Source organism: Carassius gibelio, chromosome A4, assembly GCF_023724105.1.
Source record: "Carassius gibelio isolate Cgi1373 ecotype wild population from Czech Republic chromosome A4, carGib1.2-hapl.c, whole genome shotgun sequence".
NCBI classification, from domain to species: Eukaryota; Metazoa; Chordata; class Actinopteri; order Cypriniformes; family Cyprinidae; genus Carassius; species Carassius gibelio.
The window spans coordinates 17714999-17775946 of record NC_068374.1 but is presented as its reverse complement, the minus strand read 5'-3'; the positions used below and the strand labels follow the sequence as shown (position 1 = coordinate 17775946).

The window sequence follows — 60948 nt, the reverse complement described above, 5'->3', positions numbered from 1 at the left end:
TATTTGCATTTTAATAGCTGGAGGGATTTGTGTTCATTTAAGCTTTGTGGGGGTGAGGTCTGTGAGGGGCTGGTGGGGTCCCAAACCTTAACGTCAATCATACAGCTCACACTTAATCAAAATACACACTCTTTGGTCTCCCCATAATTAAAAAAAAAAACAGTATTTGATTTACATATCATTTATTGCTAGGCTAATATAAATATTAGTTGGTGAGCTATTCATAAACATTTCAAGGCAGTACCTTGCCAAAACGTCTGGTTTGTGTTATGATGTTGTTTTCAAATTGTAAAACCGTTACAGACTCTATTTACAGCCCATCAGTGTATCTTTACCACCACATTTCGGTGAACATTTGAAACTATCTGCTGTTTTGTAGACGTGAGTGGGAGCGCGCATGACTCCATAACTGAGGGGAGCGCGTTCACGTGACAGAGGAAGGGAGAGTTCTTCTTTTCACTGCTCCATCCGGGAACTTTCCGAATGAGCACTGACAACCAAAGCGCAACTTTTCACCCAGGCAAAGGGAAATCAAGCCGCGCACTCGGACGAAATATAGTTCCACGTTTTCAACTCAGAGTCTTAAAAATAAAGCCGTGCGATTCGGAGAGGTCGGGTAGGCTTTTGCCGTGCGGATTTCGGAGTGGATCTATGTGACCGCTGAAATCTTTAGATCGCCTTTTGAGCACTTTTGTTAATCCTGGCGTAAAGTGGGTGATGAGTCTCGCGGCCAGTAAAGAAGCGAGAACTTGCTGTGCAGCCCGAGTAGTTCTTGCGATTGTTATTGTTGCTTTAAAAATATTTGTATTACGCCACAAATAACGCGAATCGCGTCGAAAGTGGGGGAAAAGTGCTTCTGGAGTCGGAATATGGAGCTACAAGGCCTTCAAGAAGCATTGAAAGTAGAAGTCCAATGTCATCAGGTAAATAAAAATGGCATTTTGTTGAAGCTTTCCCGGGACTTCTTATGTGAACACACGCTGGAAGACAGAATCCGCCGTGTTCGAACGTCTTCATTTGGTTGGAATCCGTAGCCTTTTAGAGTGATACATCGGTAACATTCTTTCGCCTTTATGACGCCATAATCACTTTGAGCGCAGATTGTTCAAACGCTCTTTGATGCACTTAAAAGCGTGCGGTGCGGTTTTTTGCGATTTGCACTAATAATGCGGCGGTTTTGTGTAGCGATCGGGACGAGACTTGAATATTTATGAGGCTCAAACGGACTCGCTGCTCGTCGCTTTGTTCCTCCCTCATATCCGAACTTGAAACACTTTGAACGAAACGTCTTTTCGTTGTTTTACTTCATTTAGAAACTAGTTGCACAGATGAAGCAGGACCCACAGGTAATTCGTTTTATTTGAAGCGTTGAAGAATGAGGCATTTACAGTGGGTGAGAAACTTTGTCGGCATCAGTAGTTCTTACGGTCGTTCGCTATGCTTTGTCCTTTACGTGACTTTGCCAAATAACACACATGGCTTAGTCAAGTTTTCAAAATATCTTGCTTGTTTATATATATATTTAATATGTCATATATATATATATATATATATATATATATATATATATATATATATATATATATATATATATATACACACAAGTACAATGGAGGCAAAATAGAATAACATCTAAGTGAAAAAAATGATATCTCATATATATATATGATGATATCTCATATATATATATATATATATATATATATATATATATATATATATAATATAATATATATATGAGATAGCTACAAGTACAATGAAGGCAAAATAGAATAACATCTAAGTGAAAAAAAGTAAGAAAAGTAATGTTTCCAAAATTGCAACTATTAGTATTAATGATAATATTTTGCGTCACGCGTGCATTAGAAACATATTTGCCCCCCGCCCCCACAAAATGAATGAAAACCACTAGAAATAATCTCAACTGCTTTATTTACACACGAAAACTGGATTGGTACTATCGTTTAACGGGTAGGTCGACACATAGGAAGTTTGTGAAGGAAAGTTACTCACTCACTCACTCACTCACTCAGACAAGTTGCATTAAAACGTGTTCTTAACCTAAACGTACTTATTCGATACTTAGTCTTTCCAGATTGGAATTTTTTTTTTTTTTTGGTCACGTGACGACGTGGTCGAATTTGATTCGATCTCTGCAGTTCACTTTCACTTTTTTTTAAATAACCGCGACTCATAAGGAAGGTCATTTAATGGCGTCGCGATAGCTATTATTAACATGTTTATGGGTAATTCGTCTGTTTGGCCTTGGTTTGATGCGTTTGTTCGAGAAACTCTCAATCATTCACTGAATTCGTCTGTCAGGATGAACCCCACACAGAACGACAGGATTTTGGGCGCGTTCGATGGCCGTTCAGCTCAGAAGGCAACATTCAGCACCTCGGACAGCGGCGCACGCCTGCTTCTGACACGTCCAGTGCTGCGGCTGTGTGTGTTAAATGTTTGTAGCGAGGCTTTTTGGTGTACCTCAGTTTGATAGTGGAAGCTTCCATTTTGTGCTGAAGGGGTGTTGGTTTCTTCCTAACATGGAGCAAAAGTCTGCAGAGTTTCTGGCTGGGGGGAGGGCTCATTCATGGCCGTACCAAAGAGGGGGAAGGGAGCAGAAAACACTAGTCAGCATCACACAAGACACTACACGCAGGCCTCTGTTGGCCTTATAATACATTCATTATGAGATTCCTGTAATTAAGAGCGGCTATCACAGTTAGAATGCTCAATGAGACTCTTAAGAGTAAAATAATGCATTAAGTATACTATATGAAATGCATTTTAATACATCAATACATTAAAATACACTATATATCTGTTGTTTTACCTAATGTTGGTATGATATGTTAAGTGTATTTATAACTGTAGATTGTGTAATCATATCAAATGAGTTACAGTATCACAAGGCATGATGATGCATCTATAATGAATTAATAATATAATACATTCAGAGATCTAAAGCGTAAAGGTTTGAAAGGGTATTATACACAGCTAAATGTTAAACATTGGCTTTAACAAACCATATAAAAGCTGGATCCTTGCAGTTTAGTTTCTACATTTTCATTTCACATATTTGTCCTGCTTATTTATTAAGAAGTGAATTCTGTGTTATAAATGTGTGGAAGGTACCGTATGCAGTGGTTTAATAGATGACCCAGAGTGTTGCAAACTTAACCACAACATTTATATGTGAATTCAGAGTGAACGTTGCAGTTATGTTGTCAGAATTAAATCTGATGAACTCTATTTGTGAAAATCTAGTCTAACTAGAATTCTGTTGAGCTTTAACTGAACATTGCACTGGACATTTTTTGGACGTCTGGGCCTGTACTGACCCATCCTCTTTATATTTCACTCGAACTTTCATTTGAAGGAGGCTTGAAATGCAGATGAACAGGGGAAGCAAACCCTCCAGCATTTATTAGCTGAGAACATCATAATTGTGTGAAGCCTTTGTAAGTATCTAGTGTTCCCCGCAGGGCAAACGTCTTTCATCCACATATAAATATCTATCTTAGCTTGTGAGTTTTTAATACATATTGCGTGAGAGGGTTTTGTGTTGTTGTCTTCTTGCTGGTTGTTGCATCACTGATCCAGAAACGCTCATAAACTTGGTGTGAGTCTTGAGCCTTGATCTACTCGCTTCTACTCAATTTTTTGGTCTCTCTCAGGGCTTACAAATCCTTCTTTAAAATGATCCCTGTGTGTGTTCATGTGTGTCCCTCGTGCACTGTGTAAAATGAATTGTATTGTTTTTGTCTTTTGGAAGGAAATAATAGTTCCTTCCTGCGAAGACGTTAGCTTGCGGGAAAGGTCTGTTTATTCAAATTCTGCTACATGTGATAAATGAATAGTTCAACCAAAATCTCATTTCATAGAGAGTGAAGAAAGTGCAAGTTGCATAAGTTATGTGCATTAGCACAAATGCAAGTGACTTGTATCTCATTGCCCGAAAGCAGTTGAGCGTTCTGTCCAGAGTGATTTGTGCAACCCTGTCCCACAGACTGACATGCTATGTAAAAACATCTGACTGGAATTGTAATAAAAAAATATTATAAACATATTATATACACTTGGAAGTAAACAAGTGAAGCCCTGAAGGCCTAGACTCGAGCTCAGTGTGTGAGGCTATAAGACCTGAAGGAAACATCCAAAAGCACACGATGGATGACCAGCAGGAGCTCCATTTGAATGGATTTAATTGGTTTGTACCGGTTTTGATCTGTGCTGGTGTCTCATAGCAACACTGTCGGTGGTAAATCATTCATGCGGTTATTTCTGTTGATGTATTTCACTCTATTCTTGTCAGATGCTTCTGCATCCATTCATTCACAATCTCATACAACATTAAGTCACATAAGTGATCTGTGCCATGCTTTTAAAACAGTTGTGATGCATTAGAGGTTTAAAGACCGACGTGATTACGTTTGTCATCAACATTGTCTTAATATTCTTCTCGAGATATCAGTGTTTTTCAAAGACATAGGACATATCTCCAGATTCTATAAATCGAGTTTAACTGTATGTCTTTAAATTGGTGCCTCAGTAAAGACACAACATGTGAAACACACACATGGTGCTGACTCCATAGTGAACAAAACAACGCTATTCTTTGCATATTTAACCTTTTTCTTTTTCTATTTAAATGTCATTCCGAAAAAGTATGTGTTTATATTCTTACAAAACTACATGACCTGTGAACAGTCAGTATGTAATTATACTGTATGTCCTGTAAAATGTAAATGTTTTTCATTTTTCACTCGTCTGAGGAACAGAAAAAGAAATACTTAGTAAAACACTCAAGCAGCTCTTTTCCAGAACTTGTGCACTATGTTCCAATGGATCAAAATAGTCATACTGAAGATCTTTTGTTAGGAGGAACAGACCAAAGTAGTTATCTAATGATGTTTTTTTTTTTTTCATAGTAGCTCTCGAATTTCATTAAGGACATAAAAAGCCATTTTTTGGACTGTAGACAAAAGCAGCAGAGGGGAATTCTATCAGTGAATAAGGACTTTATTTTAGTCTGATCCTCACACAGAGCTATTACACAGCTTTACAGAAATTGAAATGTTGTGTCATATGGACCATTTCTGTGATGCTCTTATGGTGCATTATTTTTGTTGTCTTTTTTTAGAGCTTGACAGACGTGGTCACTATAAGAACTGTAGTACATTTCTCCAGAGTGCACAAGGTTCATTCTGTCAGTGAAAGGCGTCTGAGCTTAATGTCTGATTTAACTCTCTGGCTTTCTCTTCTGTGAAACTGTAATGAGCTAATAAGGTAAAGAGATTAGATCACGTTAGATGACCAATAGGATTACTGGATCTGAAGCTGGCGCTTTCAAAGATGAGCGTACGGCTCTGTTCCAAAACCTGCTTTTGGTGCTTCATAAGATTTGGCTTGTTTCGGCCCATTTTAAAGCAGCATTGTGATGGGAAAAAACTAAGTATTCTGGCCCCACAATAATTTTATACAATAATTGCCTCTAAAAGTCTGAATTGGTCTCTAATAAATGATAATGCTGTTTTAAAAGGCAGCTGCCGGTTCATATTATACAGCAAGACAGTTAGTAGGTTTTGGAAAAGAACCAAGTCTGTCAGATTTACTCCACAATTTTTCTTTGTTTATGTTTTTTCTTTGATGCAGTACTCCTGAGGAGTTTGAAATATTCTTTTGAGATAACCCTGCATACTATTTTGGAAAGCTGAAAGTGATCAGCATGGATGCTGGACACAGATCCATGTCAGTACGGTTGCTCATGTGCTTTGAAGTTTCCCTTTTAGTGCACTACACTACTGTTCAGTTGGGGTTGTGTCTTGTCAGATGTGCCACCCTCTTCTGCCTTCTAATCTGCATGCTCTTCTAGGCCGTCAGACTCAGTAGTGGATGCATTATTGAGGTGCCCTTAAAATACATAAAGACTGTTCAATGATTGATGAGATGAGGTTGTGTCTTTATGCTCACGTGATGCTGCCTGTAGTGTTATTGGGGCAGTGTTTAGTAGGTCACCATCAGCTGAAAGTGTCTCCACATGCGTACAGGTGTTTACTACTCTCTTAAAACTGAACACGTACATGCAGTGCTGAAAATACCCTCTCCAGTCCAAAAAAAGATCCTTTATGGAAGGCTGCACTGCAGGGGGTCCGCCAGTTAATTTGTGATCACAATTTCTTATATGTGTGTGTGTGTATGTGTATGTGTGTGTAAAATAGATGCATGTATGTTTGTGTACTTATATATACATAATAAATATACACAGTACTCACAAATATATTTTGTAAACAAAAACGTTTTCGATGTGAATAATCGCGATTAATCGTTTGACAGCAGTAATAAAAATGTCATTCCATTTAACTGTAAATACTCTTCAGTGTCTGACTCTACATTGCTATTCTTATGTTGGAGACGTTGCTTACACATTACAACCGCACTTTGTTAGAAAACCCTCAGTGATTTCAGATACTCAGGGATTTGATTCTTAGTTGTCCATCTCACAGTAAAATGAAAACATTCAGTTTTAGTAAACTAGAAGCTAAAGTTCAAGTAAGTGTTCATTTGTCCATCTGACAGGACAGTTATGGAACAAAACTGCGTGTATTACTCATGGTTATGACTAAACCTATTGTATTTTATTTTGTTAGATGTCTTTTCGATAATGACACATTGAAATTATTTTCTTTTTACCAAAACACCTAAACCGACATGAAGCAAATATTGAGATGCATAGAAAATCATTTAATTCTAAACTAGTCTCTGATTTTTTTTTCAACAGATTTATCGGAACATACATTATATGATGAAAACGAAAAGTTAAGTAAAAATATAATTGAATATATGATGTAGCGCAGGAGTTTTTAAACTTTTTGGAGCCAGGATTTTCTCCCCTTCTAGCCTATACAAATCCATGGTGGGCTTACTATAGGCTACCTCTTTTTTGGCATGAATTGTTAGTTGCAGTCTAACGTTTGGTTGCTAAACTATTCATTGTTTATTATTATTATTATTAGTGATCGACCGATATTGATTTTTTTATAACCGATACCGATACCGATTATTTGTATGTTTATGTACCCGATAACCGATATGCAGAACCGATATTTATTTACTGTTATACTTCTGTTTCTGACAATTATTACAAAACAAATGAGCTGAACAAACCATTTTATTTATAACAATCACTCCCTCCTTGCATACAAAAAAACAAAGCATTATATTTATACACAAATAAATAGAGGGGTCTGAGTCCAAAAAATTTAAGCGCACTGTTACTAAGTGTCTTTGTTTTAAAATAAAAGCTTTGATGAGGTAAAAAAATAAAAACAGGTAAAAAAAATAAAGCACAAAAATGATTCTAACATATTGGTGGGGACGGGAGGGCTATTTAGTAGTGTAACTTAATACTCCCAGTTAAGCAGAACTAGGCTTAGTGTAGAAAACAGAGTCTTTCAGCATTCTGCCCTGTAAGCCTGCTTCCTTCAAAAATTTCATGCAGTGGCCGTGCTTGAGGCTTCCTGATCATCAACCCAGCAGGTACTGAGCAATATGAACGAACTTTTTTTTCCCGAGACTATATAAAGTTAAACAGCACTTATCAGTTGGCATTTTATGATCTAGATTCAATCTAACGTTAAATCATGAAATGCCAACTGACAAAGTGCTGTTTGACTATAATTTAATCAACCGCGATCGCGCATGGAGATAATAAATAATTAATTTCCACAAAGCGGTATACACTCCTGAACAAAATCTTAAGACCAGGGGATGCTTGCAAATTTTACACATTTCGCACTAGTGGATCATAACCGGGTTGTAAGTGCTGCTTCAAAATGCCAAAAGAAGAAACAGGAGCAAGAGATAAAAAATAGAGAGTAGGCAATTTATTGAAAACTGCATTTAAGGTCAAACAGGCTGTTCATCAGCTGATCAAAAGTTTAAGACCATAGCCATAAAAAGGTCAAATCTGCACAAAAATATGGCTTTCATGTCATTGTTTTTCAAGCAGTCATACTGTCAATATCTCCTGATGGCAAAGGCAAAAAGGCTTTCTCTTTTTGAACGTGGCAGGATTGTTGAGTTGCACAAGCAAGGTCTCACACAACGCGCCATCGGTGCCGAGGTTGGACGCAGTAAGACAGTCATTTTACATTTCTTAAAAAATCCTGAGAGTTATGGGACAAAAAAGTCAAGTGGTAGACCCAAAAAGATTTCACCTGCACTGAGCCGCAGGATCCGACGGGTTGTCCGTGAAGACACAGGTCGATCCTCGACCCAAATTAAGGCCCTTACTGATGCTGACTGCAGCCCAATAACCATAAGACGTCATCTGCTAGAGAAGGGCTTCAAGAACAAAAAACGTCTTCAAAGGCCACGTCTCCTCCCACGACACAAACTTGCCCGTTTGGAATTTGCAAGGGAGCACCAAACATGGGACATTGAAAGGTGGAAGAAAGTTTTATTCTCTGACGAGAAAAAATTTAACCTGGATGGTCCTGATGGTTTCCAACGTTACTGGCATGACAAGGAGATCCCAGCTGAGATGTTTTCTACGCGGCACAGTGGAGGAGGCTCCATCATGATCTGGGGTGCTTTTTCCTTCAATGGGAAAATGGAGCTTCAGGTTGTGCAGGGGCGTCAAACGGCGACTGGCTATGTGGATCTGTTGCAGCGGGCATCCCTCTTGACCGAGGGGCCGCGTCTGTGTGGTAATGACTGGGTCTTTCAACAGGACAACGCTGCAATTCACAACGCCCGCCTGACAAAGGACTTCTTCCAGGAGAATAACGTTGCTCTTTTGGACCATCCTGCGTGTTCCCCTGATCTAAATCCCATTGAGAACATTTGGGGATGGATGGCAAGGGAAGTTTACAAAAACGGACGTCAGTTCCAGACCGTGGATGCCCTTCGTGAAGCCATCTTCACCACATGGACCAACGTTCCCACCAGCCTCCTGGAAACAGTCACATCAAGCATGCCGAAACGAGTGTTTGAAGTGATCAACAAGAACGGTGGGGCTACTCACTACTGAGTCCTTTTTTGACACTTTTACTTCTGTTGTGAGTTTATTTTTGGGCAATGGTCTTAAACTTTTGATCAGCTGATGAACAGCCTGTTTGACTTTAAATGCAGTTTTCAATAAATTGCCTACTCTCTATTTTTTGTCTCTTGACCCTGTTTTTTCTTTTGGCATTTTGAAGCAGCACTTACAACCCGGTTATGATCCAATAGTGCAAAATGTGTAAAACTTGCGATGCATCCCATGGTCTTAAGATTTTGTTCAGGAGTGTATGTAGCCTATATGTGTATTAGCGAAATAATTGTTGTGTAGTAAATGATAATATAATCTAGGGTGTTTAAACAAGATAATCTTGTCAAAAGTTTCATTCAGTGGCATTGCTTGAGGCTTCCTGATCATCAACCCAGTCAGGTGCTGAGCAATATGAACGAACTTTTTTTCCCGAGACTATATAAAGTTAAACAGCACTTGTCAGTTGGCATTTTATGATCTAAATTTAATCTAACGTTAAATCATGAAATGCCAACTGACAAAGTGCTGTTTGACTATAACTTAATCAACCGCGATCGCGCATGGAGATAATAAATAATTAATTTCCACAAAGCGGTAGGCTATATTTATATGTGTATTAGCGAAATAATTGTTATGTAGTAAATGATAATATAATCTAGGGTGTTTAAACAAGATAATCTTGTCAAGTTTCATTCAGTGGCCGTGCTTAAGCCTCCAGATCATCCGTCAGTTGCTAAGCAATATGAACAAACTTTCTCTTCTAGACTAATGGTGAGCAAATACAACAGATAGAGAATTAAATTCAACGCTTTTATTTTCAACATGCACTCATTCATATCTGTTTTATTTAATTCATGTAAAGATACGTCTTTATTGGGGCAGGACATGATGAATTACACTACGTGACTCAATGAGTTCGTCTCAATTGTTTAGAAACAAGCTACATAAATTAACTATGTCTCAGATCTCATTTGTGCATGTCTGTTATGTTAAATAAAGTTGATTAATTAAAGCAAACCAAGTAGAACATATATTTACCTATGCACTGAGTTGTTGTTGACTGATCTCCTCAGACACCCGGGGTGCAATGGCGGAAATCTCAAAACGGCCACAAGATGGCGCCGTAAATCGGCGAATCCGATATTACAAAACCGATACCCGATTATGGAAAAATGCTTAAATATCGGGAAAAATATCGGTAAACAGATACATCGGTCGATCACTAATTATTATTATTTATTGTGTAAAAAAGGATTTGTACTTAAGTCATGTCCCAATATCCACTTAAAACAGCATCCTTCACATATACAAAAAAAGTGTTCGGAGTAACACCACAGGGGGACGATGCACACACAGATCTCTGTTTTTATGACGAAGATAATATATCCAGCAAAATACTCCTCTATTTTTTTTTTTTACATGTAGCGTAACATGACATCTTTGTTTTATTTTACTCCACTTTTATGCTTTTTCTTTTAACAGTCCTTCTGATGTTCTTTCATGTTTGTTTTGTGCTATAATTAACAGTAAAGATATGATTGGGATTTTGTGCAGTCCACGCTGCTGCGTGAACTGAGACAGCCATAGCAATCTGTAACAACAAATCAATAAGCATCAAAACAACATTTCTTTTTTTCTTTTTTCTTTTTTTATAAAACTGACTGAGACTTTGTTCCATATCAAAAGTAACTAATAAAAGCAAAAGGCTTATTGTGATTATTAGATGGTAGGCACACTACAGATAATGTTTATTAAAGTTTTGCTTTGTCAACTGAAAACACCCATATGATCATGGTATAGATGATGCATCTATTAGGCATCTATTAGCAAAAGTGGTTTTCACCCTATTGTCAGATACATGACGTAATAGTGCTCCGGCCCTGAATGTTTTTGTGCAAGTATGAGTGCAGTGCATAAGGGGGGGGTGGGTAATCATGCTCAGGCAGTTGTGAGTACACCTTAAGATCTTGGTTAATCAAAATGAAGATCAATAAAAAAAAATAGGAAAGCATTATTGTTATTTGCAATATTGTCAATATTGGCGTTAAAGGGTGAGTTCACCTGAGAATGAAAATTCGTTCATCCCTATAAATTGTCCTTTTTTTTACAATTTAGTTTTAATCCAAATGTGTGTGCTAAGTGAGTGAACATCAAAGATCACACAACAGAAGTGTGCAAGCATGCTCTCTCTCTCTCTCTCTCTCTCCACCGTTAAGCACTGTAACTTGTGCATTGTTTTACTTGTTTGAACTGTATGTTCACTAGACAAGCTCGCGCATCTCCGCCGCTGCGTGCTCAATCCACTCAGTGTGCTTTATCAGCTCGCGTACATCAGCTATAGAGGAGTCAATACTGAATGTTTAAAGGGGGGGTGAAATGCTCATTTTCACTCAATCTCCTGTTAATCTTGAGTACCTATAGAGTAGTACTGCATCCTTCATAACTCCAAAAATTCTTTAGTTTTATTATATTCATAAGAGAAATATAGTCTGTGCCGATTTTTTTCAGAAAAACACTACCGGCTGGAGGTGTGACGTGTGGGCGGAGCTAAAGAATCACGAGCGCCAGTAGGCTTTTGCGTTATGATCGCTAGAAACTGTGACATTACCGTGAGGGAAAACCCATCATCCAAAACAAACCATGGCTAACAGTCAGATTCAGCCGTATATGTATGATCCAGAATCAGATCCCGAGGCTGAAACTGAACGAGAGCAGCAGCAGCAACGACTACAACAGCGTCTCTATGTGGTATGTATTGAAACTGTATATATTTGCTTATGTAACCCCTCTCTCCCGGGTCCTTTCTGACGCTCCTCGCAATCGCTCCGAGCGGGGCTCAAACCCGGGTCTCCTCTAACAAGGAGGTTAAATGGCTACAGCCACTAGCGTCTGTTGCTAGTGCGTCTCTTGAGATCGGGGAGGTTTACATGCACAGCACTAACTTGCTGGCCTCCGTTACACTTAGCGGTTTTGGAAAATGACTAAGTTCCACTTTATGTGGTCTTTTTTTTTTCTTTAAAGGTGTACAAGAGGTTTACTTGATGTGCTTACGCGCCGATAGCTAAGTTAACAACACAGAGATATTTGAAGCAGTTTTACTCACCGCATGTGGTTCCAACACACGATCGTGACCCTTTTTCGTTGGGACTGCATCATCCTTAAGAAATAAACGATCCGCAAATCCATCGTCAAACTGGGCCTTGTTTGTAAAACAAGCATCTTCGAAATGCAGGGAACAAACAAAAACACTTGCACAACTCCGTTGATGCTCTGTAAAAATAAACTCCATCCACTGGTCCCTTAATGCTGTTTCTCTTTTGGTAATCTGTGCAGGGTTGTCTTGCCCTGGCAACCAAAAACACACTTCTTTTGTGACTTTTCACGACGCTCTCGCTCTGATCAGTGAATCGCTCTGATCAGTGAAGTCTGTTGTGCTCTCAGTGCTGTGCTATACGGGAGCGTGCGCTCTTCCGGCAGAAGTGCCCTTAGGACCCATATAAGGAAGGTTTTTTTGGAACAGAAATACTCCTTCAAACGTACAACTCAATTTTTTAAACTTTGTCCATGTTTAGCATGGGAATCCAACTCTTTAACAGTGTAAAAAACTCAGTATGCATGAAATAGCATTTCACCCCCCCTTTAACATAATTTTCATTGCATAGATATCCTACACAGACAACTTTAATCTCTAATAACTCCACTCTGCTGTCCGGTGTTTCTTTGTCTGAATATGGCACTTATCATATGTTGTTTGGTATCGGCGTTTGGTATCAGGGCATTTTAACGAGTACGACTACGAGTACATGAGCTCAGTAACGGCTCGATACCGATACTGGTGCATCCCTAATATTAAATATAGTCTTTGCTTTTTCTAGCTTTTCAATGGGGGTGTTTGTTGTCAACAGTTCAGAAGACATGAAATAAAGTAATAAAACGACGAGCGCGGAGAGAGAACAAAACAAAATGCTGGTCATGAATTAGAAGCACAAAACGAGGATTTGTAAAGAAAAACGACTGAGGATCTCAAATAAAGCCAAGAGGAGACTGGTTTTTCTTTTGCTGAAGTAAGGAGACTTTGTATCCTTTACTCCTACATTACCCAGAGGCATGCGCATATGTCTTGTGTTTATTATATTTAAAATCTGGATATTCATCTTAAAAAAAACGCATGGATTCGCAACAGGGGGACTTTATTCACCCTCCGGGGCCTCGAGAGGGACGTTTTATTACAGATGCATTTCGCATCTTCTGAACTGTTGACAACAAACGCCTGCTTACCCCATTGAAAGGCTTGGAAGACCAAGGACATTTTTTAATATAATTCTGATTGGATTATTCCGAATTAAGAAAGTCACATACACCTAGAATGCTTCGTGGGTGAGTTGAAGATGAATTAATTTTCATTCTCGGGTGAACCTACACTTTAATAGTGGCCAAATATTTAGCTTGATGAAATTTCGGTGCATCACCAATTTTTGAGCTTTCTGTAGTCATGTGGACCTGCTTTTGACCTTGAAGCATGGTGAAGTGCCCAGAGCCCATGTGTGCTTCTTGTGGAACATATGGCCCATTTGGTGCTGTTGATCTGGCCTTGTGTTTGTCAATTCAATGAAAACAGAGGGTGTCCCAGTAGTAATGTTTTGATTCAGAGGGATATTCAACTAGGCTGTGGTCCCAAGACCTGTAGACCGGCATCAAACCACAGTGATCATGGTGAACATCAAAACATCTGTATTCAAGTGGAGGAGCAGTGGCTTTGAAAAACGTTTTGAGCGTTGACATTTATATACTGTGCAGAAACTTTCTTGTCAAGGGTATTTGAGTATTATAGGATAGAAGCACAACCTTTATGATGGCACAGTTATGCTTACCCTTGGTATTCAAATGCTTAGCATGTTTTTCTAGAGTAAACTGTTATAGAAAAGCTCTATTGATTGTAAAAGAACAATATTGAAGGTTCATTTCTGGAGAAAACATGCAGCATTTGAGTTTTTTACCAAACGGAAACAAAGTGTTGAGAGAAATGCTTTTATTCCAGTCAAGTAAAGGCTCGACTGCTGGTTCATATTTCACATTCTGTCACTAACATTCCTGGGAAGTCAAATGAATTCTAATTCTAACTAATGCTGCTTTACTGAACCCTCATGACTCCATTTACGCAGTTATTCATGTGCAGAATCTGCAAGATGTTTATCAAATTAGAAAAAGAGAGGGATAATACATTGATTTAAATTAAAAAATATAAATTATTTTCTTATTATTTAGCAGTATTTTGAAAAATGATGTAAATGCTGTAAATATATCTCTCTTAGTTAAATAAAATGCTAAAATGCTTACATATTCAGCAACTTTATATATGGACTGCATGTATGAATTGAATACATATTTAATAACTGATGGAACAGAAGTTGATCATGTTTAGTGTCTTGCTTTATCAACCTGAATTCCAAGCTTGCCGTCATATTCAGTGTGTTTGATTATTTAACTTATTATGTTAAAATTATGACATGATTCAGTTGCGAAAATCATGACCTTAAAGGTGGGACAGGCCAAAATCATTACTTTATGGGGATGGAAACTACTTTTCATGTTATCAGATCTAATTATTCTGGCAAAAAAAGGGATTTGGCCTTCAAATGGTTTATACAAAGTCACGGGAAACAAGGGAACTGTGTTCATAGACAGTTATAAATGTCACTTTAGATAAAGGCTTCTTGTTTACTTAAATGGTTTACCCAGTGTTATCTTGGCATTTCTAGCACATGGTGCTTCAGGGTTCATGCCATTCTTCTCCTGGTGTTGCTGGCGTCCAACAGCCGGAAGGTGGCATGCTTCATATTCAGCATGCACAGATAAAGCAGCAGAGCTATTAATAGCTCGAGGACAGTTGAAACATACGCCCTCTGGGAAAGAGTCGCAAGAGCGCTCCAGTGACTCACATTAAATAAAGAGAGCCTCACAAGCTCTCAAAGACACTTCACATTTCCTGTCCGCAGAGCTAACTTACTTTATCATTTAAAACACCACATGCCCTTGCTCATGCCAGTGAGAATGTGACTGAAGATCTTTAACTGAGCGTAACATCTTCATTAGACGCAGAAATGTATTCATATCCCAGTATGATGGTGGACAAACTGAAACGGATGGTCAGAGTTGAAGTTCAAAACCTGCAATGTGATGCAAGGCCAAAAATAAACCACTTTATAACAGTGCGGCTGAAGGGTGATGGGATCGTTTCCATTGATCAGCGTTCGGTGGGTGTCAGTGTCTCATGTGGACGGTTATTGGACTTCCTCTCACATCCTTGGAGAATTCCCAGGAAGCTTTGGAATCTGGTAGGATTCTTTAAACCGTGGTAATCTGACCATGTTAACTTCGGTAATCAATAGTGAGATCAGCTCGACCCATCAGATGCGTTTTCCTTCTGAGCGGTCAGGTGACGCCAGAGAAAAGTGGCTATAGTTAAACTGCTTTAAAGTAGTCCTGGTGTAGCGTGTATCTTGTAAAGCTTCAGTTTCACGGTCTGTCTTTGTAGGGTGGCAGTAAAACAGCTGAGAGCAGAAATAACTGAGGAAAGAGAGGATGTGCTTGTGCTGTCACTCAAAGACAGGGGCGGAAAACAAAGAGCCACCCATTGTAATGAATGAGACTTTGATTTGTTTTTTTGCCTGACAAGGTCACAAAAAATCACTTTGTATGAACATGGACAAAAAGACAGACACAGAAAAGAACTCCTGAACAGTCGTCTATGTTCTTCTTTGTAGGATGAACATCATGTTCTTGAGCTGGCGGCAGTGATTTTAATAGTGGCAATACACCCGAAGAACTTAAAGGTATGTCATAATTAAAAAGATATATGAGATTCAATACAATTTAAGCTCAATTGACAGCATTTGTGGCATAATGTCGATTAATGAACAAAAAATTAAGACTCATCCCTTGTTTTCATAAAAAATTTGGTTAAGTTGTGGAACCAACAGTGTAACAAAGAGGGGATGTTGTCATGATTTTGGCATTTACTGTGTAAAGTCATATACAATTTAACAACTTCATAACCCCCTAAAACATCTGTAAAAATAGCAAGAATAGCTTTATGGTTTAAAATTATAATTTATAATTAACCTTATAATTCTTTTCTTATAATAGTGATCCTTATATTAATTAACTTCCATAGTAAATGGCTTTAAAAAGGCAAAAAAACAAAGCAAAACAAAAAACACCATAATAGCAGTATGTGTAACGCTACTATATTCACTATAGCACTTTATCCCAAGTATACTCAAGTCATATAATTGCTTTGTTTGAGAAACAGGCCAAATTTAAGTTGCTATTCATTGAAAATATTTAGTAGCACTTCATTTTTATGTGTCTGTTGTATTTCCTTTAATAATAACTATGTGACAAATGTCGAGAGCGCATTATTGTAGTGCGAAAGCACATTAATACAATGCGCGAGCGCCAATCTCTCCGCTTGCGTGTGGATTTGCGGATTTTCCAGATCTTTCTCATTATGATATTTTACGTTAATACTGGAATGTGCGTAAACTACAATTCCTATTTTACCTAATAAATACACTAATAGTTAACTTCGAATAGGCTACATTGCGAATATGAACACATTTGTATTTGTGCCTAATAAGAGAGGTAAGACCAACTTTACGTTTCGTTTTAAATGACTTTGTTTTGGCTTGTTTTTTTGCTAAGCCCATATTACTATATAATGCAATTATATTTATTGCAGTATATAATAATCCATTAATCCATTAGAATGATATATTTTTCATTATTGATCTGTTCTGATACGGTTAAATTTAAAGGATTTGTTGCAAAGTACGGTGAACTAAAGTATCATATAGTGTTAAAAATTTCTAAAATGTATAATTATTAGGCCTAATGTGACTTATACAACTTATCTTTTTTTATTTTGCTCAAAAAAAAAAAAAAATATATATATATATATATATATATATTTCATGTTTCATTCATATATTTCATACACATGCCATAGATGTTATCATGGGCTTTAAATGACATTGTTACTTATTAGTACTGATGCCATTTTAGTATGTTGTATGTTTTTGATACTTTAAGGGCAGAGACATATTCCCTTTTTTAGTGTATAAAAGACAATCACAGACACATTAAGCACAGACACATTAGGATTACAGAGAATAATCCATCTTGAGACATAGAAAGCTTTGTCGGCTTTGCTAATGTGTGTCCTATGGTTGTGCTTTTTACCTGTCACATCCTGATCTGGGATCCATTAACATTATTTAACACCATAACCTGAAAGCAAAACAAATGAATAAAAGCTGAAAGAGTTATTAGAAAGACTAAAGAACATGACAGTGTTTTTAACATCTCTTGAATCAGTTATGAGTTGATCATAACAGATCTGTAGCCTCATCATGTGGATTATTCACAAACACAGAAAGACAAAAACAAAAGAGGATCAATAATTCTCTTCAGCATGGTGCCCTCGAGGTGTTTGAGTTATTATTGAGACTGCGACTTGGTTGTAGAGAACTACTAAGCTTTTCTTCTCCATTGGTCAGTTGTTGTTTTTTTTACATGTTTTATTAAAAATAACAAATAAAACACTTAGCAACACTATTTATATATTGCAGTTTAGACACCTTTAGGGAAAACAAGAGCAAAATCATTCATGAATTAGAAAATAAATGGCAGAACATGTTTTGATTGTATTGATAACTTACACGGTATTGATTTTTAATACAGTTCAAGTTAAGGGCAATATGCAATACCTCTCTGAGACAGCATGAAATCCTGAGTTCAGTTCTCTTTCACGTCCTGTTGTGTTTGAATCGTTAAATACAAACACAGTTATGTCAAAATGCCCAACGTGTGGAGTAATTAAACACAGTCATTTATGTCATAAGTAAATAGAAACAGTTGAGTGAAAACCAGATGTGTATCAATATGTTGGATCTGTGTATTCAGCCTAACAAACCTGCTGCTGTCTGTATAATTCATGCTAATCAAACCATAAAGACATCTTTAAAACTGTTCACCTGTTTGCCAGGTAATGAATAAGCTTGTGTTGTAGTAAAATAATATGCCTGTCCTGACGCGTCAATAGAAATTGAGTATAGGAAAGTCACCTTCATTTCTATAGTGCTTTATACATATTAAGTCAAATTAGCTTCACCGATATAAACAGGAAATTGCAGAATCAATTATGTGAACTGCTAAAGTGACTGTTCAGATTCTGCCGTGGAGCAATGTTTAAAGACGATAGTATCATTTATACAAGTTAGTTCAGATCAATAACCGTGTGAAGTTAGTCGATCAGCTATAGGCAGTTCTACAGTAGGTAGCGATGTTGTTATGGTTAAAGTTGTATATGCTCCTATAATGTTTTGTGTAAATTAAATGTCACAAACTTTCATAAATGTCATTAAACTTTGTTGAATGTATTTTGTTTAAAGCGCTATATAAATAAAAGTGACTTGACTTGACTTGACTTGAAGTCAAGAAATGCGCACGTTGTTTTTTCAGTGGATGTGCACGAGAAAAATCTACTTCCAAGTGGAAGACATTTTGTGAGTCTTATGTAAATACGTTTATTCTAGGGATGCACGCTATAAAATGTTTGCCGATATCGGAATATACCGATAATTTGGCCAATAGCCGATGCCAATACAGATACTGATATATTTCCTTTTGTTTGAAACAACACCAAGTTTCTCCTGTCTAGAAATCATAAACCATTTGTTTTACATTTTGAGCAGAAACTTATTTGCTAGAAGTAATAAACATTATTAATGTTCCTTTTTTAATGAGTGTATTTTTTTTTCAGACAGATGCTGTTGGAATTTTACATTGTATTAGTAGATTTAACATTATCAGACATTATAACAATAATAATATTTAAGGTATAAAAACCTTCTTGTATTTGCTTTCATAATCCATTTGAAAAAATAAATCTGCATATATTAAATGATTTCATTTACAAGTGTTTTTTTGTATTTATGTAAGCTATAGCTTATGACCTTTGAATCAAAACAGACTTGTGAATTTATGACAACAGTTGTGGCCTAATGGTAAGAGAGTCGAACTTGTAACCCAAATGTCGGAGGTTCGGGTCTAGGACACCATATCTGGCTACACGTCGTGTCACTTTAACATTTAGGCAAAGGTTTGCTTCAAGTATGACCACACTGTTGATGTGATCCTATCGCTAGTACACCCTGAGCTATTAGTCGTATTTACAAGGCATATCAGCATAATTTTTTTTTACGATGTTTGCATTTTAAGCCTTTATCACCTGATTCTGATAATATCATGCATACCTAATTTATTCTTTTTATAAAATGTGAAATGGTTTATGATGAAGAATGAAACCTATTTAGCCTGTTTATTCTTGACTGTTAAAATTATCTGAAAGGCTCCTGAATGTGAATTATTAAATTCCAATTATTTGTTGTTATGTGGATCGATCCAGAAATGTTTTTGAAAGAATCGTAATGTTGAACCATTTTTCCCCTCACAATAGTAAAACAACAGTAAAAGACAGATTTCCTAGGAGAGAAACCTAATCAAGATTTCATGCACGATTCCACTGGAAATAAATGTTAGCAAACATCGACGAAACGTCAAGCGTGTGGCACATTTTCATCCGGAAAATGACACTGGAAATGATGCAAGCTGTTTGTTATCCAGCCAACAGAGGAGTCAAACTGAACTGAACTCAGGCCGTCTTGCTCCACCACACACAATAAAAGAAACAAGATGCAGTTTCACTCGTCACATTCACACGCGGACGCCTGCGATAGGTCAGTAAAGATTGATTTCTTGAACCGTCATAGAGGCTACAGGAGCTCACATTTGGCATTTCATTTGTGTGCGTGTAATGAAATAGTTATGCTTTCTGAGATGAAGTGCTGTGTTGAATCTCACAGGCAGAACGCAGAAGCATAGGCAGCTGTCTGAATATTGAACGGCAGCTTTATTAAAGCGAGAAAATTATCCGTTTCTGAATATAGTGCAATGCTCAAGCTCCCTTTCATTGTGCAGAAAAAAACGAACGAGAGCTGTGCTTTAATCAGACGTGATTAAATAAATATGTTTTTGGTATTCAAGATAAATGAGATGGAGGCATTTAAAAGACTTTGACTTGTATTTGTGTATTGAACATGTTCTTGTATTCTGTTAAAGGCATAGCTCACACAAAAAGGAATATTCTGTATTTTTGTGTATTATTACGGTGCCCATTTCCATTTTAAATGTCTCATTTGGAAGATTCACTGTAGTTGTAGTTGTATTTCCTGTCTAAGTGGGCGGTTCTTGGTTGGAACGAGCTTTAGTGTGGACCAGATTTAATGCGGTAGTCATGGCTATGACGAAGCTGCAAACAGTCTTGAAGTCCCTGAGCAAAAATAATCTTAAAGCTCTTACTGATAGGTTTATGTCTTCTGATGTGTTGACTGATGTGCACACAGTCGTATCATCACAGAGAGTGGAGGATTGGCTCATGGCCTGTTGTTTGGCAGGAGGGTAGCGGTGTTGAGGCCAAATCACACAGCATGAGGCAGACCCGGATTATCCCATTCTCTAGTGATGGGAGAAGGTGCTCAGGTCATTTGGATGTAACCTACTCTTCATCTTCTACAGCTCTCCAGCTCTATAAATCTTCTGCAAAGGATGTTTGATGCCAAATTAAGCCCCTTTCCCTTTTGGATTCATCAAAAATATCTGAGTTCTGAAGATGAACGGAGGTCCCCCATGTTTGGGACGTAATTAATAACAGAATTTAAATAAAAGTGACTCCCTAAAGGTTTCTTATATCTGAGAGCATTTCTATTCCATTCTGTATATAAGGAATAATGAAACTGGAAGCTCAGTGTTGACATGAGACATGTGGCTGATTTGTTTAGCCTGAGGCAAGAGAAGTCAGAGCGCTTCATTATAGCGCTGTAAAAGTCTTTAATGTGTGTATATATGTCAGATCGTCAACCAACACCTGTCAACTCACTGTTGCTGAGTATGCTGGAAGATTACCCTTGTATATGAAACGTCATATACATGTAATGTGTGTGTATATAAGTTACATATATATTAGGGCTGGTAATTTAACACGGTGAAAATATTCACGCATTTAACGCACTTGCCCTGCCCCAGACCTTATGCGGTTGACTGATGACGAATATGAGGCAGGGCAACAACTCACTGCATAATGGAGCCTAGAGAACATAGTTAGAATGTCCCTGATGATGAACTGCCTTTAACTGTCATTTTGCATTATTGACACACTGTTTTCCTAATGAATGTTGTTCAGTTGCTTTGACGCAATGTATTTTGTTTAAAGCGCTATATAAATAAAGGTGACTTGACTTGACTTATACAACAGTTCAGTAAGAAGTTAATATTTTGTTATTTTAGACACAATTTTGCATACGAAAATATAAAGACAAAGCAGAACTTTTAGTCTCTGAGCAAAATAAACTGTATTTTCAGGACTATAAGTTGCACTTTTTTTCATAGTTTGGCTGGTCCTAGTATTGTGAATGTTAAAGGTTAACTAATGAAGTCTTATTGTAAGTGGTACCTAGTGGTCTTTATAGTTCTTTTGCACTTTAACCTGTGTAAAACTTGATATATTTTTCTTTATTACTTTATTGTATTTAAATGTTCAGTTATTTTTGTTGTAAGAAAAAACATTATGAAATCTGTTATACTGTATTATGACCTCTCTTTTTTTAAACTTAATTTCAATACCATATTCAATACCGTAATCGTATACCATGATAAAAGCATTAGCAATTAATCTCAACATGAAAATTTGACACACATTTCGCATAATCAGAGCGTTAACGTCTGTACTTACTAAAACATCATGCATGTAGAGCTACTTTTACTGTGCAATTCGTATTACACTCCAAAAAAAAAGGGAATGAGAGACTGAGAAGTGGATCCTGATGTGTTTCTACCACATTAGCATGTTTGTTCGATGTGCAGAATTGAGGGGATTTTGTAAAACAAATCAAAAATTGTGTTTCTGTGGAGATCTTTTATCCCCTCTATACTCCATCCTCTCCCTTTAACCTCCTCTTAAGACCTCATTCCTTAGAAACATGGTCGTCAGTGTGCCATAGGAATGGCTGGACTTACCATTGGGCTCGAGTGGGCTGCAACCCATGGCCCCGACTTTGCCCATTTATGTTTGTTTGATTTGTTTGACTGCACACGTGAGCAGTGTTGCCAAGTCCGCGGTTTCCCTGCAGAATTGGTCTACTTTAACACTGTTTCTGTGGGTTGTTTGTCATGTCCGCGGGTTTAAGCGACCAAAAGAACATGATATTTAGCCCCTAAAATGCAATTTTTAGCATGGGACCCCCTCAAAACGCAATTGGGCTAGTTTAGGCTAGTTTTGAGTAGCAATTAGGTGGGTTTTGTTGTGTAAACCTGGCAACCCTGCACAGAAGATCTAAACGGGCCAGCCGAGGCTACTACAGTTTACAACTACCACCTTTGAGGCCACAATCAAACAGCATAAACTGGTATTTATGATTATTTCACACAGAAGAAGGACTCTGAATCGCATCTGCACTGATTAGTTTGTCATCACATGGCTACTTCAGCTCCATTAAGACTTTAGCCCCAAAGAGCGCACATTATGAAGATAATTACAAATTCTCAAATTTTAACACCTCATTTCTTTACAGAGCATGATTTTATTTTAATATATTAATGTTTTGAGTGCTCTCTCATATCTTACTGCCATTATACATAGTGGGTAAGATATGTAATTAAAATGATTTTAAATAAAAAAATATCCATTTCATGAGTTTTTCATTTTTATATCATAGCCATGCCTATCACACAAACAAGTCCTGTTTTTTTTCTTCCTTTTTTTCTTTTCTTTTTTTTCTTTTTTTTTTTATATATATCTGCAAGATTGCAAATGTATAGTAAACAACAACTTAGAGAATATCATTTTGCTATGTTAGAAAGAAGTGTAGGTATAGGGGCCAAACATAACCTCAAGCCCAGGGCCCCCCTCCTTACTAAGTCCTGCCCTGGCCATAGGTAACCGTGAGCAAGTTTGGTCTTTCCTTCAGTTTTGCAGCTTTGACCGTGATCTGAATAAAATTCTTGATAATGTATATTGCGCAGTGAGAGCAATGCAAACGCATCACACTCACTGCAGAGGCAATGCAATTCTTCAGTCATAAACTGAATTTACATTATGAATATGTGTGTCAGTCAGGGTTTACTGGCTGTAGGTGCTCACATGTGAAAACATATTGAAAAAGCTCCTTTACAGATAGACGGCCTTTGAATATGAAAGACCTGTCTCTCCCTTTCTCTTGCTCCCTTCCCCCTCACAGTTCTCAGAAAACCATAAAAGCCGTTCAGAAATGAGAACAGAAATGGAATATGAAATATTCAGAGCGCTTATAGTGTGAATTGTGCAGGGTAAGAGGGGTTCTGTGTGTAGAACAATGATGACACTTCCTCATGCACCGTCAGACTCTATAATCCACTAGGTCAAAACTGGACTTGTTTTCCAGTACAATATTTAATTATCCTTAAACAAATGTTTTTAAAATTACCGAAGTGAAATTATGTAATACACTAAGATTTGTTATCAGAAAAAATAAATAGTTATTTATGAAAAATAAATATATTTATAAACTGTATACTTTTTAGAAGTATTAATATGTTTTATTACCGTATTTTTCGGACTATAAGTCGCACCTGAGTATAAGTCGCATCAGTCCAAAAATATGTCATGACGAGGAAAAAAACATATATAAGTCGCACTGGAGTATAAGTCGCATTTATTTAGAACCAAGAGAAAACATTACCATCTACAGCCGCGAGAGGGCGCTCTATGTCTTCAGTGTAGACTACAGGAACACAGAGCAGCATAGAGCGCCCTCTGGCGGCTGTAGACAGTAATGTTTTCTCTTGGTTCATTTCTCTTGGTTCATTTCTCTCAGTTCATGTCAAATTAATTTGGATAATAAGTCGCACCTGACTATAAGTCGCAGGACCAGCCAAACTATGAAAAAAAGTGCGACTTATAGTCCGGAAAATACGGTAATAGCTTTTAATTTTCATAAGCATTAACCGTAATCGATTTATGCTTTAAAGCAAGTTTAGTGTATTTGTTTTCTTAGAAATCCTAAAAACCCTTAAATCAAGATACATTTCATTGTGTAGAAATAATTCTGCATGAGATAATTAATACTTGATTTCAAAGAATATATCTTGAATTAACTTGAAAACCACACATATATGAATAAATTAGGTTTATGCATAAAAATACTGAAAGGATAACACAAATTAAATGAGGTATTCTCTAAAACGAATCTTAATATCTAAATCTTTTATTAAAACGTAGGCTAAATTGTCCTGTTTCAGGGTTGTTTGACAGAAAAAATGACTCAAATACTGATTAAGAATTGTATTTGCAGTGTGCTTGGCTCTAAACAGCTCGCACATGAAAGTGAATGTTGTTCTACTTTCTGCGTTTAAAGACTGTTTGATCATGTGCTGTATTATTTCCCAAGGTAAATGAGAGGAAATGGAAGCAGACTTTGAACAACAAAGAAACACACTTGCGTTAAAGTGCACACTTAAATCCGAGTCCCTGAACTTGAGCTGATGCAAGAGCATGAACAAGAATCAATACACGGAAACTGGGCAGATACTTTGATTATGCATGACAATTAGCATGTGCGTACACAACTGACATGAATCGCGCTGGTTCAAAAAGAAAACTCGAGAGACGAATGGCCTGTTTGAATCCACTGCCGAGGTCTTAAGGTTATCAGTGTTTTCAGGGTTAGTGACCTGCTGCTGTTTGTGTGTTTTGTGCGACAGAAGCTCGCTGTCAGGAGTTGTCCTGTGGGGACGGTCGCCAAACCCCTCGCCCTCATCAAGCCGCCCAGCCAGAGCATCGCCATCTCTGTGGTGCCGGCGAAGACTCCTGTTTCCATGGTGACAGCACACATTAATGGACAAAAGGCGTTGAGTTCTGAGACGCTCCAGACGTCCCCCATCAACCTCCAAACACCCGCTGGACAGCACATCAGCCGCTCACAGGTACACTATACTAACATCAGCCAGCCACAAATACAGTCAATTTCATCCGAAGCGCTTCCAATCACAACCTCTACAGATATACTTCATCATTCTGAAATAGTTCAGACCTCAACCTCACGACATTCACACAGATTCACACATTATGTAATTCTCCTCCAACTTCAAAGTCGTCCGACATAGTTGATTGACCTTTTTTGTAAAGGGTATTTGACTCATTTTTCTGCAGGTTTGCATTGTAAACATTGGTTCGGTTCTTTTGCCTATGTCACGCATAACCTTTGGGTACATTTTTTCCAAAATTGTGCAGCCCTAATTTGTAGACAGATGTTCGTTTTTCTTGTTAAAATTGAGATTGTGCTTGTAAATCAGTGACTGATAAGAAAGATTGGTATTGTTATTAGGTGAGCGTGATTTCGCCAAGTACAACAAGTACATCCTTGGTGATCCTGGAACAACATTCCAATCAACCAATCAGAATTGAGATGTAACTTTTCAGGAAATATCTGTTTTAGGCTTACAATCAGGGTTAGGTGCTTCTGCACTCTTGTTAATCAGCTATATACCTGTAACTATAAACCATTAGAAAGGTTTAAGGTTTTATCATAAAATATTATATTATTATGATAAAATATACAGCAACACTTTCTTAATTTTTGCCAGGAGGCCAGAAGTCCGTGCCTTAAATATGCAATGTCAGCCTCTTATACATCCACTGAGAAAAAAACTCCTGGGCTGCATTTCCCAAAAGCATCATAAGCCTAGCCTCAGCCTCAGACGTCACATCCAAAGACCGTTGGCTAAACGTTTGTCTGATGCATATGGGACACAAAATTGGAAACACTTCAGGAGTGTCGAAGTCATCATCGGATTGGTTGAATTCTACAGGATTTCCAGGAGACTTGTGTGTCACGTTCTTTAACGTTCCACCTGGAAACAAAGATGTTGTGGTGCCAAACCCCCTCACGGAAGAAGAAAGGTGTAGTGTTTAAAACTGTGACGACAAGGCGCTTTTCAGGATCAACTAAACGCTGGGTTTTCAGTTCGTGGCATAAAATCTTTAAAATACATTGGAGAATTTTACGCACCGGTCTGTTATTGTTGCGACATTTCCATGCCCAGAAACATGACGCTGAACGAAACGAACTGTGATTGGTTGTTTGACTTGTCAGTCAAATGGCCTCATGGGTGGGCCTTGGCCAAAGAAAGCTGCCATGGATTCAAGACCTTCAGCCGGCAATCTGAAGTCTGGCTACTCGAGACTATCATAAGCCTAAATAATTCATAGGTCCATTGGTCTCTACAATCAACATAGCTTACGATGCTTTTGAGAAACACAGCCCTGGACAGTTCTTAGAGACCTCTACTAAACTACTATACATCCCTACAGTGTAAATTTCATTAGAGAAAATTTTTAATTTCCCTATTTTTAACCAAAATAGGTTGGTGTGAGCATTATTGAGTGCTAAACACGTGTAATATTTCATTCATACTGGAAGCTGGAAGGTGCATTAGTGCAGAAATTTCAAAACTGCCTCCCAGAAGTAATATATCTTATGACGCTCCAGGAGATCCCTAATATGGATGCAGACATTGAGCTATTGCTGTAGCTCAATTAAAAATAATGAGGAAAACTTTGATTAAACATGAAGACAGTAAACACACAGCTGCGACAGTGCATGGTTATACATACATTTTATTCCAAATTAATCATGCAATTTCCGTAAACAACATACTGTATTTTAAATTTTTAGTTCAAACTTGACCTAAAGGTTTTGGCATATTGTTCTTCGCTCACTCACTCTTCCATTCACTCACTCACTTTTTCTTCGGACGTCTACAGACGTTTTTTATTTACTCAGATCATACAACACTGGACACACTCGAAGGACAGTATCGTGATACATTTGTACTTCTGTCACTTATTATCAGGCTATTTTGTTGAAATAGTCTAAATAATCTGTCCGCAAACTTCTGAAAACAACGCGTTTTCCAAATCTTGTACAGTCACCCGTAGGCTTGTTGTTTAGATCAAATCAAAAATATGGTCTGCTCTGCTTGTAGTGTCTCCTGGTGCTAGTCTTTTATAAATAATAGCACCTTCCCAACAAAAGAGACTCTTTATTCGCATGAGTAGTCGCCCCCTCCGCTGCTTCTTTCACTCTTCCGCCCCCTTCTCTCTCTCCCTTCCCCCTGCTGGAACGCTGGGATTGTTTTACTGCCTTTTATAGCTGTATTGTTTGGGAGAGTGAAGCTGTTTTCAGCTCTCCCAGCTGCCCGCCGATTCAAGCCCTGAAATACCCATCACACTGGAGCAGGAGAACCAATCACAGCCGTTTTGTTTTGTTGATGAATACAGGAGGGGGGAGACATCTCAGACCACCTGGCCAGTCATTTGGAGCCGGATAATAAGTTGATTGTTGTCCGGTGTGGATGCATATGCTAACTGCTTAATTTCAGCACACATGTACCATATGGAGCAGTTTTACCAAAAACAAAACAAGGATAAAACAGCAAATAGTTGTATTATGTGCTTTACTTTTTTCTACTATTATAATTGTTTTCAATCATGGGCACCTTTCAAGACACTCAAGGAAACCTTACAATAATAAAGTACATATCATTTGTGCGTGAATGCGTTAATGGGTTAAATGCAGAGCACGAATTCTGAGTATGGGTCACCGTACTTGGCTGTATGTCACGTCCCTTTAAAAATGGAGTCCTGCAGCACATCTTTGAGAAAAGTCTTTCTTCTGTCTGCTGATTTACAACCTCCCTCTGACCGTCCTTCTACAGATGTCTTTACATTTAAGTAGCAGTCAGAAGTATATTTCTGCTGTTTTGCATTGATGTCAGTGCAGAACAAAAGAGACTTATTTTTTTTGAGCGGAAATTCTTTATGTTGGTTTCCAGGAATCAGTTGAATAGATTTAATTACCATTGTTGAAACAACTCAAGTCACATTTAGTTATATAGCACTTCGTATGACACTCCAAGAGCGTTACAGTGTTAACCAGTGTGCTGAAAATGCAAGAGGACAACAGAAACCAGTCATTTTATCAGTTAAAGTCAGTTCATTGTTGATTCAGTGACGTCGACATCCAGCTCAGTTCTCTTCTAATAGTCTGCTTAGTCAAGTTAACAATGTTGTCAGACCCCAACTAAGCAAGCCAAAGGTGACAGTGGCAAGGAACCAAAACGCCATTGGTAACAGAAATGGAGAGAAAAGTGAATTTTTGTGTTTCACTGCACTGCTTTTCAGTTTCTTTTTTTTATGTAAGCATGTCTTGGATGGCAGTCTTTAACCATTTTACCATATCTTGCTGTTTTCAGCTTCTCATGCATGAACGCTGTCTTTAAGACGCTGTGTCAAATTAAAAGTTCAAAACCATGCCTTCTTTTCCATTTATCAGTGTTAGTAAATGTTGTGGCATGATCTGCAGCTTTGACGCTTCTAGTGTAGACTGCCTCAGAAATGTTGCCCTCAGATGAATCTAGTGTAGGCTTACAGCGCTCCTTCAAACCACCTAAACAGAGTTGGGCTCTATGCCGATGTTTATGCCCCGCTGTACTGTGCTACAAACAGCACAGTAGCACACGCCGGTCCAAAGAGCATCACTAATAACTCCCACACACCAGTGAAACAGCAAGTGTCAAGTGTTAATTGAATTGCACAGCGTCTACATATGCGGAGAGAAAAGCAGAGGGGAGTTCTAATGATACATTTTCACTGCTTTATTTCATTTCCAGAAGGTTATTACTGTCCCGGTTCAGCCGACGTGTAAAATAATATTTTTTTTGTGGTACGACAATTTTCAAAATTGCAAAATAATAGATGTTAGTTTAATTTCATCTTCGTAAGATTGTTTGTTTGTCTGTCTCCATGGTTGAAGTCAGCTGTCCTTCCCAGCAAGGGGCTAATTTAAGTTTGTGCGGAAAAACATCATAATTCATGTATATGCTTGTGGTCCAACTTTATTGAGATAAACATCACTGAAGTTTTCCCTCTCCAGCTGTAGAACAGTCATCTGTAAGCGACATTTCCTTGTAGGCCAAATGGCTGAAGATAGTGGCTTTATTAAATAGAGTATTTTAACTGCTCATAGCGCCTCCTTGTGGAGTCTGCTGGTACTGAACCACTAGTAAGACGGGATAAAAAAAAGTCATTGCTTTTATTTATTGTTCCTGTGGCACAGCGTTAAAGCATTGCGTTAGCAGTGCAAAAGGTTGTGGGTTCGATTCCCAGGGAACACATGTTAGGTTAACAATGTATTGCCTGAATGCACTGTAAGTCACTTTGGATAAAAGCGTCTGCTAAATATATTCATTTTAATTTAATATTATAAGAACAATTTTGGTTAGATACAGGTTTTTTTTGGTTATTTCATTTTATATTCCTCGTAGAATAATGTCATAGAACGTATAGGTATTTTTGTACTGGAAAAAGAAAGAATTTGTATTTATGGCAATATAACAATTAATAACAATATCTAGTGTCATTTTTTACCACAGCATTTTACTAAAAAATGCCTCGGGAAGACTTGCATGAACATTTTTAGATTGATTGATGAATTGTAGAATCAGAATTTGAAGTTAATAATACCGTTTGATCTCATAACAAGGCTTATTATACAAATAAACTTATAAATGAAATAAAAATAATAGATTTGAAGTTATTTTACTGGAAAACAGGTAAAAAATTAATAAACTCATTAAACATTATTTAGTTTTCTGCACATTAGGATATATATAGGTCTCATACAGTAATATAGAAATGTCAGATTTGACGGTTAGTGAATACAGCTAAAAACTTGTTTCATTCCAAACCTGAAATACTTTGTTTTGGGGGTTTTTTATCACTAAAATAGACCACTACATTTTAAATGTTCGGGTAAACCATTAAAAATGGTACCTTCAGTTTATATTTACAAATCATAACGGGGCTCCAGGCCAGAATAAGCTTTATAGCTTCTGACTGATCACAAACTCCTGCTGGAGATGTTTCAGCCTGTTCCTCTGTGTGAAAAGTCTGTGCAAACCCAAATTTCTGTCCTACACTGGTCTAATCGGGCCTCTGAATCCTCAAACGGTCCGTGACATTCCCGGAAAGAGCAGAATTGTTAGCGTTCACCTGACATTTCCATCTTATGGCAGCTGCATGGGCTGATGGGTAATTCACTGCAGGCCTACTGCTTAATTCAGTACTTTCACAAAATACAAGCTGAATGCCGCAGCTCAAGGTTACTGCCGTCTCTCTGTCTGCTGGGATTCAGCAATTACTAAAATCACAGCCCTGACGGAGCAAGACGTTTCATCCGGACTGTTGTCATGGGAACAGGCCGCGGGCTGCCCCCCCCCCCTCACGTCGGTTCGCTCCTGCATAATAGACAGAGATGAGTGACTGAGAGGGATTTTAAAGCAGCACATCTCAAACTCTCGTCTTGATTTCTTCTGGTTATGTAACCCCCCTGTGACAGTTGGACATAAAGTGCAAAATTGGTGCTCACAGTGGCCATGGACGACATAAGAGCGTCTACAGCAAACTAAAGCTTAGGAAACAAATGTAGTTTAATACTTAGTGTATATTTAATACTATTATATTTGTCTGATTGACAGTAACAACGTGACTAATGTAGTACGTCTGCACGTAAACTACATAGAACACACTTTTAATTGTTTAAATTAAAAGCCATTTAAAACTTTAAATAGTTGCAAAATCAGAGCGTATTCAAAAAAGTACCTACTTAGAGAATATGCGGTTTCAACGTTTTTATTATTATTGTTTTAACTGAAACCGTAGACGTCAGCGTCAGATCCAAACTGTAAACTTTTATGCTAGTTACTTCAGTGATTATTTGAATGCTTGTTTCATAAAAAGAGAAAATATGGAACGGTTTAGCATTTTTAATGCAGTTTCATATGTAGATGTTAGGGTTAGGGTTAGGGTTAGGGTTAGGGTTAGTAGAGGGTTAATAAAACTTGTACAGATTAGTATAAAGAAATCACTGTACAGATTGGTCTTTCAACCCACTGATCCGCTGATTTATTCTGATCAATACATGAGTTAAACTACCTCACTAAAACACTTACCGACTCAGAATGAGCCATGAAATGAGTCAATCCCAAGAGAATGTGTGTGGACCAGTTTTGGTTTCAGTTTCCTGAGAAGCACAGTTAAGAGGAACCACTTCATGGAAATGAATCTGGCTCTTCTGTCCTGTTCGGCTGGTTTGCTTGAACAGAAGATGAAGTAACTGCATTGTGTCCTCCGAACATCTGAAATGATCCCTGTCTCATCATGTGTTTGGTTTCTGTCTGACAGATGTTGGGAGCCCTCACTGCGATCCCGATAAAGGTGCCTCACATCAGCTCTCTGCAGCGGCTGGCAGGACACTCAGCCAGTGTGCTACCTCAGGTGATGCACAGCATTAAATAACATTCAACCCTTTAGTCATGAAAACGTATTATTTGCAAATCATTTCCATAGCAGACACTTTTAAAACACGTCAAAGACACGGCAAGTGTCAAGTGCAGATAATAAAACAGGAGCAGCTGAAAATTGAGAATATGAGAGATTCATAACTGCCTCATTTTTTCATTTTATTTGTTTTTGTTCCTACTTTATTCTTTCATTTAAGAGAGTTTCTTGTTTTTGTAATTAATAATTGATTCATGAATTAATTGAATTAAACTGAGTAAGTCGATTGGTTGACTTACGTAGTATCCTTTTCATCAACAAAGATTTCTGAATAATATTGCATATTTACATATATGCAAGTGTATGTCTAAAAAGTGTGATGTGAGGCAAGGGAGGGGAGGACTTAAAATCTTTTAAAACGCATTTTGCGTTGTTTTACCATTTACACAATTATTTAAAGTATAAAACATTGTTATTATCAATACACCGTGTGGTTTTTAATCATAATTTTAAGGGCTGGACAACCCTCAGATGGATGTATACCTATGATTTCAAGCCAAAGCAAAGAGCCATCTGCTGCTTTGGGGACTAAACTTTGTGGTCTGTGTCTGTTTAGGTCAGGCCAAAGACTCTTATTCCAGACAGCCTTCCCCACAGCCCATGCCGAGAGCAGCAGTCCGGTCAAACGCTGGCCGTGCTGCAGAGCATGGCTGTGGTCAGCCCAAAGAGCCAAGGTGCATCTTTGCCAACTGCCAACAGCACCTTCAGTCACGAGAGACTCTCCAACGGGCAGGAAGAGAGTTCCTCCTTGCCCTTGTCTGCGCCAAACACATCCACAGCATCTGCAAGTCAAGGGGTGGCTTACGCCATCATCTCAGCGGCCTCGCCAGTAGCCCATGGAGTGTCAGGAGTAACCGAGGCCATTAAGGTGCAACCACTGATTTTCAGCCCTGACAGCAAGGTTAGAAGACCTTTCATCACCTACTTAACAATTAAACATGCTGCGCAGCATGCCAAATTAGTTTTGAACTTGCATGATGCTGTTAGTGTCACGCTGTGGCAAATGCTAATAAGATACACAGTATCTGTTCAGTTAATTTAAGATTTTTAATGTGTGTACCCAGGTAATAATCATTCAGCCCCAGATTCCCAGCAACTCCAAGAGTTCTCCGACCTCACAAACTAACAGTCCTGTGAAGGAGCCAAGCCCTGACCCCTCGACCCCAGCTAAAAAGGAGGAGGAACCAGAGGTACACTCACAAGCAATATATATATATATTTATTTATATATATATATGACAAGGGCCTGAACAAGAGAATGTGTTTCATGCTTTGTTAGGAGGGGTCTGATTTTCCTGATGTTGTGTAGTGCAAACCTACATGATCTTGCTGTTTTTGCAATGTGATCTTCAAGGATCAGCCTAAGATTGCTGTCCGAACTCGATGGGATTATCGTTGACGAGTTTAGTTGAATGGTAAACTGGTGCTGTACTGCAGGTGTTGCTCTTTCATCCATGCCGATATGTCCATCAGGCAGTCTGAGATCCAAGCAGGTACTGTGGAATCATCTGGTTGAAATGAGAGGTAGAGCTGTGTGTCATCCGCATAACAATGATAGGTAAAAAACATGCACATGAATGATGGGTCCCAGTGATATGGTAAATATAGAGAAGAGGAGGGGTCCAAGAACTGATCCTTGAGGAACCCCAGAGACCAGTTGATATGATTTGGATACCTCTCGTCCCCAAGCAATCGTGAAGTACCTACCTGTGAGGTAAGACTCCAACCAGTGGAGTTCAGTTCTGGTGATGCCTAGCGATGAGAAGGTGGACAGAACAATTTGATGATTAACAGTGTCAAATGCAGCTTATAGATCTAGGAGAATGAGAACTGAAGGTTCGAACTCCGTAGAGCTTTACTGACTGATAGCAAAGTGTTTTCTAAAATGGCCACTTTTAAATCCAGATTGGTCATTGTCCAGCTGGTTGTTTTGTGAGAGGAGGGAAGACACTAGCTTGAAAACAATGCTTTGAAAGGAAGGAGAGACACAGGCCTGTAGCTGTCATTAAGTGAGGTGTCTAGTGTAGGTTTTTTTTAAGTAGTAGGGTTTCCTGAGACTGCTGATGGATGTGGTTTTGTTTGTTAAGTAATTAGCAAAATCGTAAAAAGGTGGTGGGAGGTGGTAGAGGGGGTCAAAGGAGAGTATTGAAGGTTTTTAAGAGTTTGCTCTGTTGATCTTGTTATGGAAGAGGCTAGTTTTGGCAGCGTGAACTTTGGTGAAAAATAAACATAGCAGTGACTGATAAAGTACCTGCTGAGATCAGCTGAATCTTTTGATCTGCGCCATTTTCTCTCCGCTGCCCTGAATTCAGCCCAAATAACTGTAGCTGGTGCTTGGATGTTGTCAAGTGAATTTAATTCTGAAGAGAAAAAATGTAATTCACATCAAAGGTAGTTCAATGTTTTATATATTAACTTTATTAACCTTATGTCCTACAGAAAATTGCCTTCATGGTCGCACTAGGCCTGGTCACCACAGAACACTTGGAAGGTGAGTTACATTTAGTGGCAGAGAAATAGTTTTATACATGGGTGGCCAAGGCTTATTTAGGAGGTCCATAGACCATCACAGAAAATCATTGTGTATAACTCCAACCTGGCATAAAAAAGCATGAATAAATCCTGCAGTTTGCTGATTACCCCACAAACAAAAACTAAGTAAAGGACTCAGTTTGAGATGTTGGGGTTTAAAGATCCATCACAGATGGTGTTTTCATTTCTGTCAGAGATCCAGAGTAAACGGCAGGAGAGAAAAAGGCGAAGCACAGCTAACCCTGCGTACAGCGGACTGTTTGAACCAGAGGTCTGTCTGCCCAGTCATAATTTCTTTAAATTATGCTCATTTTATGGCTTTGTTCATTTGTAAACATCTTGTATCTTGCTTTTCAGCGCAAACGACTTGCCTCCAATTACCTGAACAGTGCGATGTTTCTGTCGGCGAGAGGTAAAATAGATTTCTACTTCTGTCAACATAATGGGGTTGAGCTGAAAAGTAATGCATGGAATACACAGAAACGTGTTTGAAAAGGATAAATTAGTCACACATTCATCATAAATACACATGTCTTAATAGTTCTTTAACCAGTGACATGAAAGGTTGACTAATGAAGCTAAATGCTAACTGCTTTAACCTGCTGCATTTCGCCAACATTGCTGTTTAACTCTAATAAGTCAGTTTTGTCAGTGTGACGGCTACTAACCTACTGTCTGCTTTCACTCACACGCTAGACTCTGAGGAGCTCTGCTGGAAGGTACATCTTTACTCTATCATCGCTCTCTGTTTGTCAGTCTCTTGTGACAATAATGTATATAGATCTTCAGATATTGTTCTGACATGTTTTAAATATACAAAAATGAACAAAATATATCACAGAAAAACGTGAATTCAGGCGTCATTTAATTAACCACTTCGGTTCAGTTGACAGATGACTTTCTGTTGTGGAACATACCCACACAAAATACACTGTTATGGTACTTTCTCATTTGAATACACTTACAATTCTCACTTCTCAGGGTAAAGTACTTTAAAAATGAAGTAAAATTGAAATACTATTTAAGGAAATTACAATTGAAATACGTTACAGCTTCAACCAAATGTATACACAAGTAATTTTTTCTATTAAGTATTCGGTAAAACCACTTTAGTTAGTAAAAGACATTCAATTTATTGAAATGGAAATATCATTTAAAAAAATTAATCGTAAACAAAAATACTGATCAACTACCATGATCATTATAATAAAATAAAAAATCAACTAAACCAGTAGCACTATCATAAAGCACACAGAGTTTCATGTGACCAACCTGATGCATTGCAGTGAAAATACTAATGTGATGTGTTCTAAAATTATGCACTCCTTAATCACAAAAGAGGCAATGAATATTTAAAATGTTAAGAATTTTTTTTTTAAATTTTTTTTTTGTGAAAGGGCTAATTGTTATATCTTTAAGTAATATTAAAAGTGTATATAAACAATTCCTGACAGTTGTGTGTGTGTGTGACATAGGAGGAGCGGCAGCATGATGATCACTGTGCAGTGTGTAAACAGGAAGGAGATCTTCAGCCGTGCCACACTTGTACCCGCGCCTATCACCCTGACTGCCTGCATCCACTTCTCAAAACTGCCACCAGGGGCATATGGATGTGCCCCAAGTGCCAGAAGAAAGTATGTTCCTCTTTGCTCTGAACACACACATTATAAAACCCCCAACAGCACAAGGATGTCTGCAGGACATTTATTTGATGTTTTTCATTTCATCTGGATAATGTAATATTCTGCATGGATACAACCTAAATGTTTGTCTCATGCGGTTATTAAAGGAATAAATTGATCTTGTTTTAGGAATAATTTGATATTTTTACTAGAAAATTATATATATATATATATATATATATATATATATATTAGGGGTGTAACGGTTCACAAAATTCACGGTTCGGTTCGATACGATACACTGATGTCACGGTTCGGTTCGGTTCGGTTCGATATGTTTTAGATACAGCAAAATGTAAAAACATCTCAACTTTTCAGAATGCCGCAAGCGCACCGCGGGTCATGTGACAAGAACCAACCAATCAGCTTCATCCTTTCCCGTAACAACGTTGAGAGCTCAGCCAAGATGAAGGATCAGCTGATCATAGTTGTATATGGATTGCAATTTTGAAATAAATTTAGTAGCAGAGCTACTGCAAGCGATTTTTAGAGCTGCAAATCCATTTATCCTTCGCTGAAATTTCCGCGTCTCATGGAGAGAGCACATCATTGTTGCTTAGCAAAGACAGACGCCTCATGAGCGCTTCTGCCCGAGCGCTTTGGAAAGGAGGAGAAAGACGCGCTTAGCGTTTTCCATGCGTTTTTAGGCACGATATGTGAACGGCCCCTAAGGCGCTCGCTCACTCAGCACGCGCTGAAGGCTCGTTGCAAAATGTCTAATGCATTTAACAGACCAGAAATATAAGATCCTAAAATAACCAACAGGTCTGGTGTTTGGGTTGGATTCCCTGTAAGCTATAGTTTCTAAATGCTGCAGGGATAGTTTGCTGCGTGCATGTTTCTCCTTTTTTTCGTCTTTTCCCAGATAGTACTGACGCATATATCCCAGATATTCCCGCTGGTGTTTTTTTTTTTTTTTTGTATTCCCGCTGGTGTACCCTGTCATGTTGCAGATGCGACATATGTTTTTTTATCCACCACTCTCTTGCCATCACCATTATAGCTTAAAGGGAATCCAAAGTGCACCCAAACACCAGACCTGTTGGTTATTGGAGGATCTTCTCATTTCTAGTCTGTTAAACGCATTGGCTATTTTGCAACGAGCCTTCAGCGCGTACTGAGTGAGCGAGCGCCTGCTGAGTAGCCTAACATAAACATATAGATGGTGTTTTTTTCTTCTTCGGGAGTGTCAGGGGCGTTGCCTGTTACGTTGTTTGGGTTATTGGGCTACCTTGTTGAACGCATATCATTATATTTCTTTCTCTCTCTTTTTTTTTTTTTCAAATATAATTAATTACTCCAACGAACCGTTCGGTATACATAATGCGTACCGCGTACCGAACCGAAAGCGTCGTACCGAACGGTTCAATACGAATACGCGTATCGTTACACCCCTAATATATATATAAATAGCTGTCCTCTTATGTCATAATTATAACATAAATAAATTCAACATTTTTGAAAAGTCATACTGAAAATTATCTTTTGTCACAAATACATAATTAAGGGGGTAAGCTGAATAATTTAGGGGAATAATTATATTCTTTACTGTAGACAGTTAGCTATTTTAGAAGAAAAAATATAAAAATGTCTACAGTTACAAGCTTTAATTTGGTAAGCATTATAAAATTTAGTCGCCTTATCCCTGAGAGCATGCCTACATCTTAGAGACGACTATTTAATGCGTGAGTTTACATATTTTTTTACTTTACAAAAACTTTACAATGAGGTTAATTAGTTAACTACTTTAGTTAAAATGAACTAAGCATAAACAATACTTCTAACAACATTTATACATCTTAATGTTAATTTCAGCATTTACTAATGCTTTATTAAAATCTAAAGTTGTGCTCTGTTAACATTTGTTAATGCACGGTTAATTAACATGAACTAACATTGATAAAGATGAATAAATACGGTAATAAATGTATTGTTCATTTTTTGTTAATATTAGTTAATACATTAACCCTATTGTAAAGCGTTTCCATCAAATTACACTGTATTTTAAAAGACAATATGTTTTTAAAAATACCTTTTTATTTATAAGCATTGTTTTTTTTTTTGTTTTTGTTTTTTACAATAATGTTCTACAAGTTTTCGCTTTTTACGTTGAACAATATAATTATTACGGTGTTGTTTAGAAAGTTTGAAGTGTTGTTTGTCTTCGTGAATTATTCATTCGTACGCTAGAGAGAATACATTTTACTCACACAAGTGATGCAAAACTAAACCCTGAACAAAAATGAAAGTGTGCATTTCTCTAGGTTTTGTTTGTGCAAAGAAGACAAACTGAATCTGCTCATTCTCTGTTCTGCTTCTTTTTTGGAAGGTTTTGAACAAAGAGAACCTGTCTTGGCCCCAGAACTTCATCCAGTCGTATGTTACACATAAAACAGGTGAGCTGTCAAACACATCTGAATGCACTAGCACTCACGAGTGATGATGACGATGATGATGTGTGTGTTTGTGCAGTGAGAGAGGAGGAACGCAGGAAGCTAATGAGGAGAAACACTGAGCTGAAACTAGAGTGTGAACATCTGAGTGAAGAGGACAAGAACCTCTACGATGCTCTCACTGTAAGAAAATGGGCCAAAATAGTTGAACTATTGACTAAAAAATCAATTGATTTAAAAAAGAGTGTTTAAAAACATTTCTCTGTCAGACATATTTAGTAAAATCTAAGTAAATCATTTGAAACCTGTGTTCAACAGAAATGCGTTGAGCAGAAGGAGCATCTTTTGGGTCAGAAACGGGAGACTCAGACGTCCCTTGAGCGTCTCAAGACTCTGATCCGACTCATCCAGCGTGACCAGATGATCCAAGTAACTATGACGGCCACCACCACCACCGGAGCGTCGCTGCTCTCGCTGCCGTGGATCAAAGCCTCGGGCACCAGCTCCACAGCGCCAACAGCTGGCTCCTCCGCAGTACTGCACAAAACCACACTTCAGCCGCACGGCAACAACTGACTCCCAAACCCACACAAACACACAGAACAACTCTCGCTACAAGACCACCGAACGTCTTTGTAAAGAGACACGGACGCTGATATCTAACCAACGTGCATTTTCTTCTGGTAACGTCTTACCATAAAACAGTGGACACGATTATGAGCGTCACTCAATTCATACGTATTTTTTAAAGCCAACACACAGTGCTCACAAGATTTTTTTTTTTATTCCCCGTTTTTTTATGTATTATTTTTCTTGGCCTTAATGTATTTATGACTAGATTACGATGCAGTCGCAAGTATATGAAATAAGTATTCTACATAGTTAGAAACATTTCTTTTTTTTTACTGGGGTTTGGTGTGTTTGCGTATCGGGGGGAATAATCGTTTCGCGTTTAGTTATCGAGAAGGTTAGCGTAGTTATAGCTGAAGACAAGCGACATATGAAACGAAGAGCACTGTACATTGATATATCGAATAAACATTTGTTTGATTTATTTTTTTTGATGAACAATGTTTGCCATAATAATTCAGGTTAAAGTGAGACAGGGAAATGTTTTCATTTTGTTCATTTTGTGTGTACTTGTGAGCATACAAACTTAAAGAAACAACAACATGAGATAATTTTTCAGTATTAATAGAGATAAAAGAACAAAGTATTTACGATAACAACAGAATTTAGCCTTTTTAGTGAAGAGTTTAGTATTTTCATGCCGATGCCTGTTAATGATTTTCAAAGTATTGGAGTGAGGGATTTTTGTACATATATGATTCTTCTTTTATTTCGGCTCTCCCAACAACACAAATGAAAAGGCCATTTGAGTTCTTTGAGTGCCTGATCCCGGAATCCAAAAACTTGTTTTGTCTCCCCAGTATTTAAAATATGCCAAAAACCCTTGAGTGTTTTTTTACCGTTAACTGTATAATGTCTTCATCTCATCTCGCTTTCTCTGAAGTGTTTCATGTTTTCATTTTCGTATTTCACGTCACTCCAGGATTATAACAAGTTGCATTATTATTATTATTATTAATTTATTCTTTTTTAGATGTTAGAAGTGAACACTGCCTGATGAATAAAAGTAAAGAATTCATATCTAAAACACTCAGTGGCGAAAAATATGGGATAATTTGAATGGTACTTATTTGGAGGGAAAGTTGAGCATGTACATTTGAGTGGATTGTCTTCCTGTGTGGTTCGAAAAACAAAAAGAAGTAAATAAGAAATAACAAGTCATACACGGTTAACGACAGCACTATCAATCTCAACAAAGAATATTTCATAAAAAAAAAAAAAAACATTTTTAGTTTTGATTTAGTGTTACATAATAAATACCATTATTATACATGTGTATCTTTAAGGGCTAACAGAATTGTATTTAACCATATTAGGAGTACAATTAGTTTTTTCTTTCTCCAGTTTAAAATATATATCTACTGAAATTAAAAATTGTCTTTTGTGTGACATTTTCTATGAAGTCTGTATATGTTATGTAATATTATGTGGTAACATTATACTGTGTCTACATCGGACGCGAGCGGAATGACGCGACGCGACAAAATACAAGTCAAGTCAAGTCGCCTTTATTTATATAGCGCTTTAAACAAAATACATTGCGTCAAAGCAACTGAACAACATTCATGTGGAAAACAGTGTCTCAATAATGCAAAATGATAGTTAAAGACAGTTCATCATTGAATTCAGTGATGTCATCTCTGTTCAGTTTAAATAGTGTCTGTGCATTTATTTGCAATCAAGTCAACGATATCGATGTAGATGAAGTGACCCCAACTAAGCAAGCCAGAGGTGACAACCGAATCTGTATGTGGATGTGGCACGGCGCGACAAATTCCCGACAGTAAACTGCTGCTGCGTTCTATTTATAATGTGCTGACACAAATCTCTAATGATTTTCAACGGACGCTTTGTCACGTCTAGTGTAGAGAGACTTTAGCTGTCGCGTCAGGTGTAGACACATTACAGTCAGGTTCTGTATGCTAGCATATGCTATTGCATTAACTATTAAAAACTAAAACTATAAAGCTATATTCTTATAATACCTTTTGTTATTTATGTAATTTATAAATATTGAATTGTTAGCTCATGTTAGTTCTCTATCCAGAATTAAACATATTTGTAGTTTCAAATTTTTTTCTCCTTCTATTTTTGTTTTGTTGCTATTACAGATTAGAAATTAAAACGAACCAAGATTAATTCATGTAAAAAAGTATTAATGTCAAATTATTTTATAACAGATAAAAAGTTATAAATAATATACAAAATATTTCAGTACTTATTAATGGTCAGTACAATGCATTCAACGAGATCAACGCTGTTGTTGTTTTGTGTCCGATATTTAAAAGGTATAACCATAAGTATTTATTGTATATATTATGAAGCATTTTCTATACAGACATCATAAAAAGTGTTTTTTCATCTGACACAATCTCTTTCAGTTTCTGTATTATCATATTCAGAATGTAACTGGACTGCATATCATCTGTTGTAACAGTCGCTCCTATAAAGTTCAGACTGCGTTGAGATCAGTAGAAGAAAAAAACAAAAAAAAGTGAACACCCCTAATTTACTTAACACTTGTTTTTAGAAAAGAATTTCTGGAAATGAAATGGTTTTTATTTTAAAGTAATTAGTCTTGTTCTACAGATGTTTACTTGTTTTTTGTTGGACGACAAGATGATACTGATTATGAAAATAACATATGGCAGGGCAGAGGGAATATTAGCCCTTTCCATGAATATTCAAGATATTTTTATTAATATTTCTTCATGTACTATCTGTATTTATTTTGTATTTAATTTATTGATTTGTTATTAAACTGTACCTGTGCTCTGTTCTTCATATCACTTCCATCTGCATTGCTGCACTTCCCTGATGGTGTTCACCCGCTGTCGCCCATGTTCCAGATATCCTCTCCGGGAGAAACTGTGCAGTGCTTATACAGATCTATTTTACTACACTCAACACTACGTTGAACAAAAATCAAATTATATTCTTTTATCAATGAACAAATGAAGGGAAGACAAAACATTTTTTATTGTTTGCTAATTATGCATTTTGACTTAGCTTGCGATGTGTGACGTGTCCTTTTGCAGTGGAGAAGGAAGCCAAGCGAAGCGGTTAAGACAACCCAGAGGTGTTTAGCTAGATGTCTTTGGACTGTGTTTTTCTTCGTCATTCTGAAGGGGACTGTCCAGTGGATAGTACATATAGAAGAGTGTTTGTCTTACATATGCCAATGTAGTTTTTACATCATCTTATGATCTATTAAAGTTGAGTGATGGAAGTTCATCAATTGTAAGACTTGTCTCCCTTTTTGTGCTTCTTGAGAATTCTGGGAATATGATACTATGTTAATTGTGTGGTAAGGGTTATAACAGTTGAGTCCTATTAATGTTAGTGATTTGAACAAATCATGTGTTTTACTGTGGTTAGATGTGAGGCTACTTTATGTGCATAGTTATAGACAATGGCGTAACAATCACTAATCGCATGCCAACACACTAAAAAACTAATCTCATGGCAATTCATAAGTATTTAATGTTTTATGCTGTCTGCTTACGCTCCAATGACAGTTAAGTTTAAGTTGGCGCTAAAAAGCTTGATTTTATATGATCCACATCACATCACATAACATAGTTACATTTTCCTGTGAGATTAGATTGAAGAAAACACTCTGAAGATCCTTCTGTGTGGTAATGCCATGGCAGCCACCCGCAACACTATAGTATCATACTAAAAACTCCTATAAAAATTGTTGGTAACCACTTTGCAATACCCTAGCAGTTACCCACTGTACCCTAGAAATTGCATTTCAATGTGCAAAAAAACATAGACAGGAAACGCAAAAAAAAAGTGCTAAGAAACTACATAAAAATCTCTTCTGCAACTATCTAGAACACCCTACCATCTGCATAGAAACATATTAAAAACTACTAAGAAAACCTTAGCAAACACATAAGAAAACGTCCTAATGAGCTCTTAATTAACTAAAAAATGAGCTTTTAACTATAATCCTCACAAGCAACATAATATTAAGACCTGTTTTCATGGATTAGATTTTCAATAGAAGTGTATTTGCTATTTTCTTTTTATCTAAATTTTGCCCTCTTGCCGCTCATTTTGCATTATTGATTTCCAACATATCACAAAAACAATGCACATTCAACTGCACGAATAAAACCACTACACTGACAACCCAAAATTAACAATCGCCTCCCAGCAACACACGAGAGCCCCTCCTTCTGCGCCTCTGATTAGACGATGGATGATGACTGATGCAACATCCCCCTCTCACAGCCAATCACAGCACAGGAGAGCCCATGGCCCTCAGATTTGGACGGTTGTGATGCTGATCAGCTTCATTTGGCTTTCGAATGTTTCCAACTGCTGCTCCAAACACTTTAATCCAGAGCTGGAGAATTGCTCCAGGTTTCCTGGTATAACAGCTGCAGTTAATGGTCTAAATGAATGAATGAATGGTCATCGAAAGCTCTTATAAGCCCTCAGAGTTTCTCGAATATCAGCGATCACACGAGCAGCACGAGTGTTGATAACAACAGAAAAAAAATGTAGCTTTGGTCACTTTTAGTGAAACAGAAACGAAGATGGCTTTTCAACAGTGACGTCCAAACGGCAGAAATCAGGAAATGAAGGAAAGAACATTCAAAGAAAATCTGAATCTGTTGAAAATACACACACTTGTGGTGTTTAGGACCATTTCAAAACACATGAGTGTAAATACAAGTTTCTTTATAGGTGAGTCAGTAGATCATTCATTCAACCTATTTACAAAAAAAAAAAAGATTCATTTGGGAACAAGGTTTTGAAATGCTTTTTAATGCATATGAAATAAAACCAGCTTTATACCTACAAAAGTTTTGAAGGAATGTTCAACATGCAAGGTTTTCTGGTATAGATGCTCTTCCATTCACATGTTATAAACACTTGAGATATGTGATCCATGGTCGTGGGTACATGGTTGAATCTAGGGCAATTGCAATGCTTGGTATTCACTCCATTTTGCAGAGAAACTAGGGACTGAATTTAAGCCATCAACGTGTATAGATGTATACTTATTTATTAAAGAAAAAACTAGCTGTATAGGGATGCAGGAAGATTGCTAAGCTTTAAATCTCAAGATCATACATTTTGTCTGTAATACTGGTAGGAAAGCGTTGTATCATACCTATACCTAAAGTGATGCACCATGAATCATTAAGAGATTATTTGAGATAGGATTTCATTATCATTTACACACTATTACACTCTCAGAAAAAAGGTATAAAATCTGTCAATTGGGCAGTGCCCTTTCAAAAGCACTTAAGATACTATTATGTGCCTTTAATGTACTTATATGCACCATTTATCTGTAAATATGGTACAAAGGTATATCTTTTAATAGGGTACTGCATTGACAGTGCATTTATTGTGTATTTATTGTCCTAAAATATAATCTCTGATTATATTTTCTATTTTATATAATTAATAATTAATTTATATAATATTATAAAAAAATAAAATAAAAAAATGTTCATTGGAAAGGCGTCAGGTTTTATTTTCGTGCAGTGTTGCTCATGTACACAGAGTCAGTTATTATTAGTCATATGAAGCTAATGCATTTAGGATATGAATAATCGCGTTATAATAAGTATAGACAGAGGGGCTGGGCAATTCCTCATGTATATTTAACCCAGTGTGGGAATTCAGACAGGCTGCTTCGAGTTCTTATATAGACCTCGTTCGAACAGTTGCTGTTTATAAAAGAGCAAAGCAAATGGAAAATGGAAGACCCCAGAATAAAGAGAAGTGAAGATTACAATTTCACCACTGCGTTTGGTTTAAGTGTTCATATGCTGGTCTGAGAGCACTTTTGGAGCAATAAAAATAAAATTAAACGCGCAAACTCTTTTAAATTAACACTTATTCACTTACAGCCACTTACTGAACGTTTATTATGTCAAAGCAAATATATCCAGGCCTAAAAATCTCAAGCTGGTGAATTGCAGAAGTAGAAACGACTTAAATTAATTGGCGACAGATTAGTGCATCATCCAGCAGATGGCAGTATTGCAGTTTACTGTGTTTAGTTCAATAAAGCCTATTTTGGGCTCATATGGAAAGCTGAACAATGTTTGTTATACCCTTTTAGGCTTCATTATCATCTCAATGTTTGCGTGTTACATGCGTCCATGTGTTGGGAAACCCTGAGAGACGTATCGTCTCTGTACGGTGTATACAATAGGCTGTGGTGCTCTATTATATACCCCGTTGGCTCACAGATAGTTAACAAAGGTGATGGCGCCAGGGCCGTCACGTCCTCTGTGTGAGTGGTTCCACATCCAGCGTAATCCTGCTTGAGCCACATCTGATCTCATGTGATAGCACACAATTCCCCACAACAGCACCACCTTAGATGACAGATCAGTGTGCTGATAGTGTGTTCTTGTGTCTGTGGTTTGAATGGACTAATAAAAGCGCTGACCTCTGTTAGGAGACATCGCTACTGCTGAAAGTCAAGCAGCCCACCCGTTTGTCCACCACCAGCATCCCGCAAGGGCACAGGAGCATTGATTTTCTTTAAGGACCTGATGACTTTTTATTTACAGCTTTAGCCCAACACAATGACGTTAATTATGGTTTATAGCCTATTTAACAGATAACAGTACAGTAGAGGTGATGTATTGGTGGTCAAATTAGCATAAACGGGTCTTATTCTCCCAGTTATAAAAGTGGTAAATAGGTGCCATACAGTACATCATCTAAACTTTGACCTTGGTTGGCCAAGACAATCAGTCCTGAGAAAAATCTGAACAGAGTACGTGACAAAAACACCATCATTTAGACACTCAAAAGGGTTTTACTGTTAGGACAGATTTCTGTTATCCTCACTTACTGTACCACACTATAAGTAAGTAATTTGTCTGGGAATCAATTCTTAGTGCCAAATGTCGTGCTCATTGATATGACTGGTGCCACATAAAATGTGAGATCCGCAGCAGAAGGGAAGATTTTCAGTAAAGAAATTGATAATTTTGGGTCTGTTTCTTACTCCAAGCTATGATATGATGATAGGAGACATAGCACAGACATATGGAGCACCTTTATTACAGTCGGAAGATTCCTTTATGGTAAACTCATAATTTCGAAGCTTGACAGCTTTAACTCTCTTTGACTTTTATTATTTAGTGGGCATAGAAAGGATAACCCCCTTTAAAATAACCACATTTTGTTGCTTTGCAGCCTGAAAAAAAAAACAAAAAAAACATTGGATTATTATTATTTTAGCAGCATTACATTTATCAGCTAAATGTGACCAAAAAGACTCACAGATCACAGATCCTTGTGTAATGCAAGCGCTTCTTCAAGCGGCTCCATGATGTTAAGAGTTTGGACAGAATCAGTGACCTGTAATCAGAACGGAGCGGTAATGATGAGCCGAGCATTACCTCTTTACAAGGTGAGAGCTATGCTGAGCAATGGCACTGCTTTCTTTACTCAGTGTCATAGTAAGTTGGGTGTACTGTGGAAATATTGAATCGACATTAAATATTTACACGGCACACCCAACATAGTATGATGTTGGTAGGAAATATGGACTGGATAACAGATATATCGATTGAAATATTACACCTCAGTGTAGTGAGGAGCTGTATAAGATTCTGCTGAGCTGAACTGGATTGCTGTAACACAGAGTAAATCAATCCTAGACCATTCTCTGAAAACGGGGACACTATTGTAACTCAATTTGTCCTTATGACTTTAATGCAGATATCGAAAAAAAAAAAAAAATGAAATGAAAAAAAAAATGCTTTGCCCTAAAGCTATAATATCCTGTGTAGACCAAACAAGCAAGTCCTGGATATGAGAAGATAATATAATGTCCAGCAATAGGCAGCTATTTTGCTGCGGCACCCAGGAAGCACTTCCCCCACCAACAATTCCTGCCAGTACTGACACTTAAAAGTGAAGTGAAAGTGAAGTGACATTCAGCCAAGTATGATGACCCATACTCAGAATTTGTGCTCTGCATTTAACCCATCCGAAATGCACACACACAGAGCAGTGAACACACACACACACACACACACTGTGAGCACACACCCGGAGCAGTGGGCAGCCATTTATGCTGCGGCGCCCGGGGAGCAGTTGGGGGTTCGATGCCTTGCTCAAGGGCACCTAAGTCGTGGTATTGAAGGTGGAGAGAGAGCGGTTCATGCACTAACCCCACCCACAATTCCTGCCGGCCCGGGACTAGAACTCACAACCTTTCGATTGGGAGTCTTACTCTCTAACCATTAGGCCACGACTTCCCCAAACCTATGACCTTGGTGTTATTAGTCCAAGTCTCTAACCATTAGGCCATGACTGCCCAACACAACATTATTATAATAAATTATATTATAATCTTAGATGATATTAAAGTTAAATTGTAAACAATACATTTACAACTGTACCAGATTTGATTACTGGACTGAAAGCATTTCAAAGCTCTAGTCCCTCACACAAAGCTTTAGGTTGATGTCTGCAGACTTGGAATATAGCACACACCTCATACATTTAGCCATGTACAGTGGAGATTGAAATTAGAGAACAATCTATAAATACTCTGTGGCCGCTGGACATCACTAGTTTCTCGCAGTGTGCTGGTGTGATCTTGGTCCAGTCTTCTTCCAGTCTCTTCAATAGTTTGGTAACTGTAATGGGTTTCTTAGCTATTACTTTGTCCCCATTTCATTATTTCTGGGTTCTTAACTTAAAGGAACTGCTTTATCCGTTTTGCAATGTGACAGGGACATAGTCTTGCATGAAAATTGCAGGTGGATTATGAAATACTTGGGAAGATATTGCATGTTGCTGAAGGAGGTTCTGATAAACATTTGAATTCACCTTCCATGTATCTATTTAAGAGACGCAACTGATGCAGACCTCATCTCCCAAACCACACTTCCTCCTCCACCTTTCACTGACTTTTTTATGCACTTGTTTTTCATATACTTGCTCTTATCACTAAAACAACACAACATGCTCCTCAGCAAAGGCGAGTCTAGCATTGTGATCCTTTCTGCTGATGAAAGGCTTGGTCACGGCAGAGTGCATTTTCAGTCCGAATTCTCTTCAATGTGCGGAGACAGATCCTTACCCTGTTCAGCACTGATCTAGTCAGAAGTTCCAGCTGCAGTGTTTAACCGATTCCCAACTGAGAGTCCTGATATCCTGTCATCCCGTGCATTTGTCTTATGTGGATGACCAGCATTTTGGGGCGGCTTGAATGAATTAGTGTCATTGTAAAGCTGCAATATTCAGGAAATTATATATTTGAAATAAATTAAATAATAAATAAATGTATGCATTTAGCAGAAGTTTTTATCCAAAGCGACTTACATTGCATTCAGGCTAACATTTTTTACCTAACATGTGTTCCCTGGGAATCAAACCCACAACCTTGCGCTGTTAACACAATGCTCTACCACTTGAGCCACAGGAACATAATGAAGTGACCAACTTTTCTTGCACTGGCTGAAAGGATCATCCCTTTGGTCTTCATTTAGACAACTTGCTGTTGCAGGGTTTCGGTCACCTTGCAGCGGCAAGCAATCTTGCAATCTCAGTGAAAATTAGAAGATCCCTGCCAGGAAATTAGCACCAGGTACCAGATTAACACCAATGACTTGGACATACATGGAAATAGTGTTTTCTAATTTTGATCACAGTTCATTTTCAAATATCTGATTTAAGTTTTTTTTTCCTTTTTTTTTTATATACTGTGCTTCCGAATACAATTAATTTATGAGATATGCTTAAAAACTGCCCTTCTACCCTGTTAGGTTAACTTCAAACAGGACTAAGAATTTACCTTGAAATTTAGGAAATTGTATGTTGTTCTCTAATTTTGATCTCCACCAAAAGATTAGAAGAATGTGAGCTTTTGACTGAACTATTCCTTTGAGCAGTCATTTGGTGTTCAAGAACTCAGGATGGAGTGTCTTTGTTGTGATGTTCAGGCAATACGCAAAGCACAACCCAGGCAGAGCTCTATCCCTTTAGTGAATTTTGGTGGTCGATGACACTTTCTTTTGGGAATTCTTGTGAAGAAAAAAAAAAAAAGGAAGGAGATCATACCCTAAAGGGAAGTGTGCTGTAATCCACTGCAGACAATGATCCAAAACATACAGCAAAAACTCCCTCAGGGAAAGATCACATTAGAAAGGTTAATGTCCTTGAGTGACCCTGAAAAACAATCAAGATCCACATGCAACGGAGAATCTCATTTTCACCAAACTATTTTTTTTTCTCACTTTCATTTTGCCAACACCACACTATCACAGTTTGTCCACCACCATACCCTTAGCAATACTTAAAATATGAAAATAAATGATGTCGCTAAGTTTCGATCACAACCACAGATTTTGCCCTAATAACTTCTTTTATTTAGTTAGCAAATTTAGAGTAGCATAAGATAGCATACTCCATTTACCAAAAGACAACAGTATCAGTGAAGAGCTTAAAGGGATAGTTCACCCAAAAATGAAAATTTGATGTTTATCTGCTTACCCCCAGGGCATCCATAATGATTGTTCTGTGCATTAAAAACTAAACATAATTTATAAAAAAAAAAAAATTTTAAACTCTGGTTCAAACTGTCCTGAACATGTCCTGAGCACGCTCTCAGAAGCAGGTGCAAGATGCGTCTTCTTCTTCTTCTTCTTCTTGCTTTATGGCGGTAATGCACTTATAGAAGAAGAAGACGGGTCACATGCCTGCTTTTGAGAACATGCTCAGGACTTGCGTTTAGGACAGTTCGAACAGAGTGGACATTGTGTGAATCTGTGAAGTTTCTTGCACAGACCAATCGTTTTGTGTCTTTACACATCAATGTATTGTCATGAGCTACAGGGTTTAATTTGGTGTTGTGTGTATATATATATATATATATATATATATATATATATATATATATATATATATATATATATATATATATATATATATACAGTTTTGTTCAAAATAATAGCAGTACAATGTGACTAACCAGAATAATCAAGGTTTTTAGTATATTTTTTATTGCTACGTGGCAAACAAGTTACCAGTAGGTTCAGTAGATTGTCAGAAAACAAACAAGACCCAGCATTCATGATATGCACGCTCTTAAGGCTGTGCAATTGGGCAATTAGTTGAAAGGGGTGTGTTCAAAAAAATAGCAGTGTCTACCTTTGACTGTACAAACTCAAAACTATTTTGTACAAACATTTTTTTTTTTCTGGGATTTAGCAATCCTGTGAATCACTAAACTAATATTTAGTTGTATGACCACAGTTTTTTAAAACTGCTTGACATCTGTGTGGCATGGAGTCAACCAACTTGTGACACCTCTCAGCTGTTATTCCACTCCATGATTCTTTAACAACATTCCACAATTCATTCACATTTCTTGGTTTTGCTTCAGAAACAGCATTTTTGATATCACCCCACAAGTTCTCAATTGGATTAAGGTCTGGAGATTGGGCTGGCCACTCCATAACATTAATTTTGTTGGTTTGGAACCAAGACTTTGCCCGTTTACTAGTGTGTTTTGGGTCATTGTCTTGTTGAAACAACCATTTCAAGGGCATGTCCTCTTCAGCATAGGGCAACATGACCTCTTCAAGTATTTGAACATATGCAAACTGATCCATGATCCCTGGTATGCGATAAATAGGCCCAACACCATAGTAGGAGAAACATGCCCATATCATGATGCTTGCACCTCCATGCTTCACTGTCTTCACTGTGTACTGTGGCTTGAATTCAGAGTTTGGGGGTCGTCTCACAAACTGCCTGTGGCCCTTGGACCCAAAAAGAACAATTTTACTCTCATCAGTCCACAAAATGTTCCTCCATTTCTCTTTAGGCCAGTTGATGTGTTCTTTGGCAAATTGTAACCTCTTCTGCACATGCCTTTTTTTTAACAGAGGGACTTTGCGGGGGATTCTTGAAAATAGATTAGCTTCACACAGACGTCTTCTAACTGTCACAGTACTTACAGGTAACTCCAGACTGTCTTTGATCATCCTGGAGGTGATCATTGGCTGAGCCTTTGCCATTCTGGTTATTCTTCTATCCATTTTGATGGTTGTCTTCCGTTTTCTTCCACGTCTCTCTGGTTTTGCTCTCCATTTTAAGGCATTGGAGATCATTTTAGCTGAACAGCCTATCATTTTTTGCACCTCTTTATAGGTTTTCCCCTCTCTAATCAACTTTTTAATCAAAGTACGCTGTTCTTCTGAACAATGTCTTGAACGACCCATTTTCCTCAGCTTTCAAATGCATGTTCAACAAGTGTTGGCTTCATCCTTAAATAGGGGCCACCTGATTCACACCTGTTTCTTCACAAAATTGATGACCTCAGTGATTGAATGCCACACTGCTATTTTTTTGAACACACCTCTTTCAACTAATTCAACTAATTGCCCAATTGCACAGCCTTAAGAGCGTGCATATCATGAATGCTGGGTCTCATTTGTTTTCTGAGAATCTACTGAACCTACTGGTAACTTGTTTGCCACGTAGCAATAAAAAAATATACGAAAAACCTTGATTATTCTGGTTAGTCACATTGTACTGCTATTATTTTGAACAATACTGTATATATTGTCTCTCAAAGTCGTGATTCTCATCCACTTAAATTGTTTGACTGAAAGACTGCAACAGTTTGTGTTAAACATCTTCGTTTGTGTTCTACTGAAGAAACCTACATACTGGATGCCCTGGGGGTAAGCAGATAAACATCAAATATTAATTTTTGGGTGAACTATCCCTTTAAGGTGAAATATGGGACACTGAATGTGTGAAGAAAATAAAGAAAAACAGAAAAGGTAAATATCAATTTACAAACAAGTTTTGTGCACAAGTGACATTTTGAATATAACAGCATAGGCATAAAACATGTTTTGAAAGATGGACACTTTTTTGTTGTTGTTGAACCCCTGAAAGTTTGATATGTGTTGTTAGTTCTAACGCACACCCTTGGACTACATAAAATAAAATAAAAATAATCTATAATCTCAACTTTTAAATTCTATTTGAGGGATGATTTTTTAGGTGAATTGCATTCAAATTAGGAGTGAACTTGAAAGAACACAAAATAGAAACTGCACAGTGATCAAGCCTAAATGTTATTTCAGAAACTATGCCTACAGTAGCTATATGAGCAAATTAAATTGGTATATTGGGATAAATCTGTGGTGCTGTAACTTCAACGTGTAAAGAATACTGAATTTTCTATATGAATGAACAATTAAAAATATATACACACTTTTGGTAATTACTACAGACTTATACAATATAGACTACAGTAAATACAATATAATAATCGGTGCAAAAACAGTCTGCCTCTAGATGCCTTAAATAATTGCTCTTGATGAGTAAGTCTGACCTATATCTGAATATATTTTAGTTAAAGGCAGTTCATAATTGAATTCAGTGATGTCATCATCAAGCTCAGTGCAGTTTAAGTAGTATAAGTACAATCAATTAGTTGATTTTCCTTGATATTAAGTGTCAGCGGCAGGAACCAAAACTCCATTGAATGGAGAAAAAACATTCTGAAAACCCAGGCTCAGTCAGGGTGCCAGTTCTCCTCCTGTAGTATAATCTGTTTACAGTGGTTATCTAGGAGACAAGTTCTTCACTGTGGATCTGTCTCTGGGGCTCATCTAGTTGTCCTGGTCTCTGCTGACATTCAGGGCTATAGAGGAAATTTCTAGTTGCTGATCCACCATCTGGGCTGGATATGTACTGGATCCAGGTGACTGCAGGGACCATCTGATCTGGATACAGACTGGATCTGGTGGATACGCCGACCTCAAAATAAGAAAGAAACATTAATATTAGCATAGATGCCATTCTTCTAATAATGTAGAAAGTACACTGGGTTTTATGGGGAGTGTTCCCAGTGCCGGTTGTCCTAATTAATGCAGCCTAAAAATTATTTAATGGATTTGAATATTAAAAATGTGTGTGATATGTGTAAGCCAGGTTAAAGACCGGTTAAAGAGATTGGTCTTTAATCTAGATTTAAACTGACAGAGTGTGTCTGCTTCCCAAACAATGTTAGGAAGGTTATTCAAGAATTTAGGCACTAAATATGAAAAGGATCTGCCATTCGCAGTTCATTTTGATATTTTGATATCAGTTTTTAGAACGCAGCGGACATGGAGGACAATAATGCAATAAGAGCTTGTTCAAATACTGCGGTGCTAAACCACTTAGGGCTTTATAAGTAATAAGCAATAAATTAAAGTTTATATGATGTTTAATATGGAGCCAGTGCAGTATTGACAGAACTGGGCTAATATGGTCATACTTACTGGTTCTAGTAGATGCATGCTGCATTTTGGACCAGCTGGAGTTTGTTTATTAAGCATGCAGAACAACCACCCAATAAAGCATTAAAATAATCTAACCTTGAGGTCATGAATGCATGAATTAATGTTTCTGCATTGGACATTGAGAGCATAGGTTGTAATTTAGACATATTTTTGAGATGGAAAAATGCAGTTTTAAAAAATGCTAGAAGCTTTCAAAGGAAAGATTGCTATCAAATAGCACATAGGTTCCTAACTGATGATGAATAATTGACAGAGCAGCCATCGAGTTTTAGACAGTGTTTTTTTTTTTCAGAATTTAGTAGTAAGAAATTGCTCGTCATCCAGTTTTTTATATTGACTATGCATTCCGTTCATTTTTCAAATTGGTATGTTTCACCAGGGTATGAACACAAATTTAGAGCTGAGTATCATCAGCATAACAGTGAAAGCTAACACTGTGTTTCCTGACTATATCTCCCAAGGGTAACATGTAAAGCGTGGAATAGTAACAACCCTAGTACTGAGCCTTGAGGTACTCCATACTGCACTTGTGATCAATATAATACCTCTTCATTCACTGCTACGAAATTGATGGCAGTCAGATAAGTACGATTTGGACCATGCTAATGCACTTTCATTAATGCCAACAAAGTTTGTTACTCTATTCAAAAGAAAGTTGTGGTCAAAAATGTTGAATGCAACGCTAAGATCCAGTAGCACTAATAGAGAGATACAACCACGATCAGATGATAAAAGTAGGTCATTTGTAACTCTAATGAGAGCAGTCTCAGTACTATGATATGGTCTAAATCCTGCCTGGAAATCCTCAGAGCTACCATTTTTCTCTAAGAAGGAATATAATTGTGAGGATACTACCTTTTCTAGTTTCTTGGTCAGAAATGCGAGACTTGAGATCGGCCTGTAATTAACTAGTTCTTTGGGATCAAGTTATGTTTTTTATTTATTTTTTATTTTATTTTTAATGAGAGACTTAATAACAGCCAGTTTTTTGGGGACATATCCTAATGACAACGAGGAATTAATAATAGTCAGAAAAGGATCTATGACTTCTGGAAGCACCTCTTTTAGGAGATTAGATGGAATAGGGTCTAACATACTGTACATGTTGTTGGTTTAGATGATTTAAAAAGTTTATAAAACTCTTCCTCTCCTATAGTAGAGAATGGGTGGAATTGTTCCTCATTGGATACTCTAGCTGACGGCTTGCATGGTTACAATTTTATCTCTAATATTATTGATTTTGGAAGTAAAGTAGTCAATATAGTCATTACTGCTGTGCTGTAGGAAAATGTCAACACCTGTTGATACTTTATTTTTAGTTTATTTAGCCACTGTATTTAATTAAGGGGGGAAGTCATGGCCTAATGGTTAGAGAGTTTGACTCCTAAACCTAAGGTTGTGGGTTTGAGTCTTGGGCCAGCAATACCATGACTGAGGTGCCCTTGGGCAAGGCACCGAACTCCCAACTGCTCCCTGGGAGCTTCAGCATAAATGGCTGCCCACTGCTCTGGGTGTATGTTCATGGTGTGTATGTGTTGAGAGCTGTGTGTGTGCACTTTGGATGGATAAAATGCAGATGTAGCGTATCAGACCTGAACCAGACAAATTAAAGCGTAAGTCAGGACCGTGGTTGAAGCCGAATTCCTCAGAAAGGCAACAGGATGTTGTAAATCATTCCTAGTGCCACAAGTCAGAAGCAAGATAACCAACCACAGAACAGCTTTCAACATTAACACAACTAGAACAATTATTGACAATTTCAATTCGGAGAAGAGATTTTCAAATTTGGGTCAAGTAATCAAGATGCAATGCCGGCTACAGGAGACCTGATGAATGCTGATACTATGTCTATAGCAGTAGATGAGTCCACAGACAAAACTGATACTGCTCAGTTGTGCAGATATGTCCTTTTTTTTTTTTACAGCAAATGCTTTCGAGAGGAGCTGCTCGGCCTACTGCCTCTATAAGGACACACAACTGCAGATTGTAATGATCGGGAACACAGGGACACAGGAGACAAGAGATCCAAAAGCAGTGTGAGTTTTTAATGGGTAATCCAAAATCAGAATCCAACAAGCAGGGGGTCTAAACCAAAATCAGTCCAAAACATAAACAAACAAACAAACAGGAACAGGAACTCGAAAACTAGGAACGCAAGGAAACTGGGTGACGGAAAGTAAAGACTCCATACACAAACAGAAACAGACCGGTTTAAATAGGCAGGGTAATGACTATGAAGTGAAGACACCTGAGTGCAATTAACAGGAGTGCAATTACTGTGATGAAGGGACAATGACTTGTGGGAATTGTAGTGCCTGAGGTGAAGTGCCTATGGGGAAGTGAGACCACTAGTGGACACCCGGGGAAAGACAGAACAGACACCGTGACATTACCCCCTCCTCTACGGAGCAGCTACCAGATGCTCCACCCAAACACAAGAACAGACCAAGGAACACAGAGACCAGGAGGGAGGCGGACCGGCGGAGGACCGAGGGAGTGACGGAGGGCCAGGCAACAGAGGGAAACAGAAACAGGAAGTGCAAACAACAAAAACAAGGAGACCAGGAGGGAGGTGGACCGGCGGAGGACCAGGGGGATGGACAGAGGGCCAGGTAATATAGGGAAACAGAGACAGGAAGTGCAAAAAAACAAAAACAAGGAGACCAGGAGGGAAGTGGAATGGGGGAGGACCAGGGGGAGGGATGGAGGGACAGGTAATAGAGGGTAACAGCTACAGGAAGTGCAAAAAACAAAAACAAAACAACAACAAAACACAAGGCCAGGAGAGAAATGAAAGTCCAGGGTCCCAGGGCCGAGCTGACAGGGTAAGAATCCAGGGTGGAGCAAGGTGGAACTGGAGCCATGCATTTGAGTCAGAAACCCACCAGAGCGGTGCAGAAGACCACCACATCCGTGCGGTTGAGACCAAAGCCCATCAGAGCGGTGCAGAAGACCACTACATCCGTGTGGTCGAGACAGAAGCCCACCAGAGTCCCGGAAAACCACCACATCCATGAGGTCGAGACAGAAGCCCACCAGGGCGGCGCAGAAGACCACCACAGCCGTGCGGTCAGGACAGGAGCCCACCAGGGAGGCGCCGAAGACCACCACAGTGGGATCGATGACACAGGAGAGCAAGTCTGGTTACGCAAGTCTGAAACAGAGAACATGAACAGGTTAAGGGTGGCCTCCATGGCCACGACAGGATAAGTCGAGCGCTCAGAGAGTTCGGCTGAGATGTGACGAGACTCTGGAAGTTCCGCAGAGATGAGGAGAGGCTCTGGTAGTTCAGCAGAGAGGTGGAGAGACTCTGGTAGTTCAGCAAAGATGTGGAGAGGCTCTTGTAGTTCAGCAGAGACGTGGAGAGACTCTGGTAGTTCAGCAGAGACGTGGAGAGACTCTGGTAGTTCAGCAGAGACGTGGAGAGATTCTGGTGGATCCGTTGTGTTTAGACTGGATTCAGGAAGATAATTGGTGACTTGACTTTGCCCATGCAGAACACTGGTGACTTGACTTTGCCCATGAAGAACACTGGTGACTTGCCTTTGCCCATGAAGAACACTGGTGACTTGACTTTTCTCATGAAGAACACTGGTGATTTGACTTTTCTCATGAAGAACACTGGTGACTTGACTTTGCCCATGAAGAACACTGGTGGCTTGACTTTGCCCAGGAAGATCATTGGTGACTTGACTTTGCCCTTGAAGATCACCGATGACTTGACTTGACTCCTGAGGTCTAACTGTGGTAGTGCATAACTCATGAGTGTCAACGGTGACTTGACCTGACTCTGGAGTGTCAACGGTGACTTGACCTGACTCTGGAGTGTCAACGGTGACTTGACCTGACTCTGGAGTGTCAACTGTGACTTGACCTGACTCTGGATTGTCAACGTTGACTTGACCTGACTCTGGAGTGTCAACGGTGACTTGACCTGACTCTGGAGTGTCAACGGTGACTTGACCTGAATCTGAAGTGTCAATGATGACTTGACCTGATTCTGGAGGGTCAACGGGAACCTGACTCAACTCTGGAGTGTAAACGGTGAGTGTCAATGGTGACTTGACCGGACTCTGGAGTGTCAATGATGACTTGACCTGACTCTGGAGTGTAAACGGTGACCTGACCTGACTCTGGAGTGTAAACGGTGACCTGACCCGACTCTGGAGTGTAAACAGTGACCTGACCCGACTCTGGAGTGTAAACAGTGACCTGACCCGACTCTGGAGTGTAAACGGTGAGTGTCAATGGTGACTTGACCTGACTCTGGAGTGTCAATGATGACTTTACCTGACTCTGGAGGGTCAACGGGAACCTGACTTGACTCGGGAGGGTCAATGGGGATGTCATCTTGTGCAGAGGCGCTGGACAGGCGGCCATCTTGTGCAATGACTCTGGGCCAGCGGCCATCTTGTGCTGTGGCGCTGGGCCGGGGCCACCTTGTGCTGTGGCACTGGGCTGGCGGCCATCTTGCGCCGTGGCGCTGGGCTGGCGGCCATCTTGCACCGTGGTGCTGGACTGGCGACCACCTTGTGCTGTGGTGCTGGACTGGCGACCACCTTGTGCTGTGGCCCTAGGCATGGCAGTCATACTGTGCAGTTGTGCTGGGCTGGCGGTCCTCCTGTCTGTAGACCCCGATCTAGAGTTAGAAAAGGCGTTAAAAAGGTCTTTCAGGGCCGCATCATTATATCCCATTGGACCCACCAGGGTCCAGAACACTTGTGCCACACCACCCTCCTCATTCCCTTCTTGGTGGAGAGTGGTTAATTTGATGAATTTCGCCCTCCGCTCCACCATACTGGCTGGGGAATGGGTATGAAGTTCCACACCACTGGATCTAGACATGATGGAGTCCTTCTGTAACGATCGGGAACACATGGACACAGGAGACGAGAGATCCAAAAGCAGTGTGAGTTTTTAATGGGTAATCCAAAATCAGAATCCAACAAGCAGGGGGTCAAAACCAAAAATCAGTCCAAAACATAAACAAACAAACAAACAGGAACAGGAACTCGAAAACTAGGAATGCGAGGAAACTGGGTGACGGAAAGTAAGGACTCCATACACATGCATTGTGCATCAGGCGGTGTTGTGCGCTAAACTATGCGGGGCGCTCAAAATGACAATGGACAGCGTGATGGCTACAATTAATTTTATTAGCTCCACATCAAGCCTCCAACACCGCTTATTCCGCATGCTGCTGTCAGAAATGTCTGCTGAGCACCACGACCTGCTTTTGCATAATGACGTGAGGTGGCTGTCCAAAGGCAAAAACACTGGAGCATTTCTGTAGTCTCAGAGAGGAGATCGTAACTTTCCTCCGCAGGAAGAAAAAAGGCAGAAGAGCATACTGGACGACAACTTCATGGTCGATGCCTGCTTTCTGAGTGACATATTCAAACACCTGAATGATCTCAATTTGGGACTACAAGGCACAGACAAAACTGTCATCGACCTTCTGGAACAGATGCATGCATTCCAAGTTAAACTGGACCTTTTAGCAACTGATTTGAGCAACTTTATTCAGCATTGTCTAATGATGCCATTACGTAGAGCGCTAAAGAACCAGTGAACCATGTGACATCATAGGGTCAGTTAGAATTTTTTGAAGCGGATCACCAGTAATTCTTTCAGACTGTTCGATTCGATAAACCGGTTGAAGAAAACAGTTCACCGTTTTTTTTGCGCTCGACGTAATGGCATCATTATAATTATAATCACCTAATTTCCTTATAATAAAGGCAAAACGTCCCCAAATTGTTCCTAAAATAACTGCATTGTGAGTTACTTTAAACACTTATTGTGGCTACATTATGAACATAATACTTGTATACCGTCAGGACAGAAATAACAGCTCTGTGTACAGTTTGTGGGTGGAAGAAGAGATGCACTGATCAGCTTCCAAAGAAAATATAATTTCACCTGATTCAAACTACTGATAATTAGAGAAAATGGATATGAAGCCAAACATAGCGCTGAAAGAAAGGAGTTTTCCCTGAAAAAGTGCCACACTCAGTCTCGTCTGCGCTACATAAAAACACACCTGGAAGGTGCTATTGCCTGTTGAAACCAAAATATAAATATATTGGGCTGTACTCCAAGCGCTAAATTTGGCAAAAAGCAAACACAGCACGCCACGCAAAAAACACCATACATTCAGTGAAGCAAGGTGGTGGCAGCAAGATGTTGGGTTGGTCAGAACTGAAGGTAAAAGGGATGCTCCCAAATATTATTATTATTATTTTTTTTTTTTTTTTTTTTTTTGAGAACCTAGACTTAAATCTGATAGAAAATCTGTTGATGCACTTGAATAGAGCAGTGCATTGTCACTCACCACAGAATTCCCCAATCTAGGTGTGCAATGCTAGTACAGACACATTCAAAAAGATTTATGTAATTAGAGGTTTTGGTTTTAGGTTTTGATTTCAGGCTGTACAACAAATAAAGTAGCTCTTTCAAAGGTGTATGATGACTTTCTATAGGCACTGTATATCCTCTGTTTGCATATGTATGAATGTAGCATACAACAAGCTTTGCACAACTGTTATGAATGAATGTTTCATTTCCATTCATTTGTAAGCGAAAACAAGAAAACAAATTTATGCAGTCAGATTCAGTTTGTTCTCACATGTTCAAATGGTTATAAGCAATTCCGAGTGTGCTTTTCTTGCAAGATTATGTCAGTTGAAAGTCTCCGTGTCTGCAGTACCCCAACTGTAGTAGCAGCAATAACAGTAACTGCAGAAACAATTACAGCAGCAGAACCAGTAGCCTGTCTGGGGCCAGATTTACAGAAAAGATATTAACAATTTTTTTTTTTATATTAATACTGCATACACCAGCAACTGACTACCACAAATACCAGCTCAGACCAGAAAAATCCAGATTTTTGTAAGATGTTTGTAAAACTGGCCACTATATTCTGTCAAGACCAAAAACTTTACCATTTGCATAAATTTACATTTTAAATTGCACTAATTATCCACTGAATTGTCATGATATATATATATATATATATATATATATATATATATATACAGTATATATATATATATATATTAAATCATATATTTACTATAGTATATATTTTATCACTATAGATATTCTTTTGTGGATTTTGTTGAGCTTTTCAGCAAGCTGTATCAACAGATCAATTGTTTTCATTTAATTTCAGCCATATTCATCACTGTATTGAATGACTAGTTTGTTGGTGTGCCATATTATAGTACGATGTATTGACCCACAACATTTTTTTTTTTTACTTTATAAAAGAGTGACACTTTATTTGTCAGATTCAATTTATTTCACTCTAGTAAAAGGCTATAATTGTGGTATAAATATAGTATTATTTTCTGAAGACAAAATACACCAAACAATGACAGACACAGTGGACCAAGAATGTTAAGCACATTTAGACTCTCTTTTATTTGAGCTTATTTGCCAGACACTACTTAATGAGGTGTGTCTTGGGAAAAAAGTTTTGGAGTCCCTCACTTCAAGAAGTACAACTTATCACAGTTAAGTGGAGTTCAGTTTACAATTTCTTTCTTTTGGTAGCAGCTCGTGACTATAGATTTAGTTAGGGAAGATTTTGGATCTTAACATTAGCTTATGATAAAAAGTTTGTAGTCTTTATATAATTTTTTAGATGCCGTTTAAGGCCTTTTATTTAGATAAAAGAGAGTAGGTTGACAGGAAGCAAAGTGGGGGAGAAAGAGGGGGGTGGGATTGGGAAAGGTCCACAAGCCGTGACTTAAATCTGGTATGCCCTAAGCGCAATGACACTACATGTCGGTTCACTGCATGAGGTCAA

At 38.2% G+C, this 60948-nt stretch overlaps 1 protein-coding gene across 3 annotated transcripts; it reads left to right on the top strand.

Moving 5' to 3' along the window:
- The first annotated feature begins 466 nt into the window (after nucleotides 1-466).
- On the top strand, nucleotides 467-42067 carry LOC127972231 (PHD finger protein 21B). Of its 3 annotated transcripts, none has more exons than XM_052575607.1 (13): nucleotides 467-923; nucleotides 24893-25111; nucleotides 31431-31523; nucleotides 32143-32487; nucleotides 32651-32776; nucleotides 34026-34077; nucleotides 34313-34389; nucleotides 34476-34530; nucleotides 34815-34837; nucleotides 35594-35752; nucleotides 38130-38196; nucleotides 38273-38376; nucleotides 38512-42067. In XM_052575607.1, exons 1-13 carry the CDS (start codon nucleotides 870-872, stop codon nucleotides 38767-38769), a joined length of 1632 nt encoding a protein of 543 aa, XP_052431567.1. In that variant the 5' UTR covers nucleotides 467-869; the 3' UTR covers nucleotides 38770-42067. The 3 variants fall into 3 exon arrangements, with proteins under 3 accessions (XP_052431567.1, XP_052431558.1, XP_052431550.1); XM_052575598.1 differs by having other exon boundaries at nucleotides 469-923; nucleotides 24890-25111; XM_052575590.1 differs by lacking the exon at nucleotides 467-923 and adding an exon at nucleotides 15112-15369 and having other exon boundaries at nucleotides 24890-25111.
- The last annotated feature ends 18881 nt before the right edge of the window (nucleotides 42068-60948 follow it).

What these genes read in the sequence shown, in the direction of transcription:
- LOC127972231 (XM_052575590.1), top strand. Translation starts at nt 15,136, where the DNA reads ATGTATTCATATCCCAGTATGATGGTGGACAAACTGAAACGGATGGTC. An exon ending in CAGCCAGTGTGCTACCTCAG is followed by an intron (nt 31,524 to 32,142) that starts GTGATGCACAGC and finishes GTGTCTGTTTAG; the next exon opens with GTCAGGCCAAAGACTCTTAT. An exon ending in CTGAGGAGCTCTGCTGGAAG is followed by an intron (nt 34,838 to 35,593) that starts GTACATCTTTAC and finishes TGTGTGACATAG; the next exon opens with GAGGAGCGGCAGCATGATGA.